The sequence below is a fragment of the Pistacia vera genome, unplaced genomic scaffold (genome assembly GCF_008641045.1).
Source record: "Pistacia vera cultivar Batoury unplaced genomic scaffold, PisVer_v2 Contig927, whole genome shotgun sequence".
NCBI lineage: Eukaryota > Viridiplantae > Streptophyta > Magnoliopsida > Sapindales > Anacardiaceae > Pistacia > Pistacia vera.
Window position 1 is genome coordinate 197,026 of NW_022196809.1, and position 70,356 is coordinate 267,381.

Below are 70,356 nucleotides of genomic sequence, written 5' to 3' on the forward strand. Positions count from 1 at the left end.
TTAATCACTGTTACACACTTATTTACTGAAACTCTTAAATATATCTCATATAAAATGTTTTTGTGTTCTAAATACTAAAACACTTCAAAAGTCTTATATCGTAGAACTCCTTGTAATCTTATTCCCCACAAGTTCCAGACAATAGACGGTCTGTCAAACCAATTATTAATGTTGAAGTTTTATTTTCAGGTTCAAGGTGGAGCTGATCTTGCTCCTCAATACGTATCTGGAGCAGCAGCACATGGTCCTTATGAATTACAGGGATCCCATGTACAAAGATAAGGAGCTGAATGTTGCAACTATTTTTGTTCTCTTCGGGTATTAAAGATTTTATTACTTGCGAATTTATGGAAAACTTTCCTTTGTTCAAAACCCTGTAAATTCATAATTTGATATATCAAAGGCTCTTGGCTAAAAGATGATGCTGAGTAAAAATAGTGATATTATTGTCAACCCTGATTCTGGTATTCTTGCTTGTCTTGAGTCCTGATACAATTTCTATGAGAAGTTGGTTTATAATAGAAAGGGAAGAAATGTGCTTTAGGTTTCATTGGTGGCTACCCTAACCTCTTTAAAATTCATTGGCATTGGGGTGATTTCTACAAGAATACCAGGCCGAATGCTTTATGGGAAAAGTGCTTTTTTTAATTTTTTTTTTGGGTGATCGGGAGTGTTCAGGTTAATTTGAGCGTACCTCAACTAATTCTTCGGGACCCTAAAGTGAACGGAGACGTGGGAAAATTGCCTTTGTTTCTCATTTTTGTTAAAAAGAGAAAAATCTGAGGGTTGATTCGAAATTTAGGGGCTCAACTTTATCCAAATATTTATGATTATAGGAAAATTAGGTTCTTTTGCATAATCGCATAACCTGATTTTTTCTCACAAAGACGGTGTCAGCTTGCAATTAGTCAGTTTGTAATAGGTTTTATTTGCCTAGTAATGAGTCTCGTCTGATCAAACGCGAGCAATCACATCGTGTTTGTGAGAGAAAGTTATAAGAAGTGTTTTCCAACTTGTCTTTATTTATATTATAATACTTTTCAATATCATGCATATTAAATGATATAAAAATATAATAATTAACTATAATATTTATTAATTTTCATGATAATAAATTTTTATATTTTAAATGTAAATAAATAAAATTCTTTTATCTGCTGGATCCGAATACGACTGTCAGTTGTTAGGAAGGAATTAAGGAAATTTGCATTATTCNACGTGTACACATGAAATCCCGTTCCCAAGTTTCTATATAAACGAGGAATCGTCTCCTTCGTTCCTCAATAATAATAATCTCCTCATTGGTGCGATCTGCCTTTCATTCTATTTCTGTTTCTCTTTTCTTATGTGAAGCGGTTCGGCTTCTTTTTATCTGGTTATTGGGAAATATTTTCCTGGGAATTATTTAAGATTTTTTTTTTTTAATAAAAAATCAAATATTTTCCGACCATGGAGGTGTCTGTGATGGGTAATTCTCAGGGAAATATGGTCAGGACAGAATTAGCCTACAGAAAGTTGAGGTTCTGTTGTGTTCCCAAAAATGATAAGTTAATATTTTCTAGGAGAAACAGTGGTGTTTGTTTGGTGGGTCAAGGTTCGAGGTGGAGAAAAGCTCAGCTTCGATTTACTTCAAAAGCTGTTCATTCTCAACCCCTTGTCCGATCCGATCGTCTTTCTGCTACTAAAAGCAAATCGGTATGTTTTCCTTTGAAATTTCATTTTTTGTTTCGAAATTAAGTAAATTTATTTGTTTTAGTGAAAATTTGTATGTTTTTTTAATGTTAGATATGCTAAACTTGTTTATTAAGCAGTTCCTTGAGCTGGGTTGTGTCCAGATTTTACAAAAAAGTTGTAAATTGTGGAATGAGTTTTCAATCTTTGTACACAATAAGCCAATTTCAGTTAGTATCGAGGTGGATCAAGCATAAATTCTGAAAATTATATATTTCATATTTCACTTGACAAGGAAACTGAAATAATTGTTGAGTTAACTGAGAGTTCTTTTATGAGTTAGCGGATTTTAACTTGGTGTATTTATCCTCCAGTCTGATGGTGTAAAATTGTTCGTTGGGCTGCCGTTGGATACTGTTTCTAGCTGCAACGGAGTGAACCATGAGAGAGCGATAGCGGCTGGGCTAAAAGCTTTGAAACTCTTGGGAGTGGAGGGTGTTGAGCTACCGCTGTGGTGGGGAGTAGTGGAAAAGGAAGCCAGGGGGAAGTATGAATGGTCAAGCTACCTTTCTGTCGCCGAGATGGTTCAGAAAGCCGCTCTGAAGCTTCATGTTTCACTCTGTTTCCATGCTTCCAAGCAGCCGAAAATTCCACTTCCAGAGTGGGTATCCAAGATTAGTGAATCCCAACCTAGCATCTTTTATAAAGATCGGACAGGACAGCATTATAAAGACTGCCTGTCACTGGCTATCGATGATCTTCCAGTTCTTGATGGGAAGACTCCAGTTCAAGTTTACCAAGAATTTTGTGAGAGCTTTAAGTCTGCATTCATGCCTTTCATGGGTTCCACAATCACGGTATGAAGCTTGGTTTCAATTTCTTCTTAGTACAAGCAACCAGAGTCTTGAATCTTTTACAGGATACTGATGATAATTGGCGTTGAATCTTGGTACATTGCAGGGCATCTCAATGGGTCTAGGACCAGATGGTGAGCTTCGATATCCATCTCATCAAGGCAAAAGCAAAACCCCAGGAGTTGGAGAGTTCCTTTGTTACGATGAGAACATGCTTAGACTTCTTAAACAACATGCTGAAGCAACTGGAAATCCTTTATGGGGACTTGGTGGTCCTCATGATGTGCCCAATCATGATCAATCACCTAACGTAAACACTTTCTTCAAGGATCATGGCGGATCTTGGGAGTCTCCTTATGGCGACTTCTTCCTTTCCTGGTACTCAAGCCAGTTGATATCTCATGGGGATCGCCTTCTCTCCCTAGCCTCTTCGGCTTTCAGGGATAACGGAGTGAATGTTCATGGCAAAGTCCCACTCATGCACTACTGGTACAAAACTCGGTCCCATGCTTCTGAATTGACAGCTGGGTTCTATAACACAATCAACAAAGAAGGTTATGCAGCAGTTGCTGAGATGTTCATGAAGAATTCGTGCAAAATGATATTGCCAGGATTGGATCTTTCAGATCATAGCCAGAATCATGAGTCCTCAAGCCCCGAATTATTACTTGGACAAATCAAAGCAGCTTGCATACACTACGGGGTTGAGATTTCTGGGCAGAACTCATCAATCTCAGAAGCTCCTGCTGGTTTTGATCAGATAAAGAAAAATTTGTTGGGTGAGAAGAATGTGGTAAACTTGTTCACGTATCAGAGAATGGGAGCTTCATTCTTTTCACCGGATCATTTCCCTTCATTTACTCAGTTTGTTAGGAACCTTAATCAACCTGGATTGGATTCAGACGATTTAGCAGAAGAGGAAGAAATCACAGAATCCTCACATATGAATTCAGAGATAAGCATCCAAGTACAAACAGCTTAGGTTTGGTTTACATTGATGTAAATATAATGTTATTGTACGTGAGAAGATTGTATTGGGCAGGAGGATACCAAAGAGGACTGGGGACTTCTGTTTTTTTTATTGAAACCCAAAAAAAAAAAAAAAAAAAACCATAAATTGTAAAATACATATGGTGAAATTGTCCTCAAAGTTCTTCCTTCACATTTCTCGTTAAAGTACTGTAAATTGGCGTCTTATGTTGCAGTGAAATATATGGCTGTTTCCCTCTTTGATGAGTTTTAGTTCATGAGGTTTGTGTTGATTATAATTGAGTGTAAGGACATGAGATTACACTAAAATGGGAAGATTGAGTTCAATAATGTTATGTGGATTGAGCACATATGTGTTTCCTAAACAAACTTTGGTTAAAAATGTGATTTTGATATAAAAGATCACTGTATGGAATTCCGAAAATTGTTTGTATGTTTTGGGTTTTTTTAAGCTGAATTTTGGATATGTTGTTGTAGACTTCTTGAGGACTGTTTAGAAATTTATTTCACTCAAAAACTCGAAGAATTGAATTTTATATGGATTTTTGAAGTTGCCGTGTGAATTCTGGAATTTTCGTTTCCTGCAGAACACGTAATTTTGAAAAATGATTTGATGCATCTATTCTTATCCAAATTATATGATTTTAAATTCTGGTGAATCCTATATATGTCTAATATAATTCTGGAGAGTTTCATGAGATTTAGATTAAGGGCTGAATTGTTATGAATTTTAAAAGTCAGTAACCTCAATTCTGGAAACAGTTGCAGATTTGAATGAGTTGAAAGAAAATTGTGTTTTAAATAGTTATTGATTCTAGAATGACTTAGAGAAAATTATGGGAACAACTTATGTGTCTCTAGAATCCCCCATTAAAATTATGGCTTAAATTGATGAATGGATTTTTTATGAAAAATCCAAGAGCGACCGATGTTCGGTTATGAGACAGTTTTGTTCAAGAAGAAGTTAGGTTAATCTTTTGGTGTGTGAAGTGTCCAATGATTTTAATATTGAGGTGTTACGTTAGGGGGACTTATGTATGGAGAATTTATTGGATTTTGTATATGGGTAGGCAAGCGGGGGCATTGTTAGAGGATTTCAATCTTTTTCGGCTTAAGGGTCGAGCTCCAAAATGGTGAGTGGAAAAAAAAAAAAAAAATCTAAAACCCTAACTTTCATTTTAATAAAAATTACTCTAAATGTTTATTCATACTTGTTTATTGTTTTAAAATTGCCTAAAATGTTTGATTTCCTTACAGAAATGAGCTTTATTGCAATGTTATTATTGGAAATTGTTGATTGACATGAGAAAGATGAAATTTTGATGCTTCTGGGCAATAGTTTGAAAAGAAATGAAAATGGGTTGAAATTGTTAGATTTGAAACATTTGAGAACTTGCAATTATATTTTCAAGTTACATGAGATGATGTGAAATTATTATATTTTATGAGAAAAATGTTTTGAGAATATGTATGAGTTGTTAGTGATTTTCAAACCACCCTACGTAGTACCCATCCCCCTCATGATATTGATTTGATTCTACGCATGCGTATGATTGATCATTTGCAGGCCTAAGTGGGTCGAAGACCTGAGCGAGGCAGATATCGCTACATAAGATTTGATTTGCCGACCCAAGTGGGTTGAAGGCCCAAACGAGATAGATATCGTTAGACATGATATGATTGTGTCGGTCCGAGTGATGCTTGGTCTCATTGGGTCAAAGGCTTGAGTGGTGACTGATTCCGCCTAGCATGATGGATTTACTGATTTAACTTGCGTGATATTAGATCTTATCGGGTTAGACGGATTTACCTTAGGAGATGTAATTTGCTAGTTTCTTTACAAATGGTTTCTGCCCACAAACTAGGGCCAGAATCCATAAACTTACCTTCATTTCTACAGGCCATTATGAAAAAACGAAAAGAAAAGATAATCCTCAAAATGTTGTGTGTATATCTGCTCATTAAACTTATCAGGAAGTGAATGCTTGTCGTGGATGAAGCCAGGTGGAAGTTTATTAATGAGAGAACTTAATTAAAAACATTAGCCTCCAAAATGGACCTGGATTCAACAACTCCATACGACTATACGAAGCAATGTGTTTTATGGATCATATTAAAGAATAGATTAGATATGATTGATGTGATGTGTAATTAAAGATAAAATTATAATTGAGTTAGTGTGAAAAAGCTTTGCTTCTTTTGGTATTTAGTCCAATACCAAATGAAATCATCTCATCTCTTTGCCTTTCCTTCTCCAACATTGAAAGTGGGTGTGGGTCAGACCTGTTTAAAGTTTAAACTAATCTGATTGTTTTGACAAATAATGAGATGCCAGTTTTTTCTAGATGGAAATTTCAGTGCAATTTCTCAAGTCCAGTCCAAGGTGGAGTCAATTATCAAACAGTATGAAGAAGAAATATTTGATTCATCTCTCCCTTTCCCATAAGCCTGAGCACATGTAGGAAAAAACCAAAAGAATCCTGTAACAATGTGATACCAACACAAAATATTATTTGGGACCATGAACTCTTTCTATATCTAATTAAACTAAACGATTAATGTGAGATTTTTCTTAAATTAATGTTAGTAATTAAGAGAAAAAATATACATTGCTTTAGCGTACGTAATCCAATGGAACCGACCTACTTTGCTTAATTTAAATCTCCAATTGATCTTGATTAAAAGAAACAAGTAGTTGAAATGGATGGATTACACGTGCATTAGTTGGAATTATTTGACTAATACCAAAAGAAGGACGTGATATTTAGTGTGTAACACATTTTTAATTTTACCTCAATTAACTGAAACTTATGCACCAGCAATGCTCTCGCGGCAACAGGAAACGCCAATTTGCAATAGTTTAATGCAATGTTTTAAAACCCAACCCGGGGTGAAACCTGATAAAATTGTCGGGTCCCAAGTTGACCGGTTTAACCGGCGGTTAAACCGGTTAACAAAAACTTTCAAAATTTGGTAAATACACCCCTAAAAACTACCCTTAAAGCCCTATATGTTTGAAATTTAGCAAACACACCCCAAATACAAATCGGCCGACAACTGGTTGGCGACGACGACACCCCAGATGCAACCCCAATCATCCCCTGAGCCCATTCCCCTTAAAATATACCCAAGATCTAGCCGAAATAGGTTCGATTTTGGCCAAATCTTATCGACGCCAGCGTCGGCATTTCAGGCCAGACCTCATCGACGCCGGCATCGACAACCCTCCCCATCACCCAAAAATTACTCCCCTCTTCCTCTCAACCAAAACTCACCTCACCCCACCCCCGTTAGCATCGTTAATCGCCAGTAAAAGTCGATTGTTGCCGCTGCCATTTTGTTCAATTTTCAGTCGATTTACTCACCAGTAAGGGTGGGAATATCTGGTTAACCGAACCAGATAGGACAATTTCTAAACCGAACCAATTTTTCAGTTAAAAAAAACTTGAACCAAAACCAAACCGGTTATTTAATTAAACCGATTATAAACCGAACCAAAAATTCAGTTAGGTTCACCGGTTAACCGGTTTTGTCATTTATTTACCAATTTTATATTTTTTCACCTTGCTTCCGACTTGGGTCACCACTCCCAGTCTCCCACTATCTCATGCTTGTAATTTTATAGCAGAATAATTAATATATTAAATTGGGCAATGATTTTAGAAGGAAAATATGAGAAGGGATTAATTTAGCATAACCAGGAAGGAACAATAGGATAGGATGAAAATCCATTGTCATTTTTGACCATATGATAATCAGAATGACAGACCTCATAATAAATCATTATAGCCAAATAGCCAAACTTGCTTGCTTCCTATCTAGCGCTCAAAGTGCAGGTGATCTAATACACAATATTTCAAACAACACTACACCAAATGAGCACACATCAGATTTTTCTATGAAAGTACCCTATCAAAAAGACCAAAAAAAGGGTAAAAACTAAAAAGTGTAGAAGAAGAAATGAAGGAGAAGAGGATGAAAAAGGAAGAGAAAAGTGGCGGATGAAAAGTGGAGAAGAAGAAATGGAGGAGAAGAAGATGAAAAGGAAGAGAAAAGTGGCGGAGAACCCGAGAAGAAGAGGAAATGAAAAAGGAAGAGAATAATCGGTTTATGGATCTTTCCAAACCGAAATCGAATCGATTTTTTGAAAAACTGAATTTTCTGTTTGGTTCAGTTTTCAGGCTTTTTTTTTCCCATCCCTAGTCACCGGAAATCAACTCCCTCACTACTATTGCATTTACCGACACTTTCTCTTCAAAAACCCTAACATCCCGACCGTCAATTATTCGCCAATCATCCTCCCAAATCCTAAGGTTTTTGGTGAATATAAAAAATATAAACTTGGCCCGTTTAAGCTTCTAGGTCCCGGTTGAACCGGTTAAACTGGCCGAACCGGCAGGTTTTAAAACATTGCTTTAACGAGAAATGTGAAAGGAAAAAAATCATAAATCCTATTTAATCTTGAGTTATTCCACAGTTATATATTTTCAGAGAAGCAAATTTGGCGGCAGCCCGAAGATCAGCAACTTACATCAACAAATGTACAGAGATTAATTTTGCAAACGCAGAAATGTTTGCTTTTACCATATATGAGATGCAATGAAGAATTTTCATGGTGTTGAAACCAAAAACATAGATTAAGATTAAACTGGCATTTCAGTGCTCATCGAAATTAAATGAGGGATCAAATAGCAAACAAGCGAGAGCCAAGCCATTTTTACCTTGAACATTGAAACTATGTACACAATCAAAATAAATATAATATACAGAGGATGACAGATGACTAAGGTCCAAATGTCCTCGTCTTCCAACAAGATCAATATGCCTTCTCACAATCTGATCATAGCTAAAATTTCAAGCCAAGTCATCGGAACCTTGAAAGAATAGGCATCTTCTTTGCATCTATCTCCTTTATGCAGCCTAGTATCAGAATCTCCCCACAACAATCTTATTGTAATGCAACTTGCAATGGAACCTCCAAACTTGCTGCTCCATAACCAAAGGAGAAAATATTGTTTGTCATACTCATCTGGACAATAGGAAATCAACTTGGTTGGTCAACTCATTCTCAATCTTTGCATATCAGACAGTTGAACAGGAAACCAAGCTATACAAATGATGAAATTTTAAGCTGGAAGTGAATAACTTAATTATGGAAGAGAGATTCCATAACTCCATTCATACGTATTCAATCAATTAGTTTATTGCAAATCTATATGTGATCAACCCAGATTGATCATATCTGAGAAAATCAATCAGGTACCAAATCTTACATCTAAATTGTTCAATCAGGGAATAAGATGTTTAAAACAATATTTAAAGAATGGTTTTGCTGATAAATGTTTTATGATCACTTCACAATTTTAAGCATGTCCTCCACACCCATGGTTGATGCATCAACGAGACAAATTGGCAGACAATCCAAAATTGTTAGATATAAAGCAATCTTTCAATCAAAAAGTACCTCCCGACATTTGGAAAACAATACGGAACATGCACATCTATTACTGTGTGAACAGATTCTACTATATGTCTGTGTACGCAATGTATTTTCAAATGAGTTAAAGTTCAAACCTGTATGACCATGTGTCATTCACAAGCAATCTTAGTGTCAAAACTGCTTAGGCAGATTGCAAATGCTTGAAATGCAGATATCGGGTATCGATAATCCATTGTAAATAAATCCTTCCCCACTTTTCCAAACTGCAGGATGATTTTCTCATGTTCTGGCCGTGCTGGTCCATTTTCAGGAGAAGCTACCAGCTGAAAGTTTTTCACTGAAGCAACTGTTACTCTTCCATGGAAATTCAAGCACCAACACTGGAGCTGCTCATGCCACCTGGGAGCCTTATTTTTTAACACCAGTGGTACCTCTTTCTGACTGGTCAAAGGTCCAGATAAGAACTTCTCCAAGCGGTTTGATTTCGACCGGAAAAATGGGATTGATGGGAAGGAATCCACATTGCTGGGAGAAAACTCTGTCTGCGTTGGGGCTACTCCTAAAGGTCCAATAGAAGAAGCAGAAATGGCATCCATATTACAGAGCATTCTCCTAGGACCCCTGATTGTCATATCATGAAAAAAATTTAAGCATTGATTAAAATGCATAAAGAAGTTCACAAAATAGCTTTTAATTTTATAAACCTGGCTAGTTTCTATACACAAATTTCATGTAGTAGTAGTTTAATTGTGTCCTTGCAGAGCAATAAGATGTAAGTAAATTAAAACCTGCATGCGTAAATATTTTTTTTTTTTTTCTTCATAAGAGGCAAATTAAAAGTTGCCTAAACTAAATGCTTACCTAGAACCTAACACATTCAATTCATATGAGATGTGAGCAACTGGATAGTTGCCATGTGGGACCCTCGGAGAAACTTGTTTCAAATTCACTAGTCTAGTGGAGCGACTTCTTGTCATCTTGGCTCCAGCGTGAGGAGGTTGCCCATCGTAAACTATAAACTTGGTTCCTAAGAAGTTTGATCTAGCCAAAAAGAAAAATATCAAAATTTGAGACCATGAAATAACCCAAAAAGCATTGGTCAAAACATATTTCAGTTATAGCACACCTCAGTTTCCCAATATAAGTGTTGCTCCCTTTTGACATATCATCAGCATGCAGAGAGATGATATAATCAGTGCAGGTGGGGCGTCTGCACTTGCGGGCAGCAAGGAGAAACTTTCCATCATCAGCTAGTGCTGCCATAGAGACAAGATGATCAAAAAGTTAAAACACACTCAGAAACAGAATAACAAGAAACAGGTTATATCATATTTATTTAATCAGCAACTGAGAAGAACGATCCAACAAAAATAGATATCCCAGGACATACCCAAATCTTGTCTTTGCCTTTTTTATTTATTTATTATTTATTTTTTAAAAGAGGTTTACCAAAAGACAGTAATTCCAACTACATGTAGCTTATTACAAGCTTAAAATGTACATATTGCAGTACTTAGAGATCAATATTTCAGACATCAAATGCTCACCATTCGTTAAACTAAGGTAAAGGTGATATGTTTGGGTGGACCGGTTGCGTTTTATAAAGCACTGAAGGAGAAAATCCCTTGGTCCAGGCTGCAAAATGTAACCACACAAATTTCAAAATGCATGACAGAATATTCTACAAGCAGGAAAAACAAGATGATCACGAAACTCCAAACTCAAAAAATCATCAGAACAGTAGCCAATATATCAAAAGTTTCATAACCCTCAACCAGTTTTAAATAGTAAACCACTGATCAAGGATACTACATTGCACGTCAATTAAAGCTAAAATAAGAATAGGCATTTAACCCCCCAAGAAACAGAACTAACTACACTCCGCTAAAAGTAGAAGCTAATGATCAAGTGGACATACATGATAAAGCTAAAAGTGGTCCGCTTGCACTACTGTCAAATAGAAGCTTACCATAGAGTTTCTACATCAAGCGCAGAATGATTGATAGATTGTCGGAATCTAAAGCGTGGTCCCAAGTTAATCTTAGTAAATCACCACTAAGTTTCACAATTGAGACACGAAATGATTTAAAACTCAATTAGAACTGCCTTGAAACAAACATGGTTCCCACTTTCCACTATGTAGGTAGGCACATACGTTAAAAACACCAATATAAAGAATTTCGAAGCAATTTATTTGAGATATTCAACCGCCCAATTTTTATGCATCACAAATCTTAAATCCTCACCCAACCAAAAAAAAAAGAAAGAAAAAATTATCTGCATGAGGTATTAATTCATATAACCAGAAAAAAGAAATTGAAATTCTTGTATTGCACTTTCAGCAGGTCTAAACATAGCAATAGAAAGCTTAAATATTTACCAAATTTTTTATATTAAAAGAAAAAATTCTTATATAAAATTAACAACCAAAAGAATACGAAACTTATTGAATTCACCAATTAAAACCCAGGAAATAAAAATAAAGCATTTGATGATAAGCTAACAAAAAATAAAATAAAAACACGATAATCAAAATTATAACAATACCTGTTTAACGGAGATGGGGAAAGTCAAATAACCGGAAAGTTCAGGGACTTTAACAATCTCTTTAGTGATCTGTCTCCAACCGGTACAAACTCCGGCACACGCGACCACACTCCTCCGAGGAGGCCACGCGCTCTCCGACGCCTCAATCTTAAGGAGAATCTCTCTGAGGAGCTCCTGTGGCAGGTTGGCCCAGCAGCAGGAGCTGGAACCGCCACCACCGTCGGCGTCGTCGTCGACGCCGTCCCTGACGACGCGGTGCGACCGCGGCCACATAGCTTCTTGAATTATATTCTTAATTATCATGCACGTCACAGAATAAAGTTGTCTTTTTTATTTATTATTTATCTTTTTTCTTTTGGGTTGAGAGAAGAGAGAAAGGTTTGCTGTTGGTGGGTGGCTGGCTGGTGGTTGTTTTTGTGTAAGTGAAGAGTGAGGAGCGAACAGAGAGTTTTATTTATTTTCTGTATTTTCCTTTTTTGGAATTTTTTTATTTATGGACTTTTTCTGTTGATTTTATTTTTTATTTTTTTATTTTTATGAATAATCTAAAAATTAAATATTGTTTGTGATGACTTGGATAATATCTAACCCGTAGCAGTCAATATGTCCTCATCGACAAAGCTGCAAAATATTTTCCCCTCTTTTTTGTCAATTGTATTTAAAAAAAAAAAATTCTATAAGTGGAATAATTAATTAATGAGATAAATTCAACGAATCACAAAAATATTAGTGTATAGAGTTTAGATGAAAATCCAATAGGATTTAATTGATAATAAAAAAATAGGTTTAGCATTTATGTGCTTTGTCATTATCAGTAGCAATAATACCTAACACCCTTCGCCTCAATAAATTAAATCCCTTTAAATAACTTGAATTATAAGCTTTTTTTTTTTTTTATAAATAAAAAATAAATAATTTATAATAAAATGGTTGGTAGGGCTAGTAAGTACACATCAATGACTACTAAATGGCTCAACCCAATTAAGTTATCAATAAGAATGATCATCCAAAAGATTCACTCTACCCTCGATTTAAAAACTCTAAAATATTAGTTAAGATATATATAAATTAATTTAAACATTTTATTAAAAAAAAAAAAAAAAAGCCTAACATAATAACTCAGTCCTTGTCCTCGGCGTTGGGTTTGACGGAGATAGTGAATAAGAAAGTGGACCCCACTTAACTTCAATAATGTTAATTAGTTAATTAATTGTACCCTTGTCTTAAGGTTTTTCCATGAATTATGAATCTCAGAGTCTCAGTCCATGGGCTGAGACCTCGAAGATCCTCCCTAACCGGATCCTTAGTTTGCGGTACATAATCTATCTCTCAACTTCTTTGTCCGTTTAACATGTATTAATTATTTTAATACATAGTTTAATGGGGGCGTTGAAGAATGGTGACATTTTTATTTCACACAGAAATTCATTGTGTTAAACATTCACCATTATTTGCACGATTCAAATTAATTCAACGACTTTGCCAACACTAATTTCTTATACCCATCATTACCACAATTACATTGCTAATTTAATTCTAGTTCAATTAGGTTTTTCTGTTTTCATATAAATGTATGAATTTTATATAAGACAAAAATATAATGTAACTAAGCAAAGAAAAATAAACTCTTCGGAATAGTTACTAAAAATTTTACTTGACCATAATTTTAAAATATTAAAAAATTAGTTAAAATACGCATAAATTAACTCAGGGTTAGTTTGGTTACATATTTCTACCTATATTCCTAATTCTATTCCCCAAATATTGTTTGACACATTATTTGAGAAATATTACTATATTTTTTTTAATTATTTTTAAACTCTTTAAGTTTATTAATTTCATTAAATACCCCAAAAAAATTTAAAAATTAACAAAAACACCCCCACCGACCCATACTTGCCAGATTCTAACAACCACCATCGGTGGTAGCTAGAATCTGTCACAACGGCCTATACCACGACCGAAACTGGCCAGTAATTCACCGATCTGGCCGTCGTAGACTTTTGCGGCCGTCAACCGCCACATTTGGCCGTAGATCTGGCCTTTTCTGGCCATATCGACGCAATACCCACCAAATCCAACCGGTATGTGTCGTTACACAATTTTTCGACCAAATTCCGGTGGTAGTGGCTGGAATCTGACACTGTGAGTGGTGGGGGTGTTTTTGTCATTTTATAAAAATTTTATATATTGAAGTGTTTAGTTAAATTAGCAAACGTATGGGGTTTTTTTTTTATAAATTTTACCTCGTAATACTCTCCTATTCAATTACCCAATATTATTTCTAAAATTTTATTCAAAATAATTAAAAAAAAAAAAAAAAGGGACCCTAAAATATTGGGATCATAAAAAAAAGTTAAAAAAAAAAAACAGAAAAAAAAAACGTGGACAAAATATAGAGTATCGGATTCAAGTCATATCTGCTGTTGACTGCACCAATTACTAAGTTTCATCTCATTATTATTTTTTTATATAATAAGATGAAAATCATTCTTCAGATAAATGAATGAAACAGGGAACAGATTTATGTGATATTCATAAAGTGCTAAGACTAATAAAATATTATACAAGAAGAGAAGAAGTGCCACTCAAAAGACAAACATAGGATTCTTGGTCACTTTCTCGACGTGGGCCTGGAACGAGGAACTGACCTTTCTTTAGTGTTTTACACACAATGTGAGTTAGAAAAAGAAGGATATTTTGTGAGGTATGGAATCATTGATAATAGTGCCTACTGCCTAGTAGTCGATAGAGACGAGACCAGTATGTGTCATTGTGAATGTCTGGTTCTTTCACATCTGTCTAAAACGCACACCCATTATTATTTATCACATGAACAAAATGCTCAATTCATCTTCATTAATAATAAAAGCCGCCTCTAAAAGTGGGTCTATTCCCTCCATCCATCTTACCATTACTCTTATCCTATTGCTTTAAATGATTGTGTTCAATGTTACAATTGAAAAAATAAATACGGAAATCTAGACATTGCACTAGTTCTACTTCCACCACTCTGCAGCACATCCTCTCACGATGTGCCCTGATTGAGAACTAACCTAACAATTTCTAAAGTCCCAACAAGAAGACATGTCCTCAGTTGACGGGGTCCATCCTTTCACTCAAAAATCTTCAAGGTGCTATCCAATTAAGTGAAGCCACCACATAAAGGGTAGCAGATTTTGTATTTTTTTTTTCAAACAAAAATACACCATTTTCTGCATTTAATGATATAATGGGCCGGAAATTCAACAAAAACATTTAGTGCAAAGAAAGAGGATGTCAAAGTCTACTGAGTCCATGCCACTTCTAATTACATAATTGGCAATTAGCTGGTGCCAACTTACCGGGTCATGTCCTCTGAAACTCATACTTGATTTCTCCTTGAATTGGAGCACCAAGTCCCACTCTCACCAAACCCTTCAATGCCCACAAGTTGCGCATTCCAAAATATCATTTATAATCAATTGTAAGCTCTGGAACCATTTTTTTTTTTTTTTTTTTTCAAATTACAGGCAATTCTGCAGACTGTAGACGTTATCAGCAACTTACTGTAGTGACCCAATTAAACTGCACCCTTACCCACACAAACAGAAGAAAGGAAACATATATGTAGAACATAAACCTGTGCAATACCTTACTAATTCTAAACCACAACTAAAACCATCATCTACCCTACTTACTAAAAATTCCAAAATTGATGGCAGTGTAGATAATAAAATCTAAAATTGAATGCAATCTAATTGTCCCAACACTCTCAAAGTGTCTGGATTTTCTAATTCAAGAACAACCACAAAACTACTATATGATTAAAAGATACTTTTCTTTATTTCCCTTGAATATAAACAGATGAAAGATGTCGAGTATAACGTAGAAAATAAGCATAAACATTTGTAATGATTTGCTTTCTTGATTTCAAAAATGGATCCTAATCTCATATATTGGGCTACTTACACCTTTGCCAAGCAAAAAATATCCTACCAGGACTTCTATACAACAGGTACACTACCATTAGGTTGCTGCATGTTTCCCAGCAATTTTCCTACAAAATCAGAGACAAAACGCATATGCATCACTTATTTCACTTCTTCAGAAACTTTAAACCAATAACTTAAAGGCAAGGAAACAAGATAAAAAGGAATAAATACTGCAATATATCACTGGGATTCATCATTTGTTTTACTCAATATTATTGTCACTGTTGAAAGTCATACAAAAGTAGAAGATTTATTAAAATGGTAAGGTTGTAGTTAACTACACTTGTAAATACAATGCACAGTGTTCATTCAGAAAGACGGCAAGCCACTTAACTAAGTTTAAAGAGCTCATCGTAAGTAGTTCAACCCAACCGTGCACTTGAGCTTAACATTTCATTTTATTAGCTTAGAATTAATCCAAGTGCAAACAACTCAAATTTAAAATAATATATATGTATTAACTAATCGATAGACGAGCATAGTTGCATTGATATTCAGTGACATCATGTAAAAACCATGTTGCGGTTGAAGTTCGATTTTATTTAGCTTATGACCTCCCCAAATTTGGACAAAAATAAAACATATTAGTAGACTACCTGAGTTGCCTGCAAAAGGATAAGCCTTCGAGAGATATTTACTTCTTGCCAACCCAACAGAAGTGTTCTGAGACCTTATAACATTATCAACTTGAAACTGATTGGAGAAGTTGGTGGCTGGCAGGCATCCTCCTGACTTACCCAATAATACTTCTGAATTTTGTGCAAGAATTTGATCAGGTGTCTGCACAGAGGACTCCAGCTGATTTCAAGGAAACAAGCAGCAGTAAGCCATTCAGTCATCAAAAATTAATTCATGTAAACTAAAACACATTGAAAAGACTTGGTTGTAAGAAATATATGAGATAAACAGATACTTAAAAGAAGTGTGACCATTTAACAAAAATATGAGAGCTGATGTAGCCATCTTGTGCTGATACATTTTGTTACATCTTGCGTTGTCATAATATTGTGACACAAGAATACAGTAGTTTCATGCAAGATTGTAGTGTCTCACAAAGAACATCAGGCACAGAGCATTCTTCCCTTTTTTTTCAAAAGTTTAACAGATCAACCCGAAAGATGGCATTACTACAATAACATCACCTGGTTTATGAAGATATCAGTACTGTAGTAACAGCAGTCCAGTAAGTGCAAAAAAAAAAAAACCAACCAAGCCATATATATGCTAGGATCGTCTGTCAGTACTGACTTAATAATGTCTAAAAATCAGGCAAGACAAACAACCTTTTTATCCTTGTAAAAAAGTGAAGGATGTGAGAACTGATGAGAGTAGAAAAGGGGGATAAAAATTTTAAGGTTAGGCATGAAGCTCAATAGTTACACTTCAAATTCGTTTTCCAACATCTAAGTAATGACCATAAAAGAAAACCCTACTCCATTCATTCATGACCGTAAGTCTCATACAACAGCATTAATTTCACATTCAATTAAAAATGGACTGGTCAACCTTCTTGTTGAGCATGCCACCCACTTGTTCTTGTGAAGAGCCCCCTTGAGGTAAAGTCTGTAACGACACTGTGCTTTGACACGGAGCTTGCGGGATCACCACATCTTTGCCCTGTTCCTTACTTGATGCCTCATGATAGAGATGAGTAAGTGCACTTAAGACGGTTGTTTCTTTGAGAGTAATAATTTTGGTGGCAAGAGGAACTGGAAAATCTGATTTATTTCCATCGCAATAATCATTGTCCAATTTTGTGGAAAAGAGAGCATTACAAAAAGGAAGGTTCAAGACAGTTCCCAAATTATCATAGATAAGAAATTGATGAAAACTTAACTGATGGTATTCTAAGACTACCTTGCACCCGCATGCACTGCTCATGGACTTGTCCAGGGCTTTTACAAGATTATCATCAGGCATTTCACTTCTAGGGTTTGTTGTTTTGGAAAATCCTTACCTGAAAACAAGCTTATTATGAGCATATATGATGCCTTCAACAGTGTACTAGAGGCACCCAAAAGATTACAGTGCATCATCATAGCTAGTGACCAAAAGCTACATGAATGAGGTTGATCATAGAAATAAACAGTTCAAGATTCACATAAATTAGGCCATGTTTTCTCAGCAAAATTATGATATAGTTTTTTTAAATGCTTAATTATTGTACCTTTGGTAGGAATTGGATCAGACAAGATGGACTTGTAGAAAGAAGAAAGGAAGACCTAGAGAAAGAACACCTAAGTTTCTAGTCAATCACAACAAAAAGGGGATGTGCTCACATATAACCCATGAGCTGTTTGTTCTCAGACTTCATTTTCAGGACCCATCAGTACAGCACTTACAAGAATATCACAACATTGCTCCAAAGAAAATCGGTAAAAGCCTCAAATCACAGGAAAAGAAGAACCAAGTGACTGAGAGATTATGATAATGATAAATTGATTGAGAAAGAAAATTTGACCATCTATCCGAATGTTACTTGAGAAACCTTGCTGAAAAAGAAAAAGCAGAACGACTATAACAAAGTTTGTCTGGACTTACAGGTATGAGGGTCCTGAGCATTTGTGACTTTTGTTATGCGATAAACTGATTCTGGATCACCCGCTAGTGGTAGGTGCTCTCTGCTATCCTACAAGAATCAAACAAAAACATAAATTTAAGTAAAGATTTTTTTTTTTATCATCTAATTTTTCAGAAAAATAATTATTTTGCTAGCAAAGACAACAAATTGAGTCTAGGTTCAATAGCTCCACCACCATCTAACAGAAGAATCAGGGGATTGAAAGAAACTACTGAATTGAGGTCACAGACCTTGTTAACGAGTAAAAAGAAAATGAAAATTCAAGACATAGGTAATAGGTTTTATTAAGCTACAGTACATTAATAAACATATATCGAGATAGTGTATCAAAAGGACTGAAGGATAAGATTGAACACTAGGCATAATATATGGTAGAACCAAACAGAACTTCTCAGGTACTTGAGATGCATATATAACTACAATCAAATTCATAGAAATGAGCATACATTTTTGAGCGTTTTGCTGGAGGTGGCATCGCACAGGCTGAGTGATCTATATCTCAGGACTACCTCTTGAAGCAACCATCACAGAAGCTGTATCTACACTAGCAGAATTTCCTAAGGAAATAGTAGAAAACAATAAATCAGCTAAATTCAAATGCAATTATGACTTTCTTCAAATGAACACTTGTCTCTGATGGATTCCCATGTATGTCAGCAAAATCAAGAAAAAGAAAGGAAAAGGAAATGGGGAAAAAGAAAAGAAGATGATAATTCAACTAAACTCAACAAAGCCGCAGTCCAAACTATTTGGCTTTACAACATGATGAGTACATTAGTGGGAAAATAAAACCAATCATGTTTAAGAAAAACTTGGATGTTAACAACTTCAAAGAACATAAAGTATATATAAACCATCTAGGAGAGAAGAAACTTGTTCGATTATCCGACCCAGGAGTGAAGCTTTGGCTTCCTTTACACAAAAGTGATTCTGTTTTCTTGTTTCATAAATCATAAATCATAATCTGCTCAACCAGAAACAGAGGACACATTTAGCTACCATCAAATTCTACAGGTGACAATTGCAGCCAAAAACCCCCCACTGTTTCTGTTTTACCCCCCCCCCCCCCCCCAAAAAAAAAAGTCATAGAAACTTTGATGACCTAATATAGGTTTATTTGGGGAAAAGCATTGACACAGCAGGATTTTACAAGAAGAACACGACAGAGAAAACTCGCCAGAGTCACATTCACATTGATCCATCAGGAAATACACAATGTGAATGCCTGCATGTCGACAAGAAACTTACTTTTTACATCCACGGACAAAGACGAAGAATCATCATCTATAGACTCCGGCCTTTCTTGCTCCACAACCGGTGTAGCTTGGTTTAAAAGAGGTTAGGAACTCTCAAATTATCAACCAATAGTTGAGTAAAAAATTAATCTGTGCAGAACCAAAATACAAGAACTTAATTTGAATGAAATACAAAACTCAAAGATTAAGGAGGGGAGAGAGAGAGAGAGAGAGATTAGTTCTAAATGTGACGGTATCATACCAATTTTTTTAAGCTACATTAAGTTAACATATCATTTTAATATGGGAAAAAATGGTCCACAAAGGAAATTTTCTAAACAACAAGTGCAGTGTGTAAAATGGCCTATGAGTCTTGCAAGAGAAATACTTATAGGGTGAAAAAAAGAAAAAAGGATACTAGCATAAGCTGTAAGTAACTTTTTCCTCTCCTTCCTTGGAGGTTTCCTATTCCCTGTACCACTATAAACATCCAACATAGGTTCCCCTGTAGCATTTAATGACCTACAAAGTTCTGAAAAAATCAAGAAAACAAAAACAGTTCAGTGAAGCAACAGCATCATTCCACTGGAAGAGTTCTAGCATGGAACCCCAATACAAAAAATCAGTGAATCATCAAGACAATCAGAAACAGGCAAGTAATTTTCCCATCAATAAGCATATATTTTGTTAAAATCACCTTCAGGATCCTAATCACCTGCATTATTTATGGATCACCAAGATTTGTGATAGTTCAGTTTACAGAGAAACAGGGAATATTAAAATGAGATAGAAATGCTTTTAATTCAGCAGATAACCAGGAGAAGGAAAGTGCATTTAGAATATAACTTAAGTCGACCTAGTAGGACAATGACCAAGAGACTCATATGAAAAATGTAAAAGAAAGCTCTTTCCCAGTTATTATATATTAGGTTAGAAACCAAGTCCTAATTGACAATTATGGAATTGATTTCCCAATTCACATGATACAGTCAATGCTGATACTAACGAGTTTGTGTTGTTAGCAGCCAAAACACTCAGGATGACGAAGGCTAAGATTATTAATGAATCACATCACTGTGATCTTGAGTCTTTCCATTAAAAAATATGAGAGAATCATTTACCATGTCTTTTATTAGCTCAGATGTGTTTCGGCAGATTATGAAACCATACCAAACTGTTCAAAAGCTTAAGAAAACATGAGCAAACCTGCATGAGCAGCATATTGACTGGCTTTTACTGGCTTCTTACAAGCATTGCAACATACCTTCATGATAATGTTAACAATTAGATAAACAAAGTGAAAGCAACATTTGGATGTAAATGCAAATGTATAGCATGAGTGGCCAAACCAAAGATTGCAATTGATCACATAAATCAATAATTTCCTGAAGGTTTAAGAAAATAAAAATAAATTAAACGAGAGATAGAGAGAGAGAGGGAGGAGGTAATGAACAAAGCAAGAAATACTCTTATGAAGAGTTTCCATATAAACTCCAGTGTGAAAATAAAAGGACTTTCTAATGCAATGTTGCCTGTGTCTCCTTTATTTACAAGCAGATGGGAACAGATATTCTGCTTCCAAGCTCAAATGTTTATATTATATCCATAAAAATAAATAAATGAATGGAAAAATTCAAGAAGACAAAACTTAGATAATTAACATGAAAACAGTAGTGAGTTATTAAAAAGGACAAATTTAAATTATGACAACACTTACCAAATGTAAAGAATCAGCCATAGGTTTCAAACCAAAGACATGCATATCTGGAAAAGTCATTTGTCAAGCAGTTAAAAGAAACCAAATGCGAGCCAAATAAAATATTTAATAAAAAATTCTCAAGAAAGCGACTACACTTCAAAGTTCTTATTTTTTTTTTTTTGTTGTTGGAAAAAGCCAACTACTTGATGTATGATACAATACAAAGGCTTAAAACAATAATAACAATGTCCCAACCCAGCAATAAAACCTTCATCTCATTTTTATTCAACACTACACTATGGATCTATACAGTACCTTATAATTTCAAAGGAGAATCTTTAATTGAATCAACCCAAAAATTAATAATTAGTCCACATATGAAGAATCTTTAATTGAATCAACCCAAAAATTAATAATTAGTCCACATATGAAGAAATCACCTTCTTCATCAAGCAAATTAGCTTCATCTGCCTGACGTAATTCTCTGTAAATGTTTTGAGCAGCTAATTTCTGATGGGTTACCTCATCTGCCAAGGACAGAGAAATGTCAATAAAAAGGTGAAGCAACCAATTCAGTGTTACTTACCCACAAAAACTTCAAATTTAATCTGCTAAAGAAGTTAAAGATAACTAGATGCTATGTCATAGAAATCCCCAAAATTTCTGACATATAACATTTTATGTTTTGTATAAATTTCATCATGATGAATTCTTAGTTATACATACATTTACAGGCAATAACCAAAAGCAAATGAAGTAGACACTCAACTGAGGAAACATAAAAGTCAGAAGTTAAAAACTATTTGTTATAGAAAAGTTAAAGCTGTAGTCTTTTTTTTTCTCTTTGTGTGCGTGTTGTGAACAAGGCTCAAGGGTGATGAGACATGTAAATCTGGTAAAAGTACATAATAAAAACAACTAATACACCATAACAAAACACAGGAACCTCAAACCCCGTTCTTTACATTCATTTGCAGTTCATCTAATGAATTTTGGTACTCTGGAAGTTCTTTCAACTTCCAACACACCATAGGTTCTACATATTGAACAAAGAAATTATTTTGTTCAATTTTGTTTATCTTTATCCCACCAGTACATTTGGACCAAATCTTTGTGTTCCTTGAACTACTAAGCGCAGAGTAGAAAGTGTAAATTAACACCCAAAACACCATTAGACCCACAGTTTCTCTTCTTTTGTTTCCATAACCACATATCATGAAGTTTCATCATAGTCTCTTAATATTTTTCTTTTAACAGAAACGGTACAAGAATTTTAATGTATAGGTAAACAGATGTTCATAGGAGCGAACAAACTAGCATAAACAAACAACAAAGAGTTCATCTTACCTGCTCTATTCGGCGAGAACCTACCCACTTCCAGAAGTCTAGCCATTACTGCCATTCTCCCACTTCCTACAGAGCATACCATTGGGACAAAAACTACCCTTGTATCTGTACCTTAAAACATCCCCGCCCAAAAAGAAAAAATCAACTCCTCTTATCACATTAATAAACTATCAGGATACCAGCCTGAACTTGATTGGCACAGCCACTAAAAACCCGCTGCTGTATACACTCAAGCTTAACTTGTAAGCCACCTACTTCGCAATTTTATTTCTCTTTTCTCAAGAAAACTTACGTAATTGCATGTAAAGAACATCGGGGTCGAAATATAACAAAAAGACAAAAAGTAAGGGTTAACAGAGGAACAATCAAGGTACATTTACGATACACAATGTAATTTCATGAAAACGCAATTCAAATCATTTCAAAAAAGGAAAATGAAAATCATTCTTCGATGTATTTAGTCAAATAACCTCGCGTAACCTAATTAATCAAAGCCCAATTCCTCCAAATCAAACAATAAAAACTCACCTTAACCTATAAATTAATATTTCTACCAGTATAATCGCGATAAAACGTCGATAAATTGAAGAATCGAAGACGATTGGTAAAAAAGGTCGGTTGATGTCTGAAATATGAGAGAATGCGAGAAGAAGAGAGACAATGGGGAAAGTGAAGACCTAAAGAGTGAGTATTTGGGTAATGGTTTAAGTTTATCTGGATGTCGTACGTTCTTCTCCTCTTCTCCTCGCAGTGGTGGTGGCAAATGGCAAAGCTAATGCTCAAAATGGAAACTTCTCTGCGGGAGTTGTCTGATTGAAATAAATGATAATAGTTAACGCGGGCCTGGGGAGATTTTGTACAGCCAATAATAATCGAGTATTTTCAATCTTTTAAGAAGTTAATGTGATTAGTAAATGAGTGGGGTGTATTTAGTATTACCCTTTTTCCGGCCCAGATGAAAAGCCCAGACTATGTCCATCCACATTTTCGGTGCCATTAGAGTGCAGTGTAGCCCTCTTCTTAATTCGAATTTTAGCTCAACTTTGGCAAAAAGTTTTTCATCTATATGGATCTAATCAAAAGCTAAATTCAAAGTTTTCTCATGCATTAATTACAATAATGTCGATTTATAAAGCATACAAAATCTATATTGATCTTGTTATATACAACGCTGGATGCAAAGTATTTATGAATTACGCTTTCACAATAATATTGAACATTTCCGACAAATTTAAAATAATATAATACAATATATACAATCTTGTCATATAAAATAGTGAATAGATACATAATATCAATTTTATAAACACTCAAATGAGAAAAAAAAGATATGTCAATCAATTATTATGTTACATCATTTTGTATATGAGAGTTTTTAAATTTAGTATGTATATATAGCATATTAAAAACATCCCACTAATTATAAGATAGTATTAAGTTAACATTATCTGAACGAATATCACATTATTTAAGATGCTCAAAAATTGGAAAACAAACTTTATAAACATATTATTTTTCTTACCATTATATGTCAAAATATATTGTTAGATTTTGGAATATTGAATGAAGAATTCCAGAAGAACAACTCTCATTGTATTCAATAAAGAGTGTTTATGTTTTGTATACAATAATCATGGTTTATTCTTTTACCATAGTTGTATAGCTGTAAACCAACAAATTAACTAAACCTATCTTAACAAACTTAACTGCTACAGTAACAACTGTAACCACTTCAGTAACTAAAACAACTATTACCAATTAACTACTACAATAAGCAATATGCCAATACCCCACCTCAAGTTGGTGGGTGATGAGTATCAATTACTCCCAACTTGCATAAGAGATGTTGATGAAGGATACCGCTAACAACCTTGGTAAACAAATTGGTAGGCTGCTCATGTATGGAGATATGAGAAATCTTGATTAATCCTTCCTTGAGTTTAGTAATAACAATGTGACAATCAATATCAATATGCCTCGTACGCTCATGAAACATGGGATTTGAAACAATATGGAGGACAGGTTGATTTCCACAAAAGAGAGGAATAAGAAGCAACAATGGAAAACCAAGATCTGTCAAAAGTTGTGTGAGCCAGACAACCTCACAAACTGTAGAAGCCATTGCTCTATACTCAGCTTCAGATGAGGACTTAGACACAATGGCTTGCCTCTTAGATTTCCATGCAATAAGTGAATTATCCAGAAAAATACAATAATATGTAACTGACTTGCGGGTCATAAGACATGATGCCCAATCTGATCACAAAAACCCTACAACTGCATAGAACCATGAGCTAGAAAAAATAAACCCATACCAGGAGAAGCTTTAATGTATCTAACAATCTTTAGACTAGCAGTGAGATGAGATTGTTTTTGTTGCATAAACTAACTCAAATCAGGCCCAGTTAAACACAAATATAGCAACTTGCCAATAAGCCTTTGAAACACAAAAGGATCAAACAAGGTAGGATCTTCATTACCATAAAACAACTTGTCTTACTCTATAGAAGTTAATTTCGAATGTTGATCCAAAGCAATAACAGTAGGCTTAGCCGCAGACAATCCTAAGGCAGCAATGAACTCAAAGGCATATTTTCTTTGGCATAAACCAAAACCCTTAGAATATCTAGCAACCTCAAAACTCCAAAAATAATGTAATGAACCCAAGTCATTGAGCTTAAAATGAGAATGCAACTGATCTTTAGTATTCTATATCAAAGAAGAATCACTTCCGATAATGACTAAATCATCCTCATATGCAAGTAAAATAACAATATGTGTGAACTTTCTTGAAAAAGAAAGAATGATTTAAGGAAGACTGTTGAAATCCACTAGATAGCAAGGCAGTAGTAAGCTTGGAATTCCAGGCCCTTGAAACTTGTTTTAAGCCATAGAATGATTTGTGTAGTTTACACACTAATGACTTATCATCTTATTTAGAAAATCCTTGAGGAAGAGTTATATAAAGGTCTTCTTGAAGATCACCATGCAAAAAAGCATTGTCCATATCCATGTGGTAAAGAGGAGAGAAAGTCTCTTCATAGTCAATTCTAGCTTGTTGAGTATACCCTTTGGCAACTAATGTTGCCTTGCATCTCTCCAAATAATCATTTGCCTTATACTTAAGCTTATAAATCTACTTACAACCGATTGGACTCTTACCAGGGGGCAGAGGAACTAAAGACCAAGTGTTATTTCTTTCTAAAGCTTTAATCTCTTGTTGCATAGCAACCACCCAATTAGGATCTCTAGATGCTTGGTTAAAAGTAATAGGTTCAAACGCAAAATTATGGCAAGCAACAAAAAAAAAAAAAAAAAAAAAAGCAAACCAAACACAAGAATTTTAAAGTGGTTCGGCCCAATCAATTTAACAGAAAAATTGCAAACTCCTTACACTATCCCAAAAAGCCCAATTACATCCTTAATAACAGCCCACAATGACTATTCTTTTAGTGTCTATTTTACATTTTTTGAGATACTTTAAAAACCCAATCTACTAGTCTATTTAAAGGGGGGAGTCCTCTTGCAACTCCCATTCCTAAGCAATATGGGATTCAAGGCACAATCCCAATAATTCCTCCATTGACTTGAATACCTAAACATCACAGTAGCATCTAAAAATCTTACTTGCTTGATAGTCTTCTTTTCTTTCACAACAGGAACTTGAACAACTTTATCTCTTGATTTCTTAAGACACACACCTTCATCAAGCAATGTTTTTCATTCCTTTTGCCTTGCAAAATCAAAACATCATCTTTATGCACTTCGCATCCATCTCTTTGACCAATGTAAGTATATCCGCGAGAAGCCAACTCACCCAAAGAAATCAAATTGTGACTACAACTCTATAGATACCTCACATGACGAAGCTTCTTGACAACATCATTGTGAAGCATGAGACGAATGCTACCAACACCTTCAATCTTCACTTTCTTGTTATTACCGACAACAATATTTCCATAATTTTCATCTTCTTTCAATTCAAGAAAACAATTTTTATCATTACAAACATGTATAGATGCAAGGAAATCTAAAACCCAACCTTTTTCACCCTTTGAAGTTTGAGTTTCATCTTGACATGTTACTAAAAATTCACCTTCATTATTAGCAACCCAAGCATCATCCTTTGAATTCTTCATTTGTTGAGCCTTCTTGAAAACAAGCATATCCTCTCTTAATTTCTTGCAATGTAGTTGGATGTGTCCCTTCTCTCCACAACAATAAGACTTCTTATTACTGTAATCTCTAACTTTTGATTTATCACCTCTCTCTTGAGTCCTCCCTCGATTAGAACCTTCTGCAACTAGTAGATCTCCTCTAAGTGATGAGTTCTCTGATCCCATAAACCTTTCATTCTCACACAACAAGGCAGTCACATCATCTAATTTTAAAATAGATCTACCTACCAACAAAGTTTGAACTAAATGTCTATAATATTTAGGTAAACATGACAACAATATCAATGCATTTTCTTCATCCTTTAACTCATCAGAAATAGCCAACAATTGAGATACTAGCCTATTAAATTCATTTAAATGATCATGGAAACTCATACCTTCATCCATCTTCAGAGAATACAATCCATCTTCAAACACAATCTGTTAGTCAGTGATTTCAACGCATAAATAGCCACCAATTTTTCCCACAAACCCTTTAGTGTAGACTCAGTCAGCACGCTGTACTTTATCTCTGGAGTTAAGGCCAATCTGATTGTACTAACAGCTCTCCTCTAAATTTTATTCCATTCTCTATCAGACATCTTCTCTGACTTACTCTCTTTTAATGTCTGATCAAGACCTTGTTGTACCAAAAAGTCTTGCATCATATTTTTCCATAACATAAAATTAATTTTAACATCAAATAAAGGAACTTCAAACTTAGACATACCTCCAGAAAATTTGAGATGCTTGACAGTCGCTGATCTACTCTTAAATCCAACCTCCTCTTGAGCTTACCTTCTCCTTGCTTGCCTTCTCTTAAATCATGAACCGTGGGCTCTTATACCACTTGTTGAAAAAGATTCCCACAACTCAAACGCAAAATTATGGCAAGCAACAAAATAAAAAAATAAAGCAAACCAAACACAAGAATTTTAAAGTAGTTCGGCCCAATCAATTTAGGCTACATCCACTATCCACTCAAATAATTCATTAAGCAAAAGCTTACAATTGTGCAATTTTTAGAAGAAAAAAATTGCAAACTCTTTACACTATCCCAAAAAGTCCAATTACACCCTTAATAACAGCCCACAATGACTATTATTTTAGTGTCTATTTTACAATTTTTGAGATACTTAAAAAGCCCAATCTACTAGTCTATTTAAAATGGAGAGTCCCCTTGCAACTCCCATTCCTAATCAATATAAGATTCAAGGCACAATCCCAACACAGTAAGGGCATAAATTTTGGACAAACAACTTTGATATGATGAGGAAAGGTGAGCATAGGAGATGTAATTCTGAATTGGATATTGAGTCAAAGAAGTAAGATTAGATTTAGGCAAGGTTGGACAGATAAATTCATTGGTCCATGTTGGTGGTTTTGATGTTCTACTGGATTTTTGAGGTGAATAATGATTTATAGGTTGCTATGAGGATTTAAGAGGTGAGGAATTAGAAGGAGATAAAGAGGAAGTTGGTTTTTATACTGGTAAAATGCATGTTTCTTTAGGACAAGTAGTAAAATCGAAGAAGATGAATTAGAAAAGTCTTCCTCCATGAAGGTTTCTGATAAAAAAGTTGTTAACTAAATTGTTTCCAAGGAAAAGGAAAGATAGTCTCATAGAAAATCACATCTCGAGTGACATGAATAGTTTTTTAATGTAAATCATACAAGATATAACCTTTCTGTGTGGAAGAATAACCTATGAAGACACAACGAGTGGATCTTGGAGATAGCTTGTCTTTAGGTGTCAAAGTAGTAGCATATGCCAAGGAACCAAACACTCTTAAATGATCAATTTTAGGTTTTTTACCAAAAAACTTTTCATAAGGTGACATGCCATTAAGAACTTTAGTAGGTAACCTATTTATAATATAGACAACAGCCTTAACAGAATACCTCCAAAATGATTTGGAATATGAGACTGAAATTTAAATGTTCTAGCAATTTCTAGGATATGCCTATGTTTCCTTTCTACTACCGCATTTTGTTATGGGGTATAAACACATGTACTTTGATGTGTGATGCCTTTTTCAAGAAATAAATCATGGCATTGATGATTAAAAAATTCCTAATAATTGTCAGTCCTAATGCATTTAGGAGTTTGTTGAAACTTATTTTAGACCATGTGAAGAAATTTTTTGAAAGTTTGGAAAACCTCAGACTTATATTGCATGAGAAATTGCTAAGTTGTCCTAGAATTGGCATCCACAACAGTAAGAAAAAATCTAGCATTACCCTGTGTTGGTGTCTCATATGGCGCCCATACATCTAAATGCAAAAGCTCAAAAATATGAGAAGTGACTGTAGTACTCAATGTAAAAGGTATCCTAGTTTGCTTGGCTAAGGGACAAATAGAACAATGAAGTGTGTCCATCTCTTGTAAACCACGATGCAATTTCCTCAAAACATAATAGGATACATGCCCATACCTATTATGCCAAAGTGCTACATCACTTTTCATAGAATGTGTAGGAGATGTTGAAGAAAAACAAGTGCTTTTTATTAATGAAGCAACAGATACATCATTTAGACCACAAGTTGGTGTACAAACACTTTTATTAATTCCTAAATCTGAAGAGTTCGAATTTATTTTTGAAAAAGGCAGAACATAGTATAGTCCCTAGCTTTGCTTACCAAACCCCTTCAACTTGTCACTCCAAAGATCATGAATGACGCAAAAATCAGGATAAAAAGTAATGGAGCAATTACCAAATGAAGTCAACTTTGATAATTATAAAAGGTTATATATACTATCAGGTAAATGAAAAACCTTTTCAAGACACAAATCATATTACAGTGTGACAGAACCAACATGTCTAATAGGAGTTTTAGTTCCATTTGGAAGGCCTAAAAAGGTTGTCATGGATGAATCACTAGCAATCGAAGATTCTACATTATGAAAGTTATAGGTCATATGGTTAATAGCCCCTGAGTCTAATATCCAATCTTCAACATTTAAACAGTGATACAAGGAAATGATTTTACTTGCCAGATTTGCTGTTGGAGTTGCTATATTTTCTTTGCCTAGTAATGACTATATTGCTCAGCTGACAGAACATTCCCAAGACTAGTTCCACCCTTACTACTATCTGAAGAAGACTCTAAGTTTTGTGTCTGGGATTGTTGTGATTGCACCTCATTAACTTTGGTCTTTGTTCCAAATTTACCTTTTGTGAATTGAAAATCGGCAGGGTATCCATGAAATTTGTAGCAAGTTTCCTTCTTGTGTCTTGGCAAGTGACAATGTTCACACTCAATGTAAGACTTCTTCCCATTGTATTTGGAATTTTGTCCCTAGCTTCTTTAATTACTTTGTGAATAGAGTGTCGTTGTCACTTTTGTGTTATTATTGAATCCAATTAACACCTTTTGACTTTCACCTTGACTTGCCACATAATACACTTGTTTTACTAATGGCAAGGGAGACATAAGCAATATCTGACTTCGTACCAGTGCATAAGATTCATTCAACCCCATCAGAAATTGCAATAGTTTCTGTTGATTAAGATGATCCAGATATGCTTTAGCTGAATCACTATCTAGAGATGGCAAACTTACTAAAGAACTCAACTCATGCCATAATATCTTGAGTTTATTGTAATAGACAACTACTGAATTTGTCCCCTGAACTAAATTAATAATCTCCCTATGTATTCCAAAAACTCTCGTTCCTTTGATTTTGTTGTACTGCTCAAGCAAATCTTGTCATACCTGATGAACACTTATTGAGTACACAATGTTATTGAATATTTCTTTTGAGACCGTATTAAAGATCCATGTCAAGACTAAAGAATTGCATCGTTCCCATTGTGCATGTAAGGATGGATTGAATTTCGATTTCTCACATGTTCCATGAACAAACCCTAGCTTATTCTTTGCTTGCAAAGACACAGACATTGCTCAACTCCAAATCCCATAGTTCTCTGTTCCGATCAATTGTTATGAGATTAACACCGATCCAGGCGTATTCGATGGATGGATGCAAAGAGGTGAATTTGAATCTATCACATTCGCCATTTGAGTAGTTGTTCTTAAAGAAAACAACTTTGAACAATTGTAAAATGAAAAGAAATATAGACGAGAAGCTCGATTGAAGAAGCTAAAGCTTAGCTAAGCTTAAACTCTACTGAATCAATGCGCTTTGTGCTCTAATGCCATATTAGATTTTGGAATATTGAAGGAAGAATTCCAGAAGAACAATTCTCATTGTATTCAATAAAGAGTGTTTATGTTTTATATACAATAACCATGGTTTTTTCTTTTACCATAGTTGTATAGATGTAAACCAACAAACTAACTAAACTAATCCTATCAAACTTAATTGCTATAGTAACAACCTATAACTACTTCATGAGTAAGTGAACCAACTATTAGCAATTAACTACTATAATAAGCAATATGCCTATATATATATAGACACACACACACACACTTAATAGCAAATAAGTTATGTTATTGAGTACAATATTTATTTCTCACTAAATATTTCCTTGGTTTTATAGTCGACGCTCTTAATATTTAAAATCAAAAGTCATTTACTCCAAAATATGTTATCTCTCACCAAGAACTCTCAATGTGAGAATTTGTCATCTTTTCAAAAAAAAAAAAAAAAAAAAAAAAAAAAAAAAAAGTATATTATCGAATAATATAATTGTTAAGTTTTTAATGGGATAGTAAATTATAGAATATTACTTAGCCATGGAAACAAAAGCTAATTATAAGATAGTTTAAGTTAATATTATTGAATGAATATCACATTATTCAAGATGCTCAAAAATTGGAAAACAAACTTTATAAACATATTACTTTTCTTACCATATCAAAAAAATAAAATATACTTAATAGCAAACATTTATGTTACTGAGATCTCTGATCGCTTGCATACACCTCAACTAATCCCTCCTGAACCTTGGAACTATCAGCCGGTAAGAGCTTTAGTGGTCGCCATGTTAGATCCTCTTTTTATTTTTTTATCATCAAGAAAACTCGAACTTGGAAGACTATGTTAGATCATTCTTTGCTCTTTTACCATCAGGTCACCCAATGATGGTTAGTGAGCATAATATCTATCTCTTCCAACTATTTCCTTGGTTTTATAGATCGACGCTCCTAATATTTAAAATAAAGAGTCATTTACTCTTAAATATTATCTCTCACCAAGATTCCTGGTGCAAGATATCATCTTTTCAAATAAAAATAAAAGTAAATTATCAAATAATTATAATTAGTTGAATTTTTATAAGGGGGATAGGATGAAATATACATTTTTTAACATAAATTTTGACATGCACAATTAATAGTTTTACAAAGTTAATCATTTAAATTAACGTAAACCCTTTCAGTATATATTGTTATTTACTACTCATTGTATTTCATATGATTATATAGTATTACAATAACGAGATACACGTAAAGCATCAAAATACACTTTGGTTTGGACCCCATTTGTTTGATAAGGAACAACCAAACGTGAGAAATTCATATTAACAACAACATAGTCACCACGTAAACACACCATTACTTAATCAAAATCGACAGGATCATTTTAAAAATCACCACGCGGCTGCCTACCCGACACAGCTAACGCCAAAGTAGGTAAATCTCCCCCCACCAAATCCAAACACTGCCTTACATGGCAGAACCGCAACCCTCCATCCTCATCTAGATTTTTCACAATTCTACAAGAAGGACTCACAATAGATGTTGAAGATTTTAATTTTAACTATTTCCCTTGTTATAATCGTTAATTCTCCTGACGAAGAGAGCTAAACACGACTATAACTGAATTTTCTCGTTTACATAATAAAATTTTTAGTAGTATTTTATGTAATTTTTAAATTTATCATATTATTTTATTTTATTTGTCAAAACTATAATATGAATTTGGGACGTTTAATTTTAGTGTGACATAATAGATAGCATAAGACCATTAATTATACTACTCATTACATTATAAAGTATAACCCTTTAGACTTGATGTTGACGCGTGGCTTGCTTAGTTGGTAATTTTTTATATTTTTTTTTTTTTTTTTATTTTTTTTTTGGTTGTTGTTGTGATGGAGAGTTCCAGTTAACTTGCGTACACCTCAATTAACTAGTGGCTATCCCTAATAGTAGATCTAGAAATTTCTATTAGAGTAGGCCAAAATAAAAACTAATTACACATTAATATTTTCGTTATGGTGGACTAAAATCTAAAAATTATGCATATTAGTATTTAAAAAAAAAAAATTGAAAGGTTGAATCCATCCATGGCTATCCCTATTAGGGGAACTCAAACTCAAAGACTCATAAAATCTTATTTCATTTTTTTACTATCAAATCATCAAATGGTGACTAATTAATCAAGAATTGTTAATATTAACTTAATGTGAAGGTGGGGAAGAAGAATACCAAGAGAGATGATGTGATCTGCCATTGTGCGTAAATTTAAAAACAAAAAGTGTGGAAGATTAAGGTGGTCGTGGTCGGTAATTATGGCTTGTTGGCCATAATTACAAACAATAGTGCTCATTTTATACAGCAAACCTACCACCACCCGTACGGTTTAATTCGCTTTTATCATGTTAATAACCTCTCAAATGTTTCCTTTTTTTTATGCAGGTTATCATCACCAGCACGTACTCCTTCCACATCCCCCATCTTCTTAGTGGGATTAATGTTTTCTAATTGTCTTTATATTAGAAAAACCAAAAGCTAATAAACTTCTGGGATTTTTTTTTTTTTTTTTTTTTTACTTGATGTTCAAGCCAGTTTATATTAGAAAACTGAAAGCTTGTTGAATAGATTCAATGTTCGAATTCAAAAAATCAAGTAAGAGAATAAATCTCCTTAACTACCAGAACAATCCCGTTAACTCTTAGGATCTTTAATTCCAATTTTGGCAGAGTTTTAATTAGAATTATGATGTTTGGTTAGAGAAAAAGCGAGGGAAAATCCTTGAGGTGGGGGGCAAGATCATTGAGACCGAGAATTTTATTATCACATTCAAAGATTAATTTTAATTTATGAACGACACTTTTCTAAAAAGTAAAAGTGAACTTTTGCTTTGAATTTAAAACAAAAAATTACTTTTTTTTTTTTTTTTTTTTTTTCAGTTGACTACAACCGAAAATGTTTCTTTGATGTTATCTCCAATCAGTTACAATATCTAATCACATTCACTTAAATATTAAAATATACCTTAGTTTTGGAAATTAAGCAGACTTTGAATAATATAAATTTTTTTAATAAGGAATTACGACTGCACTTACGTTTAAATTATTTAATTAATGACATGGCGACAGGCATTAACTTCCGAAAAAAACTTGGTCACTATATGTTATTGAGAAAGCAATTACGACTGCACTTACGTTTAACGCTTAAAATGCATGAAATGAATTGGTCTTCTAATTTGTCGGATTGCCATTTCCTGCTTTCAAAATTTAAGACCAGAAAGCGACTGATTAGACCAATAATTATTCATTCCTTAAATCATATTAATAAATCAGTCAGGTATGTTTTTTAAAGACCACTTCTTGTTAATTATTCAAATTTTATTTTAATTTTTTTTTAAATGATTAAATTGTTCAAACACGTAACTCAACTAATTCTACGAGATCTTCAAACTATAAGTAGTCACCCTATTAACAACTGTGAGTAGGAGTGTTCAAAAGCAGTTAACTATCTTTTTGAACCGAATCGGTTTGGGGGGAAAATTGGTTCGAAAAAACCGATTAATCGGTTTTTCCTTTTTTATTGGATAAAACTTTTTTTTTTTTTTCCTAAATTAAATTGTAAACATCAACAATACATATCCAAATAAAAATTAAGCATTCATACATATCCATTGACCACAACTAAGAGCATCTTCAAATGACTTTTTATATGACCCAAACTAGTGGCGGATCCAATTAATGACTTGTGGGGACTAGAGTCCCCACTCAACTTTTAAAAAACAGTCAATATCTTATATTTATTTAAATTTTACACTTATAGAATTATGAGATTTTAGGAACAGCTCCCACGGTTAGTTTGGATTTTATTTTTGTAAAATCCTATTTTTAATCCTAGTATATATATTTCATATTTTTTGTGATTTTTATTTTTATGCAAGAGGATATGTTAGTTTTTAAAAGTTTTATTAGGAGTGAAAATGAAAATAATAAGAACTGTTGGGTTTGCATTTAACCGAGGGGAGAAATCTAGGCATTTTTACATCAAAAAGCTAATGTGGCGAGGTCATGGTGAGAATAAGAGAATCTTGAGGTAGTTTCATAATTCAAAGAAATTGTTTTATATATAAATTGGGTTGTTTGTCAAAAATGAAGAAAAAGAGACAAAAACCCATGAAGAAGAAAGGAAGAAGAAGCAAAGGAAAAGGAAATGGGTTTGGTCAATTTTATCCATTTGATTTTTCTGCACTTGAGTTGATGGTACATGAGAACCAGATTGAGATTTATGTTATTGACATACGTTTTTTGTGATAAATTTGCTAAGTTACAAAGAATTTGTGATTTTGTTAAGAATTTAGTTCAGTTTAAAAAAGAAATTTTGCATACGTTGGTGTATAAGCTTGTGAAAGTTGCATTGGTTTTATCAGTTGCGACTGTGACTGTTGAAAGAGTTTTTTTTACAATGAATCTTGTGAAAAATCGGTTATGCAATCGAATGAGAAATCAATGGATGAATGATTGCTTGGTCATCTATATTGAGAAAGATGTATTTTATATAATTGACAATGAGATGATTATCCAACATTTTCACAATAGGAAAACTAGTCAAGGACAATTGTAGAAAAATTGTTCTATTTTTACAAAAATTATGTTTTTTAAAGATATTTATTTGTATTTTATAACTTTTCATTGAAGCTCATTGTAATGAAAAAAAAAAGGTGTAGTTAGATTGGTTTTAATTTTTTTTTGTTTATATTTTGCCCCTATTGAGGGAAATTCCTAGATCTACCACTGACCCAAACTCTTTATTATAAAGAGTTTATCCATAAAAACAAAAGTCTAACCAACTTTTTATCTTTTAAATGTAAATTAAAGAGTGAGTTTGATTCTTCACATCTAAAGAGTCAAATTTCACTCTCTATCCTAATTTTAATAAATAAACTATAAGTTTTCATGCATTTTATTTATTAATTCTCTCTCCCATCAAGTTTTTTTCTTAAAAATAAAGAGCATTTTCATTAAATTTAAAGAGTCTATTGGATTTGAATACAAATTTTGTTCTTTATATTTAGAAACTAATGAAGATACTCTTTATTTATATGAAAGATACTTTTTAAAATAAAGAACATCAGAGATACTCTAACAATACATTAAAAATTTATACAAATAAAAGTCCGAAATTAAACAAAAATAAAAGTCTGTAATGAAATGTCCATAATAAAACAACAAAGTAACTAAATAAGTTCTAATGGAAAACAACAAAAGAAATTGTACAAATTTAGGGATTAAGATTATTATTATTATTATTTATTTTATATACATATTAGTAAATCGGTTTTCATTTTTACCCGAACCAAAAATTGAATCTAAAATCTGGTTTTTTGAATTCTTTGAACCGTAACTGAACTGTTTTTTCAGTTAACCAGTTTTTCAGTTAAGTTCGATTCGATTTTTGTATTTTTTTTAACACCCCTAACTGTGAGGACTTAAACTCGAGAGACTATGATAGATTATTCTCTTACTCTTTTACCATTAAGAAAACTCGAACTTAAGAGATCATGTTAGATTCTTTTTGTTTTTTTATCATCAAGTTACTCAATAATGGTTAAAAGTTTGTATAATGTGAATACTTAGTGATTGTTGAAAATATTATTTTATTTTTATTTAATAATTTTGTATGATTGGTGTTTCTTTTAAAAAAAAAATTATAAATGAAAATAATTTTTATTTTTTTTATTTTATCCTTTTTCAACGAATTGCGAAATGATTGAAGATGTTACATGAAATTTCACAAGCGTTGTGCACGTGAGAGGTTTGTGATAACTGATAAGTAGACATACATGGATGCGAAGTAGTGTAGAACAGCACATGGCCATCAGGCCCATCACACGAGTGACACGAAGCTTCAATCGATACCTTTCATTTATTTTAGAAAACTAATTAATTAATTTATAAGTACAGTTCACTCACTGTGTTCGCCTTCGCTTCCATTTCCAGCTGTTTCACCCAGTCACCATGCTTGTTCCAGAACCCGATCCAATATAACGCATATTTTTAACTGTAATATATTCCAGGATTTATCATGTATTAGACAAAAATTCTTAATTTTTTTTTATATTATTGTCTTTTTTTTCAATTATGCAATTATGTGCACATGGAGACATAGTGCCGAAAGCAACAAAGATTTATATAATTTATCAAACATATTTTAGAAATAAATAAAAAAGGTAAAAAACTAATTACTTAATTTGTTGGAAATTTAATTCAAAAATCCTAAAAGCATTGATATACATAAGCCAAAAGAATCAAAAAGTTGCTATAGTTGTAGAGATTCCGACGACAAAATCTTACACGTGGACCCCTCATTTCTATTCAATTTTTAATTTATTCCCCTCCATGAACGTCAAAATATCTATTAAAACTCTACTTTTATAGTTTAACCATTTTAAGAATATAATAGAATAGAATTTCGCCTTTCCTGGTATTTGCTTTCAATTTAAGCGCATATATATTTAATGATCAAAGTGTTCATATTAATTTATGTGTACCTTAATTAATCTTTTAAAAAATTTAAATTATTAATCAAATAAGAGTTTTGATAACTATCTCTATTAACATCTAAGAAAAAATTTAAACTTATAATCTCTTAAATAATACACCTAAAAACCTATCAAATTACTAGACTATCAAAAATAGTTTTAATTTAACTGCATTAATATTATCACTTTTTTCTCAATAATTTTGATTTTTTAAAGAAGAGTTTTAAAATTATGAAATAAATCTATTAAATTTGAATAATTGGATGGTTGATTTTAAAGGTTTATATAAAGGTTTCTTTGGCGGCCTTTCACTTGCCAATTGCCATCTCTCCTCCCCCGTCTTTCCCTCTTTGTCCTAACTGTACACGCTCTGTCATTTTCTTTCTTTCTCACAGTCTCCACAGTTGGAGATATTTTCTCTCTACACTTCTTTTTAAAGCTAAATTTCGTCAAATCAACGTGTACTTATTCTAACTGAGACAGCTTTTGAACTTCATTTTTGGATCTAAATCAGATCATTTCGTTGTTATTTCTCTTTTGTTTGCTCGGTGAGTGACTCTGCAACACAGCTTCTTTCTTCAAAAGCATTTGTGTAGTTTGAAAATCTATGTTTGAATTGTTCATTCCCGTTTGGCTGGTGAGAAAAACATATATCTCGAGGAAAAGCAACTTAGTATCTTTTTTTTTTTTTTTTTGTCTGTTTGGAGTTCTTTTTTCGTATTTGTTTATACCTCAAATCTTGCTTTCTCTATTTTTTTGTCTTTTACCAGGCAATGGACCTTTTGAAATTTTCATTTCTATTTTCTTTCGCTCGCTTTGAATTTTCTCGGCAACCAAACATGAAAAATAAGCTCTTTAGGTGATCAGTGAACTGATATGAAATGAAACTCACTTTGCATATATGCGTTTTGCAGGGACTGCTTTGTATGTGAATGACACAAGTTTTCTAAAGGCTTGAAGAGAGAATTAACGTTTGATCTTTGCTATTCAGTATTGTAATTTCTTGGATCAATTTTTTGAGTTTGTTACTTCTAGATGGCGATAGACTTAGGTTCTCTGATGGAGAGATCGTTAGCAATTTATACGTCTGATCACAAATCAGTGGTGTCAATGAACTTGTTCGTTGCACTTCTTTGCGCATGTATTGTGATCGGTCATTTACTGGAGGAAAATCGCTGGATGAACGAGTCAATCACGGCTCTAGCTATTGTGAGTTTCTATATATTTTACAATAAAATATTCTTAAGGAGATTGAAATGGTGAAATTGAACTTGACTTTGATGAGCTTGTGGCAGGGTTTGGGTACCGGTGTTGTTATTTTGCTGACAACTAAAGGAAAGAGTTCGCATCTCATGGTGTTTAGTGAAGATTTGTTCTTCATTTATCTTCTTCCACCTATTATATTTAATGCAGGGTGAGTTGGGTAATACATAATGCCACTTCGTTTCTCCTTGTCAGTTACACTTGTTTTAATTTGGAGATAACATCTTAATTACCCACATCTACCTTAATTTTTTCATTAAGCTGGATTTTACTGATGATTTTTCAGTTTGACATGTCTTCTTATATAACTGTGTGTCACATAATAGCTATTATCTAAACAGACATCAAGGGTGCTGCTAGATTACTATCTTAGAATAAAGTTTTCTTAATAAAAAAACGGAGGTTCTTACTATACTTCAATTTTATTAGATCACGTGAAAGCTCAATAAACAGTTGTAATAGAAGGAACTATCTGGTTTGAACTAGTAAAGAAAAAAATAGATTTATCTAAACATTTGGTTTATCTACCACAGAACAATGTAATTGAGTTTCAATGCCGTGGAAGCCAATTGAAACATAAATTAGTTTGTGCCATTTTCCATTGAAAATAAGAGCCCTAGGGTAATTTACTTTTCATCTCCATTTTTCTGCTGCTACCGACGCATTATGTTTTCGGTTGACAATATATTAGTGAAACAACCAAAATTTGTTTATTGGTCAAATACATAAGTCAGTGATGATGGTTGATCCTTCTCTGCATACCAGGTTCCAGGTGAAGAAGAAGCAATTTTTTCGCAACTTTATGACCATCATGCTATTTGGGGCAGTTGGCACTCTTATATCTTTTGTAATCATATCATTAGGTATGCTCAAAAACTTGATGGATTCATCTATTTTGTTTCTTTGCTTGTGTGCAGAAATTAAAAGAAGTCTGGCTCACCAATCACGCTTTATCAAAACTATCTTGTAGCTCTATTTATATGGATTGACCATGCATGAAAATTCCACCAAGTGATTATTGGCAATTCGTTATTGCAGCCTGTGCATTTTGATATAATAAAAGGGATCCAGTAGGCTTGATACACTTTTTCTTTTTTTCTTTATTAAACTACAGAACTATATAAAATGGCCCCTCACTTTTGTTCACTGGTTTCTTGACAACTAAATGAGTTTTGTCACGTTTTTTTTTCAAAACTCCAACTTCAAAGGGCAGAGAATTGATTTGTACAGCACTCATACGAGCTATTCACAGATGAAGGAACTCAATGATTTCTTTTGTTCTCCATTCTTTATTGATGTTTATAAATGAAGAAGGAAACCATTGCATCAAAGATCCTTATAAATATGAATGCATGCCATATATCAATGTTCATTGTTTTAGAGTTATTTTCACTAAAGCTTATTTGTTAATGCGTTCTTCCATATTTTGACCCAGGTGCTATACACTTTTTCAAGAAAATGAACATTGGTACCCTCAAAATAGGAGATTATCTTGGTATAGTCAATTCCAATTTATATATATAACACTTCTTTTGTCTTGCAATATTTGGATAAAATCCTTCTTGTTTACTCATCTTGTCCCTTAATTGCAGCAATTGGAGCAATATTTGCTGCTACAGATTCAGTTTGTACCTTGCAGGTATAGTGCCATGCAAAGTGTTGTCATGTTGCAACTTAAGCTGAATAACACTGCTAAGTTCAATTATCTATATGGTGCAGGTTCTGAATCAGGATGAGACGCCTTTATTGTATAGTCTGGTGTTCGGGGAAGGTGTGGTAAATGATGCCACATCTGTAGTTCTTTTCAATGCAATCCAGAGCTTTGACCTCTCTCACATCAACTCAAGCATAGCTTTGCAATTTGTTGGAAATTTTTTGTATTTATTTATTGCAAGTACAATGCTGGGGGTTCTGGTAAGTCCCTACACTTTCGTTTGTTCGTGCTTGCTTGTGATTTAGTATATTTATTTGTAGGACTTTTTTCTTTGTGTCATGCAGGCTGGACTGCTTAGTGCATTCATTATCAAAAAACTGTATATGGGCAGGTTTGTACATAGGTGTCATATTGGTCTTTTGCAATGTCTTTGTTTAGGGAACATTGAGGTACCTAATCACTGTTAAATGGATCCAAAAATGTAGAACAGATTATTTGCCAATCAAATTATTTATGTGTAAATGATATCTCCTTGCCATCAGTCATCCTGACTTCTTCTTTCCTTATAAGAGATGATGGAGTCTGAGGTCCTAGGTTCATTCCCACTTGAGTGTCTGAGTATTATTTCTTGGCAATTAATTGAAAAAAAAATACAATTGAATAGGATATATGTTCCTCTATTTCCATCATCTTTGTCATTTTACCTACTTCTTTTCTTCTTCTAATGGTTCCTTATAGTTATTTTATGTCAACATTACATGTGTAGAAAATCAATATATCAAGTTTACATGTGAACCTTATGTTATTTTTAGGAAGTGTTTTAATGCCTTTTATTTTCTAATAAACACCAGGCACTCTACCGATCGTGAGGTTGCTCTGATGATACTCATGGCTTACCTTTCATATATGCTGGCCGAAGTAAGATTTTTAGCAACTTGTTGGACACTTATCTTTTTATGCTTTCCTGGTTCTATTTCTGGTTTTGCAGTTTGAAAATATAATAGTGATGGTAATTTGGTTTTGACTTGCAGTTATTCTATTTAAGTGGCATTCTCACTGTATTTTTTTGTGGGATTGTTATGTCACACTACACATGGCATAATGTGACTGAAAGTTCAAGAGTAACAACCAAGTATGTAAATCTCAAGTCTTGTAATTAACAATTGGAATGTATAGGTTCGTTGCTGTTTTGTTACAAGGGAATGTCAGGGAAGCTGCCATGTTTATAATATCTCATTGCTCCTTACCACTATTGCAGGCATGCTTTTGCCACTCTGTCATTTGTTGCAGAGATCTTTATCTTCCTTTATGTTGGCATGGATGCCTTGGACATTGAGAAGTGGAGGGTTGTAAGTGATAGGTGAGGTTACACATAAAAGAAACTTAGTAGCTTTGACGCTTCTGTAGAACGTATGAAATAACTTAGAATGTGCTGATCAATATTTTATCTTTAACTGAACGTGGGATAATACTTTTTTCTTTTCTATTTTCCTTCACAGCCCTGGAAAATCTCTTGGCGTAAGTGCAGTACTGTTGGGACTGGTACTTGTTGGGAGAGCGGCTTTCGTTTTCCCCTTGTCCTTTTTATCCAACTTGACCAAGAAATCTCCATACGAGAAAATTGGCTTGAAGCAACAAGTAAGAGTTTTGATCCACTCTTAACTTTATTGTTCCACTATCCCTTAATAACATGATGTGACGCCTTTATGGATTTCTGTTTTGCAGGTTACCATTTGGTGGGCTGGTCTTATGCGTGGTGCTGTTTCCATGGCACTTGCTTATAATCAGGTATGACATTGAATAGTATCCTTCTCCAATGACCAAAATCTTAAATTAGTTTCATTTTTTCTAATTTACCCTTGACCTCTGAACTAGTTTCATTTTACGGCTTTTTCTGTAGGTGTAATAATTAGGATAAATAATACTACTCTAGTGTTAAATTACCAAATGTTTGAATAAACTACATCTTAAAATCGATAGACTTCGCAATTATGGATTTGATTTGATCTAAGAAACCTGAGTTATTATGTGTTAAAGTCGTATTATTTGGTAGCGAATTTACATTAGTGGACGAAAGAAACAGTCGGATTATTTGATTAACTCCTTGTTATGCATGCAGTTTACCAGTTCAGGCCATACTAAGTTGCATGGGAATGCGATCATGATCACCAGCACAATCACCGTTGTTCTTTTCAGCACAGTTGTAAGTCATTGTCTCATCCTAAAACACGAAAGGAAGCCTACAGCCTACAGTAAGAGGCCATTAAACTTTTATTGTCGCATTTATGCAGGTGTTTGGGTTGATGACTAAACCACTGGTGAGGATTTTGCTTCCTTCCTCAAAAACCTTATCCAGGATGGAGTCTTCTGAGCCATGTACTCCAAAATCCTTCATTGTGCCACTTCTTGGGAACAGACACGACTCAGAAGCCAACCACAAAAACGAAAATGTGCCTCGTCCAACTAGCTTACGGATGCTCTTGAGCACCCCGTCTCACACTGTTCATCACTATTGGCGGAAATTCGACAATTCCTTCATGCGGCCGGTGTTTGGTGGCCGAGGCTTTGTACCTATAGTTCCTGGCTCACCGCTTGAACAAACTGTTAATCAATGGCAGTGAGAAGGGAATTCAAACAACAAAGGCACTAATTTATAGTAACTTGTAGCTTGGGCTTGAGAGTGAGCGGCTTTGAGTGTGCCATTTTGTTAATAGTAAAAGGATTTTGGAGGCGGGGTTTTGACAGCATTTTGATTGGGTGTGGCAGCAGCGGCAGCAGCAGCTTGCAATTTGATTTGATTGTGGGGTGATTCTCAAGTTTTGCGGTCTATATTGGTTGCCAACGAGATTGTATTCCTAACAGTAAGGTTCCTACTAATTTTTGTATTGATTGTAATCCAATAGTATATGAATTTTGATTATCCAGTGATTTCTCAAATGCCTAAAGTAGCTTTATCATGATAGTTGTTTTCATGGAGTTGCCTGAATCCGCAAAATCGACTGCAACAACTTAGCTAATCTCTAATTTTTCAATTGAGAGATCAGTTCTTTTTAGTTTTTACATGCAAACCTCAGCAAGTTTATACATCACATATCACATACAATGAAGCCACATTCCTGGTGTTAGAACATCACAATTGAAAGGCCTTTTGCACAACAAAAGACTTGTTTTCTATTGATGGCTGAGGTATCCCACTGTCTCCGTACCCCTTTCATTTGTTCGTGCTTGCTTGTGATTTAGTATATTTATTTGTAGACTTTTTTCTTTGTGTCATGCAGGCTGGACTGCTTAGTGCATTCATTATCAAAAACTGTATATGGGCAGGTTTTGTACAAGGTGTCATATGGTCTTTTTGCAATGTCTTTGTTAGGGAACATTGAGGTACCCTAATCACTGTTAAATGGATCCAAAAATGTAGAACAGTTATTTGCCAATCAATTATTTATGTGTAAATGATATCTCCTTGCCATCAGTCATCCTGACTTCTTCTTTCCTTATAAGAGATGATGGTCTGAGGCCTAGGTTCATTCCCACTTGAGTGTCTGAGTATTATTTCTTGGCAATTAATTGAAAAAAAATAACAATTGATAGGATATATGTTCCTCTATTTCCATCATCTTTGCTTTTTTTTTTTTTTTTGTCTGTTTGGAGTTCTTTTTTCGTATTTGTTTATACCTCAAATCTTGCTTTCTCTATTTTTTTGTCTTTTACCAGGCAATGGACCTTTTGAAATTTTCATTTCTATTTTCTTTCGCTCGCTTTGAATTTTCTCGGCAACCAAACATGAAAAATAAGCTCTTTAGGTGATCAGTGAACTGATATGAAATGAAACTCACTTTGCATATATGCGTTTTGCAGGGACTGCTTTGTATGTGAATGACACAAGTTTTCTAAAGGCTTGAAGAGAGAATTAACGTTTGATCTTTGCTATTCAGTATTGTAATTTCTTGGATCAATTTTTTGAGTTTGTTACTTCTAGATGGCGATAGACTTAGGTTCTCTGATGGAGAGATCGTTAGCAATTTATACGTCTGATCACAAATCAGTGGTGTCAATGAACTTGTTCGTTGCACTTCTTTGCGCATGTATTGTGATCGGTCATTTACTGGAGGAAAATCGCTGGATGAACGAGTCAATCACGGCTCTAGCTATTGTGAGTTTCTATATATTTTACAATAAAATATTCTTAAGGAGATTGAAATGGTGAAATTGAACTTGACTTTGATGAGCTTGTGGCAGGGTTTGGGTACCGGTGTTGTTATTTTGCTGACAACTAAAGGAAAGAGTTCGCATCTCATGGTGTTTAGTGAAGATTTGTTCTTCATTTATCTTCTTCCACCTATTATATTTAATGCAGGGTGAGTTGGGTAATACATAATGCCACTTCGTTTCTCCTTGTCAGTTACACTTGTTTTAATTTGGAGATAACATCTTAATTACCCACATCTACCTTAATTTTTTCATTAAGCTGGATTTTACTGATGATTTTTCAGTTTGACATGTCTTCTTATATAACTGTGTGTCACATAATAGCTATTATCTAAACAGACATCAAGGGTGCTGCTAGATTACTATCTTAGAATAAAGTTTTCTTAATAAAAAAACGGAGGTTCTTACTATACTTCAATTTTATTAGATCACGTGAAAGCTCAATAAACAGTTGTAATAGAAGGAACTATCTGGTTTGAACTAGTAAAGAAAAAAATAGATTTATCTAAACATTTGGTTTATCTACCACAGAACAATGTAATTGAGTTTCAATGCCGTGGAAGCCAATTGAAACATAAATTAGTTTGTGCCATTTTCCATTGAAAATAAGAGCCCTAGGGTAATTTACTTTTCATCTCCATTTTTCTGCTGCTACCGACGCATTATGTTTTCGGTTGACAATATATTAGTGAAACAACCAAAATTTGTTTATTGGTCAAATACATAAGTCAGTGATGATGGTTGATCCTTCTCTGCATACCAGGTTCCAGGTGAAGAAGAAGCAATTTTTTCGCAACTTTATGACCATCATGCTATTTGGGGCAGTTGGCACTCTTATATCTTTTGTAATCATATCATTAGGTATGCTCAAAAACTTGATGGATTCATCTATTTTGTTTCTTTGCTTGTGTGCAGAAATTAAAAGAAGTCTGGCTCACCAATCACGCTTTATCAAAACTATCTTGTAGCTCTATTTATATGGATTGACCATGCATGAAAATTCCACCAAGTGATTATTGGCAATTCGTTATTGCAGCCTGTGCATTTTGATATAATAAAAGGGATCCAGTAGGCTTGATACACTTTTTCTTTTTTTCTTTATTAAACTACAGAACTATATAAAATGGCCCCTCACTTTTGTTCACTGGTTTCTTGACAACTAAATGAGTTTTGTCACGTTTTTTTTTCAAAACTCCAACTTCAAAGGGCAGAGAATTGATTTGTACAGCACTCATACGAGCTATTCACAGATGAAGGAACTCAATGATTTCTTTTGTTCTCCATTCTTTATTGATGTTTATAAATGAAGAAGGAAACCATTGCATCAAAGATCCTTATAAATATGAATGCATGCCATATATCAATGTTCATTGTTTTAGAGTTATTTTCACTAAAGCTTATTTGTTAATGCGTTCTTCCATATTTTGACCCAGGTGCTATACACTTTTTCAAGAAAATGAACATTGGTACCCTCAAAATAGGAGATTATCTTGGTATAGTCAATTCCAATTTATATATATAACACTTCTTTTGTCTTGCAATATTTGGATAAAATCCTTCTTGTTTACTCATCTTGTCCCTTAATTGCAGCAATTGGAGCAATATTTGCTGCTACAGATTCAGTTTGTACCTTGCAGGTATAGTGCCATGCAAAGTGTTGTCATGTTGCAACTTAAGCTGAATAACACTGCTAAGTTCAATTATCTATATGGTGCAGGTTCTGAATCAGGATGAGACGCCTTTATTGTATAGTCTGGTGTTCGGGGAAGGTGTGGTAAATGATGCCACATCTGTAGTTCTTTTCAATGCAATCCAGAGCTTTGACCTCTCTCACATCAACTCAAGCATAGCTTTGCAATTTGTTGGAAATTTTTTGTATTTATTTATTGCAAGTACAATGCTGGGGGTTCTGGTAAGTCCCTACACTTTCGTTTGTTCGTGCTTGCTTGTGATTTAGTATATTTATTTGTAGGACTTTTTTCTTTGTGTCATGCAGGCTGGACTGCTTAGTGCATTCATTATCAAAAAACTGTATATGGGCAGGTTTGTACATAGGTGTCATATTGGTCTTTTGCAATGTCTTTGTTTAGGGAACATTGAGGTACCTAATCACTGTTAAATGGATCCAAAAATGTAGAACAGATTATTTGCCAATCAAATTATTTATGTGTAAATGATATCTCCTTGCCATCAGTCATCCTGACTTCTTCTTTCCTTATAAGAGATGATGGAGTCTGAGGTCCTAGGTTCATTCCCACTTGAGTGTCTGAGTATTATTTCTTGGCAATTAATTGAAAAAAAAATACAATTGAATAGGATATATGTTCCTCTATTTCCATCATCTTTGTCATTTTACCTACTTCTTTTCTTCTTCTAATGGTTCCTTATAGTTATTTTATGTCAACATTACATGTGTAGAAAATCAATATATCAAGTTTACATGTGAACCTTATGTTATTTTTAGGAAGTGTTTTAATGCCTTTTATTTTCTAATAAACACCAGGCACTCTACCGATCGTGAGGTTGCTCTGATGATACTCATGGCTTACCTTTCATATATGCTGGCCGAAGTAAGATTTTTAGCAACTTGTTGGACACTTATCTTTTTATGCTTTCCTGGTTCTATTTCTGGTTTTGCAGTTTGAAAATATAATAGTGATGGTAATTTGGTTTTGACTTGCAGTTATTCTATTTAAGTGGCATTCTCACTGTATTTTTTTGTGGGATTGTTATGTCACACTACACATGGCATAATGTGACTGAAAGTTCAAGAGTAACAACCAAGTATGTAAATCTCAAGTCTTGTAATTAACAATTGGAATGTATAGGTTCGTTGCTGTTTTGTTACAAGGGAATGTCAGGGAAGCTGCCATGTTTATAATATCTCATTGCTCCTTACCACTATTGCAGGCATGCTTTTGCCACTCTGTCATTTGTTGCAGAGATCTTTATCTTCCTTTATGTTGGCATGGATGCCTTGGACATTGAGAAGTGGAGGGTTGTAAGTGATAGGTGAGGTTACACATAAAAGAAACTTAGTAGCTTTGACGCTTCTGTAGAACGTATGAAATAACTTAGAATGTGCTGATCAATATTTTATCTTTAACTGAACGTGGGATAATACTTTTTTCTTTTCTATTTTCCTTCACAGCCCTGGAAAATCTCTTGGCGTAAGTGCAGTACTGTTGGGACTGGTACTTGTTGGGAGAGCGGCTTTCGTTTTCCCCTTGTCCTTTTTATCCAACTTGACCAAGAAATCTCCATACGAGAAAATTGGCTTGAAGCAACAAGTAAGAGTTTTGATCCACTCTTAACTTTATTGTTCCACTATCCCTTAATAACATGATGTGACGCCTTTATGGATTTCTGTTTTGCAGGTTACCATTTGGTGGGCTGGTCTTATGCGTGGTGCTGTTTCCATGGCACTTGCTTATAATCAGGTATGACATTGAATAGTATCCTTCTCCAATGACCAAAAGCTCAAATTAGTTTCATTTTTTCTAATTTACCCTTGACCTCTGAACTAGTTTCATTTTACGGCTTTTTCTGTAGGTGTAATAATTAGGATAAATAATACTACTCTAGTGTTAAATTACCAAATGTTTGAATAAACTACATCTTAAAATCGATAGACTTCGCAATTATGGATTTGATTTGATCTAAGAAACCTGAGTGTTTATTTGTTAAAGTAGTATTATTCGGTAGCGAATTTACATTAGTGGACTAAAGTAAAAGTTGGATTACTTGATTAACTCCTTGTTATGCATGCAGTTTACCAGTTCAGGCCATACTAAGTTGCATGGGAATGCGATCATGATCACCAGCACAATCACCGTTGTTCTTTTCAGCACAGTTGTAAGTCATTGTCTCATCCTAAAACACGAAAGGAAGCCTACAGCCTACAGTAAGAGGCCATTAAACTTTTATTGTCGCATTTATGCAGGTGTTTGGGTTGATGACTAAACCACTGGTGAGGATTTTGCTTCCTTCCTCAAAAACCTTATCCAGGATGGAGTCTTCTGAGCCATGTACTCCAAAATCCTTCATTGTGCCACTTCTTGGGAACAGACACGACTCAGAAGCCAACCACAAAAACGAAAATGTGCCTCGTCCAACTAGCTTACGGATGCTCTTGAGCACCCCGTCTCACACTGTTCATCACTATTGGCGGAAATTCGACAATTCCTTCATGCGGCCGGTGTTTGGTGGCCGAGGCTTTGTACCTATAGTTCCTGGCTCACCGCTTGAACAAACTGTTAATCAATGGCAGTGAGAAGGGAATTCAAACAACAAAGGCACTAATTTATAGTAACTTGTAGCTTGGGCTTGAGAGTGAGCGGCTTTGAGTGTGCCATTTTGTTAATAGTAAAAGGATTTTGGAGGCGGGGTTTTGACAGCATTTTGATTGGGTGTGGCAGCAGCGGCAGCAGCAGCTTGCAATTTGATTTGATTGTGGGGTGATTCTCAAGTTTTGCGGTCTATATTGGTTGCCAACGAGATTGTATTCCTAACAGTAAGGTTCCTACTAATTTTTGTATTGATTGTAATCCAATAGTATATGAATTTTGATTATCCAGTGATTTCTCAAATGCCTAAAGTAGCTTTATCATGATAGTTGTTTTCATGGAGTTGCCTGAATCCGCAAAATCGACTGCAACAACTTAGCTAATCTCTAATTTTTCAATTGAGAGATCAGTTCTTTTTAGTTTTTACATGCAAACCTCAGCAAGTTTATACATCACATATCACATACAATGAAGCCACATTCCTGGTGTTAGAACATCACAATTGAAAGGCCTTTTGCACAACAAAAGACTTGTCTTCTATTGATGGCTGAGGTATCCCACTACTAAACTGATAAGAGCAACCATGCAAACATAGAGGAAGGGGAAACCGACCTGAACTGTTTTCACTGTATTTTTCCTTCCTTGTTACACTTCCTGCAAATAGGAAAAGGCAAATATCAGAATATCTTTGTTTGACAAACAAATGAAAGGAGCGTCAGATACAAGAAGATTTTAGCCTAAGTAGGAGGTACAACACCGAAGAAACAACACTATAAACTTCTTTTATCAACTCCTCTTGTTAGCTCAAAATATCATCAAAAATATTCTTCTAGCTAGCAGGGAAACACTTCTGAAAGTTTTAACCTTTAAAAAGTGTTTCGAAACAATAATAATAATAATAATAATAATAACACAAATAGAGGCAGTAGCAGAAGAACACTCACTAACTCATGCTTAAGCATATCCTTCTCTCGAGTGGCAAAGCTACTCTCTTCTGTCAGCTTCTTGATGGTATGTTCAGCCTGCAGTGAATTCCACACTCTTCGTTACAGTCTTATTTAGAAATTTAAGAATAAGAGGCCACTAGAGTGGCATTTACCAACTTTCTGGCAATGCCAACCATTGGATTGGTTCACAAAACTGTGAAATTATGCACCATCAACCAAACCAATGGTTAACACTGATCTGATGATATATCATTGCCCCACCACCCATATTCACATGAAGGAAAATGCAGGCAACTTCCTAACACATTAATAAAGGAATTCAATCTTCAAATCAGGGCATGAAACAGAGAGTTATCATCCTAGCCAAGGATCAGACAACAGACGATAGGCTTCGTTCATTTTGATGAAACTATGTTTGTCATCAAAATGAAGGAAAAACACTTGTGTCAGAATCCAGAAACACATGCAAACAATACAGATGTTCACCATAAAATTTGATATTTTGTGATAACTTTTTCACTATAGCCAAATTCTAAATGATTCGAGGAAAATGTTATTACTTTCCCAACAAGTACTAAAGGAGTTACATGCCTAAATTACTTGTTTGAGAAGATAAACAGCCAAAAAGTGGGTGGTTAACATTTCCAGGTTGTGTACTACAATGTTAAACCCAAGATGAAAGAAACAAACCTCTCTTAACCGTGAATCTGCTAGATTTAGTTTTGACTTCAACTGCTCAAAATCCTTTGCCAACTTCAGTTCCAGTATGTCTTTCTCTGGTTTCAATTCCTCTACAACCTTTACAGGCCTTGAGGGCACGTCCTCAGCTGATCTCCATCCATTGTTATCCTTTCCCATTTCCAACCCCTGCACATCCTTGGTTGGTCTTAACTCATCTGTGACCTTAGCAGTTTCAGGGCCCTCCACATCATCAGCTACCTGTCATGAAACAAAAGAAAAATGGTGACATGATGAACCTTATTGTAAGTAGTATATGCTTAACTGCAAAAGAAATTTTGTTATGATTCTTACACATGAAAATGTATTAAAAAGGAAACTTCATATTCAAGCAAAAATACGGATAACAACAGTAGGCACAGATGTGGCATAATAACACATAATTAGACCCGCATTCCCATGAACAATACAACAGTTGCGACTGAATATAACTCAGGCATAAACTGCAGGATAGTGAAGATACTTGATAAGAGAGAAAGAGACCGTGGGAGGGAACGATGCTCTATCAAAAATATATCTCTAAACAAAGGAAAAACAATTTACGTTATTGCCTGGAGGTATGTTCTCGACTCCAGTCAGTGCTACATCCTTCAGCATTGATGTTTCCTGTAATGGATCTTGCTTTAATTCTCCATTTCTTGGTAACAAAATGGGCGATTGGGGTGGGCTAATAAGGACCACTCGTAGCTTCTTCTCATCAATGTATTTGCCACTATCTTTTGCAAACTGCCAGATGACAAAAATGAATAAATACAAATTACAGATAAACTAAAAGAACAAGAACTTTCAATATTTTACCATATCAGATGTAATGTCCTCATCAGTTGTCCCAAAGGGGACCACTGTGCTTTGAATAAGGAACTTGTCTTTGCACAGAAAATCTGGTGGAGCTACACGCTGAGCTTGCATAGTAACTGCACCAAAATTTAACTTTAAGCAATGCAAGCGACAATTAAGCAGGACAAGGGCAGGATAGGAATAAATACCTGCAAAATCATATGTTGCTTTTGGCTTGATGATACCTACATTGGGTCTCACACAATATTTCTTTGGAGAGGTAGTCTTTACCTGCCAATACATTTTGTAAATGAACAAGTCATTCCTTCAATGTATGTTGTTAAACCCAAAGATTCTAAGCTTGTACATACTCTCATGATGGTACATTTGGATAGATGTAAAATTGCAGTAAAAATATGAGAGCATACGAGGAAGAAATTTTTGCCAAATAAAATTACCAAAGAAACAGTAAACTAGACTTAAAACTGAAACAACAAAATCTATTGAATAATTTACGTGATAAATCATCCGCACCTTAAAAGCAACATACTGATCAGACTTATTGCCAAGTTGAATTGAGCATGAACTTTGTTTCTTCACCTCAACTAAAGAGAGAAGGAGAGCATGTCAGTCTAGCCAATATTACAATGCATAATAAAAAGAAAGAAACCACAAAGCATCCTGCACAAGTTACAGGATCCTCAAGACATCACTTTCTAGCACAAGTATATAGTATCCACAAAACAATAATCATGCGCCCGAAATTAGGATAGAACCATCCATTAACAATGGTAGAAAAGTCCAATTGTTAATATAATCCCCTTCAGAGTCTTCAGAGAAGGAGTATGACTATTAAAACAAAAAGATGTTAATAACATTGGGAGCATGAAAGAGTATTTAATTTAAAATTGTTCCCCAAGCAGTACCTAAACTTACACCCCAACTGTGATATCAATTTCATGTTTTTATCATCAAGCCATAACATGAAAACCATTAAAATTAAGATTTAAAACCATGATAAAGGGAAAAACAAAACACAGTAACCCTTCACTTCCAGCTCATTGGATACCAACAAACAACAAAATTTTAAAATTAAAAAAAAAAAAAAAAAAAAAAAAGGGACATGGGAATGTCAGCATTCTTAAATACTTACATGTAAACTTGAGTTCAAGTGGTTGAATTTCCAATAGCTCTTGAGCCATAACTGTACCTGAACAAGAAACCAAACGAAGCAAATCACTGAATTTAAAGTACAGATCCAACTAAACCCCACCAGCAGTACATTATATACATAGATTTTTTGAAGCAACTAAACTTAAAACAGAACATGCCCATCAATGTTTCTGAAAGAAAGAAACAGAGTAATGGAGCTTACGTGACGTGTTTGTAATTGTAGCTGAAAAGAAGGAAGAAAGAGGAGTTAACGTGAGAGGATATGAAGGTAAAAACAGTTGGTGATCTGAAACATGATTTGAAATTGCATAAGAAGTGAAATAAAAGCAAAAGAGGCAAGAAAGAAATGTGAATGGTGGTGTTGGTTACGTGGGTCTCTTTGTCAGAGCAGTTTGTTGTACCCGCTCTGCCCTCTTTGTCACCGCTTGCTACTACTGCATTTGCGTTTGGGTTTGGTTTGGTTTTAATGGCTCGGCTCCATTGCAACCAAAAGCCACTCAACTTTGCCGACACCATTAAAAGTAGATTTTGAATAAATCCAATACCACATTCCACCGATCTTTCCAGCCGAATAAAAAGTTGTTTGACATTAAAAGTAGAGTCTTTAATTTTTTTTTGGAGTTAAATGGACATCAATTTCCCTAAAGTTTATTAAATAATAAAAATTTTCCTCGAAATAATAAATTCTCATAATGTTAAAGCGTTAAACAATTAAAATAGAGGGCATTACTCGATAACTAATGAGGTTAATCCATCTTAACTATTAATGGGAGTGATTACTAGATATTTACGTGATCGTTAACTTCAAAGCTGAGGGAGATTAGTTAACGTGTTGTTAATAGGAGTGGTCACTAGAGACTTATCTGATCATTAACTTTAAAGCTGAAGGATTAGTTAAGGTGTTGCTAACAGGAGTGGCCACTGGATAGTGGAGATTTATCTGATTGTTAATTTTAAGGTTGAAGGATTACTTAAAGTGTAAGCAAGTTGACTCAAACACCTCCGATCATAAAAAAAAAAAAAATATATATATATATATATATATATATATGGTAAGAAAATAATTCGCTAACTATGTATAATCTCATACTAGTGTATATTCTAATATGGTTATTGACAATAGGAGAATTTTTATTATTTCCGAAATTTCATTATTATATCAAACCTTAAAACCTCAATGTCTTTAACTTTAATTTGATAGATAAAACACATTGAACCATGAGTTTTAATTTAATAATAAAAATCCCTGTCTACATTATGAAATACAATGCGTTTGTTTTATTATTTTAAGTAGTATTTTTGAAAAAGTTGAGTTTGGTTATTATTACAAGGATAAGATTTGAATTTGAATTTGAAAATGTGTTTGGTAAGATTATTTTTAATCCCTTACATTTGTTAATTTAGTTAAAAACCCCTACAATCAAAGTTTTAAAATTAACAAAAACACATCCACCCACCCCATTAAATGCCGAAAACTGGCCACCACCGTTGGAGGGTGGTCGAATGTCGTCGGAATAGCGCACGACCAACTGGTTGGGGGTGTTTTGTTAAATTAACAAACCTAGGGGGTAAAAAAAAAATATTTTGAGTTGAATAGAATAAAATTGGATTTTTAGAATAACAAAACAAACATGTATTTTGAATAAGATAAGATAGGAATAGGGAAACAAACACAGGTTAATACGTAGTAATGTCGCCGGAATAACGCATGACCAACTGGTTGGGGGTGTTTAGTTAAATTAACAAACTTAGGAGGTAAAAAATCTAAATATTTTGAGTTGAATAAAATAAAATTGGATTTTTAGAATAGCAAAACAAACATGTATTTTGAATATGATAAGATAGGAATATGAAAACAAACACTGGTTAGTACATAGTTATTGATTTGTGAGAGACCTTTTGCAATTATAAGTTAATAAATATTTATTTATCGAATTATTTTAACACTAAGAACTTAAATGCACATGGATTTTTCTTATTTCAAAGCCTTGAATTTTTTATTTTTTTTTTTAAATTTAATCAAACTTAAGAAGATTATTGTTATTAACTCTTAAGTTTTTTATATAGCATTGGAAAATAAATATTCCTTTATGAAAATTTGGATAATAATAAAATTGCTTAATTTAGATATTATCAAATAAAGTATGAGGTGGTTACATAATATTAATGGCCATGTTTGGCTTATTATTTTTATCCCTATTCCTAATTCTATTCTCCAAATAATGTTTGGCACATTATTTCAGAAATATTACTCTATTTTTTAATTACTTTTAGACCCCATAAGGTTATTAATTTTATCAAATACACCCTGAAAAAAGTTTCAAAATTATCAAAAACACCCCCGTGACTCATACTTGCCAGATTCTGGCAACCAACATCGGTGGTAGCCGGAATCTGTACAACGGCCTACCTGATGATCATAAATGGCCGGAAGTTCACCGGTGTGGCCTTTTCCGGTCAGATCCACCACGGATTTGGCCGAAAAAGGCCAGATCTGGCCGTGAACAACGGCCAAAGAAATGGCCATCGTTGACAAAAAACGACGGCCATATTACGGCCAAAGATGGTCGTTGTTTTGGCCTTTTTCGGCCGTCGACAACCACGGCAGGCCTTAGATCTGACCTTTTCCGGTCAGATCCATGGTGGATCTGGCCAGAAAAGGCCATAACGACCCGTTACGACACAGATCCAACCGGTCTGTATCGTAACGCGATTTTTTGGCCAGATTCCGGCGGTGGTAACCGGAATCTGGCACTGCAGGTGGTAGGGGTATTTTTATCATTTTACATGTTGAGATATTTATTAAATAAGCAAACTTAGGGGTTTTTTTTATAAATTTTTAAATTTTACCTCGTAATACTCCCATATTCAATTATCCAATACTATCCCCAAAATCCTATCCAAAATAATAAACCAAACACACCCAATGTTGTTATAATTGGTACAGTAAAATTATAACCAATAAAATGCCAAGACGTGGCATTTAAGAAAATGAAAAGTGATCGCTGTATTAATCTTTCGTCTCGCTCCTACACACTCATCATCAAATGGAACCCATTTTAAGATTTATATATTGATTTTACAAATAAAAGCTCGATCCTTTAGAATATGGGCTTAGGCTTTTTTAGCCGAGCCAAGGACCCAACTTTACTTTTTGAAATTTAAAATTTAAATTTTCAAAACAAAATTAATTATTTAATTATACTCACCGAAAGTACACACCAAAAACTTTTCACATAAACAAACAAACATTTAAAATTCAAATTCCACCCTAGCTGGCATCATAATGGTAACACATCTCAAACATTTTTTTTTTTTTTTTGAAATATTTATCTCTTTTCAAATAAATTACAACATACGACCCACTCTTCCACCATAAACTAAATCTAATTAAAAATAGATTGTGAATAAGTAATATTACTTATAATCTAATCTTATAAATTTTTTTCTCGTACTCTGACATAATAATTCATTATAGTTTTTGATGAATTTTTCCACCTAACTAATTACGAGTTGTCACGTTAAAATTGTAAGAAGAAATTTGTGATTTGAATTATGAGTTAATCTTTATTGATTGTAAATTACCTCAATTTATACAACAGAAGTGCTAATGACAATCGCAATTACCCTCTTTCTATCACGTATTCACGTGTCTAAAATATATATAAATTTATATTTATTTTTATTAAAAATAAAAGTAATAGACGAGGTTGATGACAACGCATTCGTAATTATAGTGCTCGTAATCCTCTTTCCGCAACTCATTCACATGTTGCTTCAAAGTCCATATAACATTTGAGATTTGTGTCCTATGTTGTATTGAAGGATTGTACCTTCAATACAATAAAAAAAAAAAAAACAAAAACAAAAACAAAATTTAAAACTTTTTAGGGTATTTTGATATATATTTAAAATTTAAGGATCTATTGATAATGTAAAGGGTATTCATATACAATTTTTAAATTTTGAGGGTTTATTTAATTAAAGGGGTCATTTGGATCGGGACATATAAATAACGGGGTAATCTTCGTTTATTTTGTAAGATTTTGGTGTTTGGTTTGTAAGTAATAAAATATTACGGTAATGTTTTATTGCAAATAGTGTTTATTGTGTAATGTAGGGGTAATCTTATAACCTTGTTAATGGTGTTATTAAACATTAGCGAAGTAATATGATTTTTCTCCTATTTTGCCTTTAATTAAAAACTATTTCGACACAACTGCCCTAATATCTATCAAATAACAATTACCTAGCCTCCCAACATATGAGAGTTAGCTAAAACACCTTAGCCACAAAAAAGTTTAAAGGTTACAAAATATCCCTAGCCACCCAAGACCACCGCTAGTCACCGACATCAATCGCTGTAATGGTGCACGACTGGCGGATTGTGTCAGTCATGCGTCGATAAAGTCTTTCCAACATGGATTACAGATCCATGGCTGGAAACTACTAGATCTTGTGAAAGGCCTATCTTTGGCTGTGAAATGGCATAGCTAGGCTTTTCACGGCCAGATCTATGACTGTTTCATGGCCGCATCTTTGGCCGTGAAATGGCCATAGATCTAGCCGTTTTTCGGCCATGGATTTGTGATCCATGGCCATTTCCAGCTTTGCCGAGCGCACGATCGACCAATATGGCCATTCGGCTCATTTCGTAGATTGCTGACGACGGTCGGGGTGTGGTGGTTGGCTGCCAGCAGTGGCTTAGGGTGGGTGGGGGTGTTTTGCTATAAATCAAAGTTTTATAGGCTGGGTATTTTAAAATTTCAAATGTAACGAATTAAAAGAAATGATTCAAAAATAATAATAATAAATAATATTTATTATATTTAAAAATAGGCAATTTAGTAATTTATATAACATACCCACCTATTTATCCTCCAAACCAAATTATATTCATCAATTTATTCGAACAAACTAAACATATTTTCTAAATATTTCAGTATCTTCAAATGTGATATTTCTTTCCGTTATATAATATACCCATATATAAAAATATATATGACACAAATTCCCCCAATGCAAGACTTGCCATCAGCTTGAAATAGTTAAGGTGGTCTATTATAATCTCCTTTTAATGCATAATTATTTTAGTACAATCTAGATGTTAAAGAGATCATTAAAAAAATGAAATTAGAGGGCTTTGACGTAACGTTGATTGACTATTTCAATCAGTTGTGAAAATTAAAATGAAGGAATTGATTAAAAAAAAAGGGGATTCAAAGATTGCATAATATATATATATATAGATTATGTACGATTCTCCACTTGGTAGTTACAGGTTATTATCACCAATTTATATAAAGACAAAAAAAAAAAAAATTCATTGAAAATTTTGAATTTTATCTTTTAAATTACCTCAATTTATACAATAAAGTGCAACACATCGGATTACCCTCTTTCTATCACGTACTCACATGTCAAATATATATATTTTTTTTTTTTTTTATAAAAAATAACAATAATAGGACGAGGTTGAGACAATTGCATTCGCAATTATAGTGCTCGTATCCTCGTTCCACAACTCATTCAAATGTTACTTCAAAGTCCAATAACATTTGAGATTGTTGTCCTAATGTTGTATTGAAGGAATAGAATGATAGATAACAAAAAGTTAATAAAACTTTTTAGGGTTTTATGATAAATATTAAACTTTTAGGATCTATTTGATAACAGAAAAAGGTACTCATGAATAGTTTTTAAATTTAAGGGTTCATTTTGATAGAGTACAAAACTTTCCATCAACTTGAAAGTTGAAACAATAAAAGGTAGTCTACCATACTCTCCTTTTGAAGATCATAATACAATACTACATAATTATTTTAGTACAATCTAGGTTAAAAAGATCATTAAAAAAATGAAATTAGAGGGCTTTGACTAACGTTGATTGACTACTTCAATTATATATTTTCTATCATTTTTAAATTAAAATAGAACTGAATACTGAGTGAATAAAAAAAAGGGTTCAAAGATTGCATAATCTATTATCTTATATATATATATTATATATATATATATATATATATATATATATATATTATATGATTATGATACGATTCTCCACTTGGTAGTATATATTATATTTATGACTATGATATGATCCTCCACTTGGTAGTTAATATTTTATTATCACCAATTTATATTAAAGACAAAAATTTCATTGAAAATTTTGAAATTTTATCTTTTAAAAATCTATTATGATAGGTAAATTGTCATCTACATTTTAAAAAAAATGTGATTAGTACTTAGCCTGTATCTGAAAATTTTTGTGTATATATGCACTTCAAGATAACATTGTGAAAGAAGTATTACATTTTAACTTTTCATCCAAATTCAATCAATATAACATCTAACATTTGTGAACAATGTTTAGATGTTAATATATTTTTTGGAGGTTAAATAGACGAAATTTTGGTAAAATTTGAATGTTGAATTAATGACATTTTCTAAACTAGCGGGTGGTCATTGTAAAAAAAGGCTAAACACACCAAAGGACAGGTCGCATTTCTAAAACCAACAAATTCTCACAACAACAAAAAAAAGGTCAAACACACAAGGGTTTGGGAGACATTTTTTAAACCAACGAATGCTCATAAGAAAAAATGACAAACACACAGAGATTAGGGTTACGTTTCCAAAACCAATAAATGCTTACTATAAAAAGGTCAAACACACGGGGCTTTCCTATCCTATAAAAGAAACCCTCTTATTTATACTTAGTTTAAATCATAATCGTGAATTAGGACTTATATTATAAAGTCATTTCAAATATGTGACACCCACATATATTATAACATATTTTTGTATTTTAAAATAATTTTTCTAAGAAAATAATGTATTAAAAGTAGGTAGATCCCTTAATTAGGTAAAAGAAAATTGTACCAAAAGCATTATAAGTAAAATTCTATTCCGATTTGTAGGGATTTCACTTGTTCTTGTTTTTTGGTATTCGTCTCATATCTAACGTGTGATTTGTAAGGATTTCAATAACATTCAATAAATGGGAAAAAGATTAGGACTTGAAACAAGTTTTTTTTTTTTTTTTTTTTTTTTTTTTGTGATTGGGAGTGTCTAAGTTAGCTTGCATGCACCTCAACTAATCCCCTAGGACCCTGAAGTGAACAACTGGTAAATCCTCTCAGTGGCCACTCCTATTAGTGCCTTGAGGGGACTTGAACTTAAGAACTCATGTTGGATTCATTTACTCTTTTACCATCATGTATCCGAGTGATGGTTAAAAATTAAATTTAAAGAAATAAGTTGGTTCCAAAAGCAACGCAATTTTGCATTCTATTTTAATATTAAATAAATTGTATTATATTTTCAAACTTGCACTTTAAATTATTGTTATAAATAAACTTTGATCTTACCCTTTTTTTTTTTTTTTTAATATTAAGTACAAGCTTGAAAAAGAAAAATCAACTCTAAATTAATTAATATTCATATGGGCCATGCTTTATTGAGAAAATAATATTTAATTAATTTGTTAAATGTAAGTTATTATATTCCAATGAGAACTAAAGTTAGGCTATAAAGCAACGACTTTATGATTTAAAGAGTAAACGACTTTTTCTCACCCAAGGTTTGGCCTAATGGCCCTTTCTCACCCAAAAAGTTTTAAAATGACACTTTACTACCCACATTATTGATTCGTTAGTAAGTTTCACTGTAAAGAAAAGTAGGATGGTCAAAAGTCCGTCATAAGTAAGGTGGTCAATTAACATTATGCATAAAAAATAAGAACTTAAAATTCGAAGTGTTTCATAACATGTCGCTAGTCACTAAACCTGGCAAACTTTAAACCATACCCACGGGTCCACGGGCACCTGGGTAAAACGGGAGGGTACGAGTGTCTATAATATATACTCGGACCAGAATTACTCGTACTCGACTCGCCCACCCGTGAAAATTACGGGTGGGTTAGGTGATACCCACAGGTACTCACATTTTATTTAAAAAAAAAAAAAAGTAAAACCCTAATTTCCTAATTTCATTTTCTCCTACCCAGCATCCATGCCGTCCAACACCCAACCATTTCTCCTAATCCTAAACCAACACCCACGCCCACACCCAACCAACAGCTCTCACTCTCAATCTCTTATCTCCTAATTTCTTCCTTACGCAACCATTTCTTTCTCTCTCACGCAGGCGCAACCATCTCTCTCTTACGCAGGTGCAAGTGCAACTAGAGATGGAACAAATGGGCCGGGTTAGGTGAGTCAACCCTAACCTGGCCCGCATTAAATGGCGGTTCGGGTTGAACCCGACCTGCATGCAACCCTGGGCGGGTCGGGTTGCTATATGGCAACCTGGCGACCCACGGGTTGCACTTTTGTCCTTTTTAAGAAAGGACCGCCAACCCGCTGGGTTGACCCGCGGGTTGGCTGAAAAAAAAAAACTAAATTTTTTTTGTTTTTTTTTTTGAATTCCCCTTTTACCCTTGAAATATAGCCGTTTTATAGCAGTTGGAGGGGTTTTTTTGGTCATTTTATTTCCCCAATTTTTTCTATAAATTGGCCCTAAACTCTCATATTTTCTCACAACTCAAATTCTCTCATTCTCTCATTCTCTCTAATCTCTAATCTTTATTGAAATCTCTCAATTATTCTCTTAATCTCTTTGTTATCAATTTGCTCTTATTTTAATTTTTATTAGTTTTTGCAATTTTCAATTCATATTTCTAATTTTCCATATTCCAATATTCAATTCTCCTTCTTTAATTTTTTATTTCTTCTACATCAATTTTTTTTTTCAACTACAATGGATAGATATTTCTCTTCTATCAATTTTAATGAGGAAGGAAACTACTATCCTAGTCCTAGTTCCGCTAAATTTACTAACATGAATGCAGGAGGAGATTCAAATAGTCTCGCTTTCCCGGTCTCAGAATTCGATACACCTCAAAATATACCCACGATTCCTCCCCATGTTGCTACATCTATAGCTTCCGGTGGTTCTAGAAGTCGTTCTCGTAATCGTCGTTCTCGTCCAACTTCATCTCAAGCTGAAGCAGGTTCATCAATTGCTGTCAAAAGCGACGACAGACACACATCAGACGTTTGAACGCATTTCGATAAGTTTTACGAGGTACAAAATGGAGTTCAAGTGAAAAAAGCAAGATGCAAGTATTGTGGAAATGTTTATAAAGCTGATTTAGGTAATTGTACTAGTACTTTAAAAAGGCATGCTAATAAACATACTGCTCAAAATGGAAATAGAGAAACCAATCAAACTCAAATAACTAATATAGGTACTACTTGGCGTTATAATTCTGATGTATATAGGGAACAATTAGTTTTATTTATTGCTGCAACTGATCAACCTATTAATATGACTGAAGATAAATATTTTGAAAGATTTATTAAAAATTCATTTTTTCCAGGATTTAAAAGTTATTCTAAAACTGCAACTAGAAACGATTTAATAAAATTGTTTAAGAAAATGAAATTAGAATTAAAAAATAAAATACATACTTGTTATGTTAGTGTGGCTCTAATTGCCGATATTTGGAGTGGTAGAGCTAAATAAGATTATATTTGTGTGACTAGTCATTATTTTGATAATGAATGTAAATTAAATAAATCTTTATTAGAATTTAGATTAATGGATGCGGATCATAGTGGTCAACAAAATTTATAATAAAATTGTTGAAGTTTTAGAAGATTATGATATTGTTACTAAAGTGATAAATTTAACTTTAGATAATGCAAGTTCTAATAGTAGAGCTATAGATTTTTTTCAAAGTAATTATTCTTTATATAACAATTTGAAGTTTTTTCACTAACGTTGTGCATGTCATGTTATTAATTTAATTGTGAAAAGTGGTATGAAAAAAATTAAAGAAAATATTGATAGAATTAGAGATTGTTTAGCTTGGATTACTGGTAGTAATAAAAGAAATGCTGAATTTCAAGATGCTTGTATAAAATCAAATATGTCTCTTAGAACTTTTGCATTAGACATGCCTGTTAGATGGAATAGTACTTATTTAATCCTTGATTCATGTTTACCTTATGCTAATTTAATTACTTATTTTGTAGTAAATAATAGAGGTCCTCATTATTTGGTAGAAAATGATTGGCAAATAGCTAAAGTATTTCATTCTTTTCTTAAAATTTTTTACCAATTCACTTTACAACTTTTGGTGTGTATTATCCTACTAGTTCATTGGTATTACATATAATTATAAAAATTTTAGAGTTATTTACAAAAAAACAAAAACAATGAAATTTTAAAAGAACCAATAAAGGCAATGGAAAAAAAAATTTTAAAATATTTTAAACCCATTCCTTTTCTTTATTGTTTAGGTGCCATTTTTTATCCTAGAATTAAACAAGAAGGTTTAGAAAATGGTTTAGAGACATTAACTGAAAATTTACAAAACTTAGCATTTGTCAATCAATTAGGAGAGGTAAAAAATTGTCTTGCAGAGGTATATTTCTAATACGAAAACTGGTATGGGAACCTGCAAAAACACGAAATACACAGGGAAGTTGCATCAAAATAAACAAATGAAGACTTCTACACCTGGAGTGTATTTAATAGGCCAAAGAGGAACCTAACCCCAAGCACAGGCGCAACCTCCTCTTCAGAAGCACCAACGGTAACAATAAATCTACTGTTGCCATGCAGTCACAGAGTAACGAGCTTCAACAATATTTGAGAACTCCTGAAATGTTGCCAACATATCCACAACAAAGAGCCAACTTTGATGTCTTGGAATATTGGAAAACCAGGAAATGTATTTTTTCGGTATTATCAAGACTTGCCTTCGATGTTTTTGCTGTTCTAGTCTCAATTGTCTTATCCGAACAAACATTTAGTGCAAGTGGAAGAATTTTAAATGAAAGGAGGACTAAACTTTCACAAAAAATGATTGAAGTCCTCACATATCTTCGAGATTGGGAACGGTCGCGCCATCAAGATCAATATGAGGTTCTCGACGGTACTTTAATAAAATCATTTCAATTTTGTAATATAGATGATATGGATGAGGGAGGTCCTAGTCTACCCCAAAATTAGTTGTTTTATAAATTGTAACTTGTAAATTAATTGTCAATTATTGCACTCTTTTTTCCTTACCAAGTTTTTGTCCCATTGGGTTTTTCTAGGTGAGGTTTTTAACGAAGCAATAATTATTGTAATTTCTTATTTTATTTTTTGATAAATGAATAAATTTAATTTTGCTTATATTATAATTTTAATGTATTAAAATTGAATTAATATTTGAAATGTTAACCAAAAAAAAATTTAATTAATTGAATTATTGATATTTGAAAAGAAGTTAACTAAAAACAATTACATTTATTCATTTATAAATTGTTAATTATTCATTTGAAAAGTTAATTAAACATTTAAACTTAAACAAAAGAAAATTAAAAAAAAATCAAAAAGGGGATTAACCTGGCCCAACCCACAGCCTAACCTGGCAGGTTAGGGTTGGTGGGCCGGGTTAGGCCAGCCAATCCCCCAAAATTGGTGGGCCTAACCCAGCCTACCTTTGTTGGCGGCCAGGTCAGGACCGACCCGCTAAAATGAGTAACCCGCCGCGAGCCGGGCGGGTTACTTTTCCACCTCTAGGTGCAACCATCTCTCTCTCACGCACTGAACTATTTCACCCATTTGTCTCTCACGCAATCTACAAGAATGACAATTCTCTTCTACTTTCCAAGTTGTGAGCTTTGTGGCCATCTCCATGACTATGGCGCTTGCAGTTTGTTTCATGTCCGAACAACGACACGGACGAAGTAGCCAAGGAGGAGAAATGGTTGTTGCCTTCATTTGATCCTAATGTATGCCTTTCTTAATTACATTCAGCAGTTTCTTTTTCTTTTTCTTTATAGATTTTCATGTACGTAGATTCAGGACAGGATTACGTTATTTGGATAAACAATTCAGCGATCCCTTCTACGCTGTCCTTGCCTAAGAAATATTACTTCTTTATTAATTATAAATTACCTCAATTTATACAACAGAAGTGCTAATGACAATCACAATTACCCTCTTTCTATCACGTATTCACGTGTCAAAAATATATATATAATTTATATTTTATTTTTATTAAAAAATAACAAGTAATAAGACGAGGTTGATGACAATCGCATTTGTAATTATAGTGCTCGTAATCCTCTTTCCACAACTCATTCACATGTTGCTTCAAAGTCCATGTAACATTTGAGATTGTTGTCCTATGTTGTATTGAAGGATTGTACCTTCAATACAATAAAAAAAAAAAACAAAAACAAAAACAAAAAGTTAAAACTTTTTAGGGTATTTATGATATATATTTAAAATTTGAGGATCTATTTGATAATGTAAAAGGGTATTCATGATACAATTTTTAAATTTTGAGGGTTCATTTAATTAAAGGGGTCATTTGGATCGGGTGCATATAAGATAACGGGGGTAATCTTCGTTTATTTTGTAAGATTTTGGTGTTTGATTTGTAAGTAATAAAATATTACGGTAATGTTTTATTGCAAATAGTGTTTATTTTTGGTAATGTTTAGGGTAATCTTATAACCTTGTTAAATGGTGTTATTAAAACATTATCGAAGTAATTTGATTTTTCTGCCTATTTTGCCTTTAATTAAAAACTATTTCGAACACAACTGCCCTTAAATTTCTATCAAATAACAATTACCTAGCCTCCCAACATATGAGATATTTGCTAAAACACCTTAGCCACAAAAAAGTTTAAAGGTTAACAAAATATCCCTAGCCACCCAAGTCCACTGCTAGTCACCTACATCAATCGCTGTAATGGTTCACGACTGGCGGGATTTGGTCTGTCATGTGTCGTTAAAGTCTTTTCCAACATGGATTACAGATCCATGGCTGGAAACTACTAGATCTTGTGAAAAGGCCTAATCTTTGGCTGTGAAATGGCATAGCTAGGCTTTTCACGGCCAGATCTATGTCTGTTTCATGGCCTCATCTTTGGCCGTGAAATGGCCATAGATCTAGCCGTTTTTCGGCCATGGATTTGTGATCCATGGCCATTTTCGGCTTTTCCGGTGCATGATCGACCACATATGGCCAGTCGTGCATCATTTTGTAGATTGCTGACGATGGTCGGTGGTGGTGGTTGGTTGCCTGTAGTGGTTTAGGGTGGGTTGGGGTGATTTTGCTATAAATCAAAGTTTTATATGTCTTGGGTATTTTAGCAAAATTTCAAATGTAACGTTTTAAAAGAAATGATTCAAAAAATAATAATAATAAATATTATTATATTAATATTTAAAAATGAAGTCAATTTAGTAATTTATATAACATACCCACCTATTTATCCTCCAAACCAAATATATTATTCATCAATTTATTCGAACAAACTAAATATATTTTCTAAATATTTACAGTAATCTTCAAATGTTATATTTCTTTCCGTTAATATAATATACTCATATAATAAAATATTATATGACATAAATTCCCCTAATGCAAGACTTGTCATCATCTTGAAATAGTTAAAGGTGGTCTATTATAATCTCCTTTTAAATTCATAATTATTTTAGTACAATCTAGATGTTAAAGAGATCATTAAAAAAATGAAATTAAGAGGGGCTTTGACGTAACGTTGATTGACTATTTCAATCAGTTGTGGAAAATTAAAAATGAAGGAATTGATTAAAAAAAAAAGGGGATTCAAAGATTGCATAATNTCTAAAATATATATATAATTTATATTTTATTTTTATTAAAAAATAACAAGTAATAAGACGAGGTTGATGACAATCGCATTCGTAATTATAGTGCTCGTAATCCTCTTTCCGCAACTCATTCACATGTTGCTTCAAAGTCCATATAACATTTGAGATTGTTGTCCTATGTTGTATTGAAGGATTGTACCTTCAATACAATAAAAAAAAAAAAAACAAAAACAAAAACAAAAATTTAAAACTTTTTAGGGTATTTATGATATATATTTAAAATTTAAGGATCTATTTGATAATGTAAAAGGGTATTCATGATACAATTTTTAAATTTTGAGGGTTTATTTAATTAAAGGGGTCATTTGGATCGGGAGCATATAAGATAACGGGGGTAATCTTCGTTTATTTTGTAAGATTTTGGTGTTTGGTTTGTAAGTAATAAAATATTACGGTAATGTTTTATTGCAAATAGTGTTTATTGTTGGTAATGTAAAGGGTAATCTTATAACCTTGTTAAATGGTGTTATTAAAACATTAGCGAAGTAATATGATTTTTCTGCCTATTTTGCCTTTAATTAAAAACTATTTCGAACACAACTGCCCTTAAATATCTATCAAATAACAATTACCTAGCCTCCCAACATATGAGAGATTTGCTAAAACACCTTAGCCACAAAAAAGTTTAAAGGTTAACAAAATATCCCTAGCCACCCAAGTCCACTGCTAGTCACCTACATCAATCGCTGTAATGGTTCACGACTGGCGGGATTTGGTCTGTCATGTGTCGTTAAAGTCTTTTCCAACATGGATTACAGATCCATGGCTGGAAACTACTAGATCTTGTGAAAAGGCCTAATCTTTGGCTGTGAAATGGCATAGCTAGGCTTTTCACGGCCAGATCTATGTCTGTTTCATGGCCTCATCTTTGGCCGTGAAATGGCCATAGATCTAGCCGTTTTTCGGCCATGGATTTGTGATCCATGGCCATTTTCTGCTTTTCCGGTGCATGATCGACCACATATGGCCAGTCGTGCATCATTTTGTAGATTGCTGACGATGGTCGGTGGTGGTGGTTGGTTGCCTGTAGTGGTTTAGGGTGGGTTGGGGTGATTTTGCTATAAATCAAAGTTTTATATGTCTTGGGTATTTTAGCAAAATTTCAAATGTAACGTTTTAAAAGAAATGATTCAAAAAATAATAATAATAAATAATATTATATTAATATTTAAAAATGAAGGCAATTTAGTAATTTATATAACATACCCACCTATTTATCCTCCAAACCAAATATATTATTCATCAATTTATTCGAATTAACTAAATATATTTTCTAAATATTTACAGTAATCTTCAAATGTGATATTTCTTTCCGTTAATATAATATACTCATATAATAAAATATTATATGACATAAATTCCCCTAATGCAAGACTTGTCATCATCTTGAAATAGTTAAAGGTGGTCTATTATAATCTCCTTTTAAATTCATAATTATTTTAGTACAATCTAGATGTTAAAGAGATCATTAAAAAAATGAAATTAAGAGGGGCTTTGACGTAACGTTGATTGACTATTTCAATCAGTTGTGGAAAATTAAAAATGAAGGAATTGATTAAAAAAAAAAGGGGATTCAAAGATTGCATAATCTATATATATATATTATTAGGATACGATTCTCCACTTGGTAGTTAACTGGTTATTATCATCAAATTATATTAAAAGACAAAAAAAAACAAAATTCATTGAAAATTTTGAAATTTTATCTTTTAAATTACCTCAATTTATACAACAGAAGTGCTACAACAATAAGGATTACCCTCTTTCTATCACGTACTCAAGTGTCAAATATATATATATATTATTTTTATAAAAAAAATAACAAGTAATAGGACGAGGTTGAGACAATTGCATTCTCAATTATAGTGCTCGAAATCCTCGTTCCACAACTCATTCACATGTTACTTTAAAATGTCGAAATAACATTTGAGATTGTTGTCCTAATGTTGTATTGAAGGACTGTGCCTTCAATACAATAGATGAATAGAATGATAGATAACAAAAAGCTAATAAAACTTTTTAGGGTATTTATGATAAATATTTAAACTTTTAGGATCTATTTGATAACAGAAAAAGGTACTCATGAATAGTTTTTAAATTTTAAGGGTTCATTTTGAAAAAGTACAAAACATTTCATCAACTTGAAAGTTGAAACAGTAAAAGGTAGTCTACCATAATCTCCTTTTGAAGATTCATAATATAATACATACATAATTATTTTAGTACAATCTAGGAGTTAAAAAGATCATTAAAAAAATGAAATTAAGGGGGGCTTTGACTTAACGTTGATTGACTACTTCAATTATATATTTTCTATCATTTGTTAAAATTAAAAATGAAGGAACTGAATATGAATGTGAATAAAAAAAAGGGATTCAAAGATTGGATAATCTATTATCTTTTATATATATATATATATATATATATATATATATATGTATGTGATTATGATACGATTCTCCACTTGGTAGTTAATATAATTATATATATGACTATGATATGATCCTCCACTTGGTAGTTAATAGTTTATTATCACAAATTTATATTAAAAGACAAAAATTTCATTGAAAATTTTGAAATTTTATGTTTTAAAATTTATTATGATAGGTAAATTGTCATCTACATTTTAAAAAAATGTGATTAGTACTTGACCTATAACTAAAAATTTTTGTGTATATATACACTTCAAAATGATGTTGTGAAAGAAGTACTACATTTTAACTTTTCATCCAAATTCAGTCAATGTAACATCTAAAATATGTGAACAATGTTTAGATGTTAATATATTTTTTGGAGGTTAAATAGATGAAATTTTGGTAAAATTTGAATGTTGAATTAATGACATTTTCTAAACTAGCGGGTGGTCATTGTAAAAAAAGGCTAAACACACAAGGGGATAGGTCGCATTTCTAAAACCAACAAATTCTCACAACAAAAAAAAAAAGGGTCAAACACACAAGGGTTTGGGTGACATTTTTTAAACCAACGAATGCTCATAAGAAAAAATGACAAACACACGAAGATTAGGGTCACGTTTCCGAAACCAGTAAATGCTTACTATAAAAAGGTCAAACACACGGGGCTTTCCTGTCCTATAAAAGAAACCCTCTTATTTATACTTATTTTAAATCATAATCGTGAATTAGGACTTCTATTATAAAGTCATTTCAAATGTGTGACACGCACATATATTATAACATATTTTTGTATTTTAAATAATTTCTTTAAGAAAATAATGTATTAAAAGTAGGTAGATCCCTTAAGTAGGTAAAAGAAAATTGTACTAAAAGAATTATAAGTAAAATTCTATCCCGATTTGTAGGGATTTCACTCGTTCTTATTTTTTGGTATTCGTCTGATCTCTAATGTGTGATTTGAAAGGATTTCAATAACATTCAATAAACGGGAAAAAGATTAGGACTTGAAATAAGTTTTTTTGTGATCGGGAGGTGTCTAGGCTAGCGTGCACCTCAACTAATCCCCTGGGGCCCTGAAGTAAAGAACCAGTAAATCCCCTCAGTGGCTACCCCTATTAGTGTCTGAGGAGACTCGAACTTAAGAACCTATGTTGGACTCATTTAGTCTTTTACCATCATGCCACCAAGTGATGGTTACAAATTAAATTAAAAGAAATAAGTTGGTTCCAAAAGCAACGCAATTTTGCTTTCTATTTTAATATTAAATAAATTGTATTATATTTTCAATCTTGCACTTTAAATTATTGTTATAAATAAACTTTGATCTTACCTTTTTTTTTTTTAAATATTAAGTACAAGCTTGAAAAAGAAAATCAACTCTAAATTAATTAATATTCATATGGGCCATGCTTTATTAAGAAAATAATATTTAATTAATTTGTTAAATGTAAGTTATTATATTCCAATGAGAACTAAAGTTAGGCCATCGTATTCAACTATAAAACAACCACTTTATGATTAAAAGAGTAAACGACTTGTTCTGACCCAAGGTTTGGCCTACTGACACTTTCTCACGCAACAAATTTTAAAATAACACTTTACTACCCACATTATTGATCCATTAGTAAATTTCATTGTAAAGAAAAGTTGAATGGTCAAAACTCCGTCATAAATAAGGGTGGTCAATTAACATTATGCATAAAAAATGAAAACTTAAAATTCGTAGTGTTTCATAACATGTTGCTAGTCACTAAACCTGGCAAACTTTGAACCGTACCCACGGGTCCACGGGTACCTAGGTAAAACGAGAGGTACGAGTGTCTATAATATATACCCAGACTAGAATTATTCGTACTCGACCCGCCTGTGAAAATTATGGGTGGGTCAGGTGATACCCACAGGTACCCGCATTTTATTAAAAAAAAAAAGGTAAAACCCTAATTTCCTAATTTCATTTTCTCCTACTCAGCATCCATGTCGTCAAAGGCC

The 70,356-nt window shown here is 33.3% G+C and overlaps 7 protein-coding genes across 10 annotated transcripts; 3 read left to right on the forward strand and 4 right to left on the reverse strand.

Annotated features, from left to right (window-relative positions):
- Positions 1–1,311: 1,311 nt before the first annotated feature.
- Positions 1,312–3,635, forward strand: LOC116120160 (inactive beta-amylase 9-like). The gene is made up of 3 exons (XM_031406098.1): positions 1,312–1,695; positions 2,046–2,528; positions 2,632–3,635. The coding sequence occupies exons 1-3, from the start codon at positions 1,450–1,452 to the stop codon at positions 3,505–3,507; spliced, it is 1,605 nt and encodes a 534-aa protein (XP_031261958.1). The 5' UTR covers positions 1,312–1,449; the 3' UTR covers positions 3,508–3,635.
- Positions 3,636–8,388: 4,753 nt separating this feature from the next.
- On the reverse strand, positions 8,389–11,957 carry LOC116120154 (tubby-like F-box protein 3). Its single transcript, XM_031406092.1, has 6 exons — positions 11,503–11,957; positions 10,503–10,590; positions 10,082–10,211; positions 9,817–9,996; positions 9,090–9,576; positions 8,389–8,544 (listed from the first exon to the last, which is right to left on the reverse strand). Exons 1-5 carry the CDS (start codon positions 11,803–11,805, stop codon positions 9,105–9,107), a joined length of 1,173 nt encoding a protein of 390 aa, XP_031261952.1. The 5' UTR covers positions 11,806–11,957; the 3' UTR covers positions 8,389–8,544; positions 9,090–9,104.
- A 3,348-nt stretch (positions 11,958–15,305) lies between these two features.
- LOC116120138 lies at positions 15,306–17,396 on the reverse strand. Its single transcript, XM_031406075.1, has 3 exons — positions 16,983–17,396; positions 16,073–16,274; positions 15,306–15,541 (listed from the first exon to the last, which is right to left on the reverse strand). Exons 1-3 carry the CDS (start codon positions 17,394–17,396, stop codon positions 15,489–15,491), a joined length of 669 nt encoding a protein of 222 aa, XP_031261935.1. The 3' UTR covers positions 15,306–15,488.
- Positions 17,397–18,534: 1,138 nt separating this feature from the next.
- LOC116120173 lies at positions 18,535–23,146 on the reverse strand. 3 transcript variants are annotated; one of them, XM_031406115.1, is made up of 8 exons: positions 22,867–23,146; positions 22,339–22,404; positions 21,432–21,518; positions 21,010–21,056; positions 20,499–20,556; positions 19,711–19,824; positions 19,306–19,380; positions 18,535–18,614 (listed from the first exon to the last, which is right to left on the reverse strand). In XM_031406115.1, exons 2-8 carry the CDS (start codon positions 22,391–22,393, stop codon positions 18,550–18,552), a joined length of 501 nt encoding a protein of 166 aa, XP_031261975.1. In that variant the 5' UTR covers positions 22,394–22,404; positions 22,867–23,146; the 3' UTR covers positions 18,535–18,549. The 3 variants fall into 3 exon arrangements, with proteins under 3 accessions (XP_031261975.1, XP_031261974.1, XP_031261973.1); XM_031406114.1 differs by having other exon boundaries at positions 22,339–22,443; XM_031406113.1 differs by having other exon boundaries at positions 22,339–22,449.
- A 14,379-nt stretch (positions 23,147–37,525) lies between these two features.
- LOC116120151 (sodium/hydrogen exchanger 2-like) lies at positions 37,526–43,154 on the forward strand. Its single transcript, XM_031406086.1, has 15 exons — positions 37,526–37,742; positions 38,109–38,403; positions 38,490–38,608; positions 39,223–39,320; positions 39,893–39,952; positions 40,050–40,096; positions 40,177–40,371; positions 40,456–40,502; positions 40,963–41,029; positions 41,143–41,243; positions 41,370–41,471; positions 41,611–41,749; positions 41,837–41,899; positions 42,231–42,314; positions 42,403–43,154. Exons 2-15 carry the CDS (start codon positions 38,230–38,232, stop codon positions 42,730–42,732), a joined length of 1,626 nt encoding a protein of 541 aa, XP_031261946.1. The 5' UTR covers positions 37,526–37,742; positions 38,109–38,229; the 3' UTR covers positions 42,733–43,154.
- Positions 43,155–43,848: 694 nt separating this feature from the next.
- LOC116120185 (sodium/hydrogen exchanger 2-like) lies at positions 43,849–50,805 on the forward strand. Of its 2 annotated transcripts, XR_004126507.1 has the most exons (15): positions 43,849–44,264; positions 44,351–44,469; positions 45,084–45,181; positions 45,754–45,813; positions 45,911–45,957; positions 46,038–46,232; positions 46,317–46,363; positions 46,824–46,890; positions 47,004–47,104; positions 47,231–47,332; positions 47,472–47,610; positions 47,698–47,760; positions 48,092–48,175; positions 48,264–48,833; positions 50,741–50,805. XR_004126507.1 is itself a non-coding variant. In XM_031406129.1 (14 exons), the coding sequence occupies exons 1-14, from the start codon at positions 44,091–44,093 to the stop codon at positions 48,591–48,593; spliced, it is 1,626 nt and encodes a 541-aa protein (XP_031261989.1). In that variant the 5' UTR covers positions 43,849–44,090; the 3' UTR covers positions 48,594–48,928. The 2 variants fall into 2 exon arrangements, 1 of the variants encoding a protein (XP_031261989.1); XM_031406129.1 differs by lacking the exon at positions 50,741–50,805 and having other exon boundaries at positions 48,264–48,928.
- LOC116120139 (vesicle-associated protein 2-2-like) lies at positions 49,473–52,696 on the reverse strand. Its single transcript, XM_031406076.1, has 9 exons — positions 52,611–52,696; positions 52,444–52,527; positions 52,222–52,278; positions 51,603–51,673; positions 51,278–51,359; positions 51,090–51,205; positions 50,835–51,017; positions 50,244–50,492; positions 49,473–49,628 (listed from the first exon to the last, which is right to left on the reverse strand). Exons 3-9 carry the CDS (start codon positions 52,268–52,270, stop codon positions 49,473–49,475), a joined length of 906 nt encoding a protein of 301 aa, XP_031261936.1. The 5' UTR covers positions 52,271–52,278; positions 52,444–52,527; positions 52,611–52,696.
- Positions 52,697–70,356: the final 17,660 nt, after the last annotated feature.

What these genes read in the sequence shown, in the direction of transcription:
- LOC116120160 (XM_031406098.1), top strand. Translation starts at nt 1,450, where the DNA reads ATGGAGGTGTCTGTGATGGGTAATTCTCAGGGAAATATGGTCAGGACA. An exon ending in CTGCTACTAAAAGCAAATCG is followed by an intron (nt 1,696 to 2,045) that starts GTATGTTTTCCT and finishes TTTATCCTCCAG; the next exon opens with TCTGATGGTGTAAAATTGTT. An exon ending in TCATGGGTTCCACAATCACG is followed by an intron (nt 2,529 to 2,631) that starts GTATGAAGCTTG and finishes GGTACATTGCAG; the next exon opens with GGCATCTCAATGGGTCTAGG.
- LOC116120154 (XM_031406092.1), bottom strand. Translation starts at nt 11,805, where the DNA reads ATGATAATTAAGAATATAATTCAAGAAGCTATGTGGCCGCGGTCGCAC. An exon ending in TCCCCATCTCCGTTAAACAG is followed by an intron (nt 10,591 to 11,502) that starts GTATTGTTATAA and finishes TACATTTTGCAG; the next exon opens with CCTGGACCAAGGGATTTTCT. An exon ending in ACTTATATTGGGAAACTGAG is followed by an intron (nt 9,997 to 10,081) that starts GTGTGCTATAAC and finishes CTTTTTGGCTAG; the next exon opens with ATCAAACTTCTTAGGAACCA.
- LOC116120138 (XM_031406075.1), bottom strand. Translation starts at nt 17,396, where the DNA reads ATGCCTGATGATAATCTTGTAAAAGCCCTGGACAAGTCCATGAGCAGT. An exon ending in GTGGCATGCTCAACAAGAAG is followed by an intron (nt 16,275 to 16,982) that starts GTTGACCAGTCC and finishes CCTTGAAATCAG; the next exon opens with CTGGAGTCCTCTGTGCAGAC. An exon ending in TCCTTTTGCAGGCAACTCAG is followed by an intron (nt 15,542 to 16,072) that starts GTAGTCTACTAA and finishes CTGATTTTGTAG; the next exon opens with GAAAATTGCTGGGAAACATG.
- LOC116120173 (XM_031406114.1), bottom strand. Translation starts at nt 22,420, where the DNA reads ATGGTATGCTCTGTAGGAAGTGGGAGAATGGCAGTAATGGCTAGACTT. An exon ending in TGGCTGATTCTTTACATTTG is followed by an intron (nt 20,557 to 21,009) that starts GTAAGTGTTGTC and finishes ATTATCATGAAG; the next exon opens with GTATGTTGCAATGCTTGTAA. An exon ending in TCAATATGCTGCTCATGCAG is followed by an intron (nt 19,825 to 20,498) that starts GTTTGCTCATGT and finishes TGATTTTTTCAG; the next exon opens with AACTTTGTAGGTCATTAAAT.
- LOC116120151 (XM_031406086.1), top strand. Translation starts at nt 38,230, where the DNA reads ATGGCGATAGACTTAGGTTCTCTGATGGAGAGATCGTTAGCAATTTAT. An exon ending in CAAAATAGGAGATTATCTTG is followed by an intron (nt 39,953 to 40,049) that starts GTATAGTCAATT and finishes CCTTAATTGCAG; the next exon opens with CAATTGGAGCAATATTTGCT. An exon ending in TTGTTCTTTTCAGCACAGTT is followed by an intron (nt 42,315 to 42,402) that starts GTAAGTCATTGT and finishes GCATTTATGCAG; the next exon opens with GTGTTTGGGTTGATGACTAA.
- LOC116120185 (XM_031406129.1), top strand. Translation starts at nt 44,091, where the DNA reads ATGGCGATAGACTTAGGTTCTCTGATGGAGAGATCGTTAGCAATTTAT. An exon ending in AGTTCAAGAGTAACAACCAA is followed by an intron (nt 47,105 to 47,230) that starts GTATGTAAATCT and finishes CCACTATTGCAG; the next exon opens with GCATGCTTTTGCCACTCTGT. An exon ending in TGGAGGGTTGTAAGTGATAG is followed by an intron (nt 47,333 to 47,471) that starts GTGAGGTTACAC and finishes TTTCCTTCACAG; the next exon opens with CCCTGGAAAATCTCTTGGCG.
- LOC116120139 (XM_031406076.1), bottom strand. Translation starts at nt 52,270, where the DNA reads ATGGCTCAAGAGCTATTGGAAATTCAACCACTTGAACTCAAGTTTACA. An exon ending in ACTTGAACTCAAGTTTACAT is followed by an intron (nt 51,674 to 52,221) that starts GTAAGTATTTAA and finishes TTCTCTCTTTAG; the next exon opens with TTGAGGTGAAGAAACAAAGT. An exon ending in ACATACCTCCAGGCAATAAC is followed by an intron (nt 50,493 to 50,834) that starts GTAAATTGTTTT and finishes GTTTCATGACAG; the next exon opens with GTAGCTGATGATGTGGAGGG.